Source organism: Orbicella franksi, chromosome 1 (genome assembly GCF_964199315.1).
Source record: "Orbicella franksi chromosome 1, jaOrbFran1.1, whole genome shotgun sequence".
Lineage (NCBI taxonomy): Eukaryota > Metazoa > Cnidaria > Anthozoa > Scleractinia > Merulinidae > Orbicella > Orbicella franksi.
The window spans coordinates 23,388,701-23,460,789 of NC_138145.1; the positions used below are offsets into that span (position 1 = coordinate 23,388,701).

Sequence of the window (72,089 nt, forward strand, 5' to 3'; positions counted from 1 at the left end):
CAAAACTAGACCATTATGTCTGGGTTTCTATCAGTGAAAATTTGTCTTGGATTTTGACTTTTTGAACTTATGGTCGTGGCCCCTTATGCTCGAGAGTGTGTGGTTGCAATAATTATTAAGTGGCAGCGATTGTTGCTGGTTAAAGGGATTGAAGGCACTCAGGTAAATTCATAAAAGTGTTTAATGTAAAGATTGCATACCCATTATAATACCTTCGGCGTTTCAAATACCACGAGGATTTTAGAAAATACGATTGCTTCCGAAACAAGTTTTTTTCCTAAAGGAACATTTACAATCAACCCTATCGGGTGTATGTAATGGTCGACAAGGGCACACGCATGTTATAAGGTGGGGATTGTTTTTAATTACGTTTCCGACCGTCGTAAGACTTGACGAGACGACAATATACGTTACGATAATCGTGGGCGTCGTATTTCGAATTTCTTGGAGCTAAAATAAAGTATCAATATATGTTTTGTTGCAACCGGCCATCGGCTGATGTAATCCGGTTTAACCTGGTTATTTGATGAACAAAGCCAGTGTTGGACTCCAGATTTCGAGTTCTTTTATTTACGTTTTCGAACAGCAATTATTATGATGTAAGAATTTCCATTTGAAGAAAGAGGTTTTGGCTTCGAGATTAACTATACATAAAGCAAGGCAAAACGTCCTTCGACAATGTCCTTCGATCTATCTGGGCTGGAGGGGAGGGTTGGGGGAGTGGTTGGAATCGTGCTCCTATGTAATTTATATGGGCATGTGCCGCCGTAAAGGGGTGGTATCTTGTGCTCCTTTGGTTTGAAATAGGGGGAAGTGTTAACGTTCATCTACGTTATGCCGTCGAACCTTCACTGAGGCTTTTGGGATTGGACGGACCAACCCAGGTCTGGCAGGGAATAGTCAAATGTATGCACCTACCCCGTCTTTTTGGGCACCGATCTCCAGCTACATCGACACGTATTCACAACACAAACCAAAGACAGACGCTCCAAACAGCTGTGCTGTTCTGTCGTTTTGCTTGGTCAACAAATGTGGAGTTGTTTTTGCACCCTTACAGCTGTGAAATGGATGTTTGCAACACCTGTAACACTGAACTGACACGATGCAATGATAGTTGCCATAGATCAATCTGACAACTGCAAGAGTTTGTACGATAGTGTGAAAGCTCTCACTGAGTTGCACTATTTCTGTAACTGAATATTCATGAACGTTTTTCTCCCTTTTTTATACTTAATTTGATTTCGGACAGTTTCCAGCCAAAGCTTTTTATCAATCCTCTTCATAAATATAAAACTTTAAGGTAAAAAGCTGTTAAAATTATAAGTCTAAACGTTTTCGATCTGTTGATCATCATCAGACTCATAATTTTGACAGCTTTTTACCTTAAAGTTTTATATTTTACTTTTATCGGCGAAGTGTATATATAATCTTCTTCATGTTACCAGAGTTTGACTACTCAGTGTATGAGACACACACAAAAAAAACACAAAACGTCCAAAGGCAAAAAGATAAACTAAAAACAGTACTGAACCTTTATGCCTATGTTATTTTAACTTGCAACTCTATCTTTTTTCCGGGGGTAGGCTGGGTGTATCAGAAATTTGCGGAATCTATCACTGGGAAGCTACCGTGCTGATGAGTGGGTATTGTGTGTCATCTTTGGATCTTTAGTATCACGTCTTTTGGTGATCACACCATCGGCAACACCAAGAAACTGCTGGTGCGATTAAGATTTGACAACTAAGTCCTAAAATGAAGAGGCAGAAAATCTATACAGTAGCAGTTTTTAAACACTGACACATGCCCATTACGCTTTGACGCTCCTCTTTAATTTCTTCACCACTCAATGAATCGACTTTTTAAAGGAAAAAGGCAGTGAACCTCGTAGTTCCTGTCGGCTGCATAATTATTAACCGCATATACACCGTAGACGGAAACTAGGCTAATGAAATCTGTACTTGTTAAAATTTTACGTGTTCTTTTCCTATCAGTATTTCAGTGTGATGTTAGAAGAAAAATGCACGTTATTTCTTAAATCTCTAGATACGATTTTTGTTTATTTCTTTATTGATATATCTATCGCGACAATATAACCGCCGACAGTTTTATGTTATAAAGAAAAATGATGCAGAAACTATGCTTTGCATTGAGTTACTCACTTTGTCAATCTTCCCTGTTTGGATAGATATAAAGAGGCTATCTACCATTCACCTTCGCACCTAAAATTCTACAATATTATGATAGTACAGTTTAGAACTGCCATAATGGTGATCAAATAAAGGTACAATGTTTAAAAAGCAGGCTAAACACTCAGACATTGCTGTCAAGAGTGTCAAACTACTGTCCGTTGTACAACTGACACACTAAACAACCCACCCGTGAATTTACTCTGCTGTTAAAACTCGGGATTTTTGTTTCAACAAACGATGTATCGTGCTAACCTGCGATTGGTTTAACATCAAAAACAGGACATCTTCGTTAGTGTAGCTGGCTTCAATCCCAGGGCGAAGATACCTATAAAGTGTCCCGTAGAAATGCCTTCAGCCACACTGTTTCGGCATTTGTTCAAAGAGTCATGAGAGCTTACGTTCTTCTCCTGCTGGTGGCTTTCGCCTCCTACATCAACGCCGAGGGCTATGTACGAGTGTGTTACCACACAAACTGGTCTCAATATCGTCCGGGTGCCGGCAAGTTCTTTCCTGAAAACATCGATCCTCACCTATGTACCCATTTAATGTACTCATTTGCAAAGATCGACAGGAGCAACAAACTGGCCATGTACGAGTGGAATGACGACAAGTTGTACCCAAGGTTTAACGCCTTAAAACAGAAAAACCGTGAACTCAAAACACTGTTGGCTGTAGGAGGATGGAACCACGAAAATCACAACAGCCCATTTTCCAAGATGGTCAAAACCGCGGCTTCTAGAAAGGTATTGCCACACCTCCACCTTTTCTTACACAGCTTCTATCATCAATAACTTGTCTTGATGCCTCATACTTTAACTCTAATTCCCCGAACATCGTGTTCAAGTATACGTTTTTTAAAAAAAATAAAGGAGTGTTACGTTCATTCTAAATTTATCACTTTTTACCTTTCTACCTTTTTGCTTTGTGTTTTTGCCTTCGCGACATGTGCTCATGATTATACAGGATGTGTTCTCGTCCCTTATATGTGCTGTCGTTCTTAACGGGTTCTTTGTAGAGCAAATATTCTATTTCTTCTCTGAGTGATTTTTCCTCTTGCATTGAAACTCCTGTTAATCTAAGCCTGACGATTAGTGTTAAATGTGTTTAAATATTTAACTATACTGTTCCGAACTTCAAGCACCTTGCCAAAGTATAATAAACATTATATTTTATCATTCGTATTGATCACTTTTGTTATCTTTTATATATATGATAACTATGTTACATGTATGTAAAATCATTTAACTGGACCGAAACATGGTGCCAAAGGCTACCGAGAGTCGTGACTCTCCTTTTACAAGTATTCGACAACTTCGGGTTTCATTTAACTAATAGCAATAATGTCTTGAGTTATAATGGAGTATCGTCATTTCCACTCTTTCCATACCAGGTATTTATCGACTCGTCAATTGAGATGCTGCGAACATGGGGCTTTGACGGTCTCGATTTGGACTGGGAGTATCCTGGAGTTCGTGGAGGCTCACCACCCGGAGATAAACAGAAGTTCACCATTCTCTGTCAAGAGCTGTTGAACGCCTTCAAGGCTGAAGCAGCCCAAACTGGAAAGCCCCGCCTATTGCTGACTGCTGCTGTGGCAGCTGGCTATAAAACTATCGATAAAGCCTATGAAGTGGCCAAACTTGGTCCATTGCTGGACATACTCAACCTGATGACCTATGACCTTCACGGCACCTGGGACGACGTGACGGGACATCACACAGCCATGGTAGGCGATGACAAGCTGACAGTGCCATTCGCAGTCCAATACTGGATTGACAAGGGATTTCCAGCCAACAAGATCGCTTTGGGTCTTGCTACATATGGACGAGCATTCAGCCTGAAAGACCCTGGCAACAGCGGCCTTGGTGCTCCCAAACATGACTGGCAGAAACCCCATAAAGGTCAATATACCAGAGAGGCTGGATTCTTGGCTTACTACGAGATCTGCAAACTTGGCTTAAATATTGTCTCGAATAACGCCGTGATGGCTCCTTACGGCCACAAGGGTACCATCTGGGTTGGCTTCGATGATAAACACAGTTTGCATTACAAGGTAAAAGAGGTAATTATGAAAAAAGGTCTCATGGGATCGATGTTCTGGGCCCTCGACTTGGACGATTTTAGTGGCAGTCAATGTGGCCAAGGTAAATATCCTCTTATTAACGCTGTCAAGAAGTATTTAGGTGGCTACACACCCCCGCCACGCCCCACTGAGCTAACTCCACCGCCTACCACTCAAGGGCCTACCGAAGGACCTGGACCTGCTACGACCATGCCACCAACCCAAGGGCCTAAACCACCAACCGATGGTTGCGTAGCACTCCCACCTTATGACAAGCAATCGGGCATGAATGAATGGTGTCAAATCAACTGTGCTGCTGGAAATTGTCCTTCGTCACACTGCAATTGCAGCTAGATCAAGGCAGGGCTGCAATGATGTAGCCATAAAAATGTAATAGATTGGAAAGTAGAATAAAAGCGGTGTGAAGGAAAAGCTAAACGTTTCTGTTCTTTTTGCATTTTAATCTTTCGTGATCTGCTTTTCAGTTTCGTTGAAACGTATTCTCTTTCACATAAGCATCAGTTCCCAATCGATGGCGCCTCCTGAGAAGGTACCCCACAAAAGCCCTGTTGTCTGACGCATGTCTACGCTTTCTGCGAAACTCTACACTCGTCCGAAAAAGTCACCCCTAAATTTATAACACAAAACAGTGTTTCGCAGCTCCCCGTCACTATAACACCTTTAGTATCAACATGTCGTTTACTTTCTACCATAATATATCTTTCTTTTTTGAAGTTCTCAGTGCTGCGCGAAATTAAAAGGTACATTAGAATAAGTGGTCAAATAGCGACGAGTGAACCTAGGAAATAATTCGGTTGAATTTTGTTAAAAAGGGAGTAAAAGTGTACCGTTTTACCGAGTGCTTGTTTGAATACAGTGTTACGCTTTTTGGCTTGGTAACCTCTAGCATACTCTTCAGAGGAACTATGTAAGAGATTGTTCTGCATTTTCGGCCTAGCCGATGCCAAAATTATCACCTAGACACTAACACGTTCGGTTATACACGAAGTACGCCTAGAACACCAAAAGAATATTACGAAGTAAATTTGTGAGTGGGGGAGGGGGATCAAACCGTGATTAGTGTCTGGTGACTTTTTGAATGACAGAAGGGCGCGCAGAACTTGAATACATTTGCTCGTATTTTTGAACTGAGATTAAAACCTCGTGCGTGGGCGTGACTTGTGAACTAGTGTAGTAACTTCAATCAAAGTAGGGTGATTGTTTTAGGTTTCCACTGTTCTAAGAGCTTCACTTTTCGAAGTGCTGCTTCCGGGGGGCGGGGGAGTATTCTCACATTCTCACATTCTCACATTCTCCATTTTTACATAGATCAGGTTTTGTATATGTTATAATGCACTGACTCAAGGTAGTGCTTGAGACCGATTTTTAATTCTGTAGGGAATAGTGCGAACTTACGGCAAACGTCGGAAATTAAGTTTTCAAGTATGGGTCAAATAACTATCAATCACCGGGAAAAAAGGTTAGAAATCTTCGCTTTATATCCTTAATCCTCTGGAGACTTAAACTTCTGTCACTTCAGAAGGAAATTCAGAACCAGTTTCAACAGTAGTAATATTATCGTCCTTTGCAGCCTATCAAAATCCGAACTCTGTAGAGCAATATTATGACCCTCTAAGAAATCGAAAAAAATCCGTATTTTTAGCGGGTTTTAGTATAAAGCTACAAGCGTTCTATCACAAATGAGGCTCTCTGATTGGCTGCACTCTTCACCGTCTATTCTGTTGTAAATAGTAAGTACTGTAGCCTAGCAGAGTGCGGTTGTAAACAAAATGGTAGCCGCTTCTTTGCGTCCTCGAAGTGTCTAGTAGTGGACTAGTAGATAAGATAAGATAAGATAAGAAGATAGGATAAGATAGCTTTATTTAATATACACGGTTTTTCCATCAGTCAACAAAATTACTGGATTATCTACTTATCTGCCTAACTACAATAAAAGTTAAAAAAACTGCTTTTCGTGGAGGCCGTGTCTAAAAATTTACTTACAATTAAGATATTACTTTAAACCGTGGCGACATAATTTAGATTTGAAATCGGTCAGTGAAGATGCTTGTCTTAGGTCTACAGGTAAGTTGTTCCACAACTGAGCTCCGCTGTACGAAAAACTTCTCTTAAGATAATCAGTTCGAGGTTGTGGAAGAACTAATTTGTTTTCGGTATTCCTTAAACGATAAGCATTTACGTTGTCACGATATACGAATCTTGATCTCAGATAATCAGGTGTCATGCCATTTAATATTTTATACGTTAGGATAGACTTCCGTTCCAATCTTTGATAGTAGAATCTTCGCCACCCTAGTGCCCGGAACAAATCATCCAAATTACTATCATAGCTCGCAGACATTGGCATGCGAGCTGCGCGATTTTGAAGCCTTTTGTAGTTTTTCAGAAAGGACCTTGTTACCGTTTCCCCACACTACATTGCAATGATCAAAATGTGGTTGAACAAGGCTATTATAAGCTTTAATTAAAACATTAAATGGAGTAAGATGCCGAATTCGTTTAATTGCACCAATGGCACAAGCTATCTTCTTAGAGATATTTTCAATATGACACTCCCAGTTTATATTTTGATCGACATAAACTTTAAGGGATTTAGCGGAGGTTACTTGTTTTACTGCGTTCTCGTTTATAGTAAGAGAGGGACTTTCCATAAATTGTGATAGCTTCTGCCTTGGTGCAATAAGCATAAACTCAGTTTTTGTCATATTTAGGGTCAGCTTGTTAGCAGACAGCCGTTCGTACACATTACTCAGGTCGTGATTAAGGCGATAATTCATTGCTGGCAAGCGTCAGGCTGGTATCATCCGCGTGCATTCTGGGTTCTGAATATGTCAGACAATGTGGTAAGTCCTTAATATATATCAAGAACAGAAGAGGTCCTAAAATTGTTCCCTGGGGAACACCACATTTTAGACATTTCGGAGTTGACTCACAAGAATTAATACGACAATCTGACTTCGATTATCTAAATAAGAAGTAAACCATTGATGGCTGGACCAACGAATCCCGTAGTATTGGAATTTTCGTAACAAAATATTGTGATCTACCGTATCAAATGCCTTTTTGAGATCTAAAAAGACGACGGCATTAACAAGACCACGGTCTATGTCCATGGTCCAGTAGCTTCGATAAGTTCCGTGAGCGTGGAATGCAAAGACCGAAAACCAGATTGATGGTACGAGAGAAAGTTGTTTGTAGATTTATACTAAGACAAATAGATTATTGGCTCACAATTTCAACGTGTGATAGTTGGCTCCGGCTGCGCCCTCGTCATCGTTCACGCTTTACAGTTCACCACTAAATTTTCTCCGATTCTTATTGGTTTAAATTGATCATGTGACGCGATAGTGTTCATCGGTGGATACTAGATGTCCAAAGTGCCCATTCGAGGAAAATAATCGTCCGAGAAATTTTTTCCGTAAACAAGCGGGCTTGAAGGAAAAGAAAATTAAAGATTGATTGATCTACATTAATTTTAGTGGGTGCTGTCTTTTGCCTTTTTCAAATTTTAAATTTGGCTTTACGCCTTTCATCTAAAAAAGTTAAAAATAATTCATTATCATTTTTGAACTGGTTCGCGAAAGAAAATTTAGTGGCGAACAATTAAGATAATATCGTGTTTTTATGACTCGGAACTATCGGTCTGATAGCTGCCCCGCGGAAATTTGATGTTCTTAAAACTAGCATATTTACCCGAGAAGCGAAGCTTCGAGGGCAAATATTTGTTTTAAGAACATGGAATTTTCGCAGGGCAAACTATCAGCCGTTAGTTCTTCGACAGAAACACTATCATTTTAAATAGGAATCGCGAGCGATTGATCCAATCGTTTTAGTGGAGTTCTATCTACATTGTTTTCAAATAACGATTTCCAACAAGAGATTATCCAATTATTTCTCTACATATTAAGTACGCAGCTTAACGCTGTGGCAAAATTCACGCACGGATTGACCTGCAGCAGCTGTTTACACATGCTTGGCATCATTGACCATGACTTAGTTGAGACATTTGAGGTTTTAAAGTCTGACTAGGAAATAGTTTTGATAGAAACCTGTTTAAACGTCTGTGTTATGGATGCCATACATTAAACGACTATTTATTCAACGTGATACTATAAAATCTAAAAGATAGTTTGCAGTAATTTTTATGTATTCTGTTCAGTGGCATTTGATTAAATTCGTAGAACAAAAAGAACGTGCTCGTGAAAAAGCTTCAGATTTGTTAAAAAGGCACATCTCTTCTTATTACATTTCGAGAGCACTTGGTTTTTTGGTTATACCCAGCTAAATAATTCGTATTGATATATTGAAAAACTCGTCAAAGCACAAATTCACCGTCCGGCTGAAGTTCAACTTTTAACTTCGAAACCTTGATCTCATATCATACATGTACTAACAGCACTGGAAATATAAAGATACTGTACTGTTTACACATGACTTAGGTAATAATATCACAGGTATTGTAAAACTTACTGGTGAAAAAAAAAAACTGCCTGGTGATCAAATAAAACAGGTTTACTACACCGAAAAAGACAGGGCCGGAAAAGAAGTGCTGAGCTACGGCCGTCTTTAAACCGACACATAGAACAACTGTCCCTAGGATTTACGCTGCTGCAAAAGCTCAGGTGCTTTCTGGCTGAGCAAACAATTTCAACGCCTCGTGTTAATTTCCGATTGGCTAAGAGCAGAAAACAAGAGCACTTCGTTTGCACAGATGCCCACAAATGCAAAGTGAGCGTGCCTATAAAGAGCCATTCAAAATCATTCCTAACTATATCGCCACGACTTTTGTTTCAAGAGCCATGCGAGCTTACATCCTTCTCCTGCTGGTGGCTTTCGCCTCCTACATCAGCTTCAAGAGCTACGTACGAGTGTGTTACCACACAAACTGGTCTCAATATTGTCCGGGTGCCGGCAAGTTTTTTCCTGAAAACATCGATCCTCACCTTTGTACCCATTTAATGTACTCATTTGCAAAGATCGACAGGAGCAACAAACTGGCCATGTACGAGTGGAATGCGAAAAGTTGCACCCAAGGTTTAACGCCTTAAAACGGGAAAACCCTGACTTCAAAACACTGTTGGCTGTAGGAGGATGGAGCCACGAAAATCATGATAGCCTATTTTCCAAGATGGTCAAATCGCGGCTTCTAGAAAGGTACTGCAATAGTTCCACGCACTCACATTTCTTACTTTTTTTTTAGTATGGCTTGATTGCCGAGTAACATTTTTACACGTATCATATACGAAGCCAAACATCTGTCAAATTCTGTCATACGTATAATTCTGATATTCCAAAAAAACTGTTGGACTGGTTTTCTGTTTTGTTAACTGGCCTTTTCAGTTGCTGTGGTAGGACAATTCAAGTATCAGCGTAGTTAGCTTTTGCTTTTGTTTTGTTTTGTTTTGTTTTTTTTGTCGTTGTCCAGCCCTAAAACAATGAGTATTTTTTTTATGGTCTTTACCCAGCTTTTTCTTCTTGAATATTCAGTAAACATATGTATCTGCATTGTGTAACCAGATCAAACGTACATTGACATTAAATTTCGTAGTTATACGGTTGGATAAACTGGCGTAAATAGTAAAAACAAATACGAAAAGTTTCACGGTTGCTCAAACTTCAGAACGAGAGCATATGGTACAGAATTGCCATGAATGATATGCCAAGCTACTCGGTAAATTATGCTAATGCCATCTCGGGCTTTGACTATTGGCCTCCTTTAATTGATATTTTTTACACTGACGAAGTGTGTTTTTTTAATCTGAAACTCAAAAGTCCATATTTTTTCATTGGCATCTGTGTGCAAACGTTTTCATTTTCTTATGTGTTCTCGTTAGACGTTTTTAACACTATTCCGTCCACGGCAGGTATTTTATTGACTCGGCAATAATGATGCTGCGAAAATAGGGCTTTGACGGTCTCGATCTGGATTGGGAGTATCCTGGAGTTCGTGGAGGCTCACCACCCGGAGATAAACAGAAGTTCACCATTCTCTGTCAAGAGCTGTTGAACGCCTTCAAGACCGAAGCAGCCCAAACTAGAAAGCCTCGCCTCTTACTGACTGCTGCTGTGGCAGCTGGCTATGCAACTATCGATAAAGCCTATGAGGTACGCAAACTTGGTCCATTACTGAACATACTCAACCTGATGACCTATGACCTTCACAGCAACTGGGATCCGGTGACCGGACATCACACAGCCATGGCAGGCAATGACAGGATGACAGCGCCATTTGCAGCCCAGTACTGGATTGACAAGGGATTTCCAACCAACATACTCAACCTGATGACCTTTGACCTTCACGGCAACTGGGACGACGTGACGGGACATCACACAGCCATGGTAGGCGATGACAAGCTGACAGTGCCATTCGCAGTCCAATACTGGATTGACAAGGGATTTCCAGCCAACAAGATCGCTTTGGGTCTTGCTACATATGGACGAGCATTCAGCTTGAAAGACCCAAGCAACAGCGGCCTTGGTGCTTCCAAGCATCCTTGGCAGCAACCCCACAAAGGTCAATATACCAGAGAGGCTGGATTCTTGGCTTACTACGAGATCTGCAAACTTGGCTTAACTGTTGTCACGAAAAATGCCGCAAAGGCTCCTTACGGCCACCAGGGTACCATCTGGGTTGGCTATGATGATAAACTCAGTTTGGAATACATGGTGAAAGAGGTAATTAAGAGTAAAGGTCTCGTGGGAGCGATGTTCTGGGCTCTCGACTTGGATGATTTCTGTGGTAGTCAATGTGGCCAAGGTAAATATCCCCTGATTAACGCAGTTAAGAAGTATTTGGGTGACTACACACCACCAAAGCCGCCAACTCAAGGACCCCAGCCAACAACCGATGGCCCTCAACCGCCTACTGACCGACCAGGTCCAGTTACGAAAGCGCGTCCGGTGCCACCCACGAACGGACCAACTGCGCCACCCTCTGGATGCGAACTACTGCCACCTTATGACACAAACCCAGCCATGGGTGCATGGTGTGTAGCCAACGGTGCTGCTGGATATTGTCCTGCGTCCCACTGCAAGTGCAGCTAGATCGAGTCAGGACTGAGTCAAGTTTAAAATGGTTGCTAAAGCAGAATAAAAACCGCGTTAAATGATAATCGAGTTGTTTTATTTTAGCCTCGCGCAATCATAATAACGCCTTCTGCTAAGTATTGCTTGTATCGTTGTGCTAATCTTTCCACTGTGCAAGTCAAATTGGTAAATCGATAACAGTTCACAATTAGTACACGAATTCATATTATTACGCTATTCGCCTTATACTGTATGAAGGGGTAGAAAAACTTTGGCCATTTTTTTTTTTTTTAAATTTTTCAAGACATGAGGCGTTGCCAGGACAATGTTAACTGATTAAGACCAGCCTGTAAGCAGGCTCCCCTTTGAGTCACGCGAGCGTGCGGCGAAGAGCAAAGCGATCTGGCAGGAAGGAGTCTGGTGAAGAGGTGCCAAGAAAGTGAAACGTTCTCGTCTCGCGGCTTCGTTGCTCGATTTCGCGCTCGCGGCTACGCCGCGCGCTTTGTGCTCCAACGTGTGCTCCAACGTAAGCCTGCTCGCAGGCTAGATTTAGATGATCCTGAATGACGCCATATCTACTCAAGAATAATTAAGAGAAAATTTATTTGGGCAATATCCGAAGATTTGCACACAAGTAACAACTGTGAAACCTTCAGCTAAATGTTTCCAGCTAATATTCGACAAAATACGTTGCAAACAGGCAGGAGAATAAGTCGTTTTGACTCTGGAACTGAAGGAATTCATATCGGCCAGGAACTTTAAAGGCTTAAAAAAATGGATGTCACTTTTATTACAAGCGTATCCTTTTATTCAAGCCGCCGAATTTGTGAGTGCCAGTTCATCAGAATATACATGTAGTTGCTACAAAAGGCCTTCTTCGTATTTTACCTAACGTAAATGCCGAAAGTTAGTCTCCTTCAGAGCCGTTATTAGGGACGTCAGAAGCGTTGCGTGACGACCCTAATAACGGCTGCGAAGGAGACTAGCCGAAAGTAAGCCGCATAGCGTACTGTATGACTAAATATCTTTCTGATAATACAAAATAGATTTAAAAAATTTCTATCAGCCCCAAACGGCCAATTTAGCCCAGTCGAACACAATTTGGGCCCCCAAACCACCATATTCAAGAACTACTTCGGCCCAATCTGGAATTCATTTAAGTTCGTGGGTCTACGTAGGCCCGCGAAATTTGAAAACTCTTTGGGCCCTTATCTAGACAGCCAATTAGGAACCCAAATAGCTACATTGGCACACCACTCACCAAAATGCCCTTAATTTTGGGACTAAAACAAATCTTTTGAATTTAGAAAAAATGTGCGCCCTATCAAATTTAACCGCGCGAGTATGTTGTGCCAAATGCGGTGTTCCCCTTAGAAAAAAATATGAGGAGAGGGTGGGGGGAGCAACATTCGCCCGTCAAAGAGAGTGTTTTCTAGTCTAGTCCTAATGAAACATAATGTCAGACTACTCAGGGGATTTTGTCGCTGGGGGCGTTTATTATGGTAATCCTCCCCTCCCACTATCTCCACGATCAGAATTTAATAGTTTTATCATGTGATGTCAATCGTCAGCCTTATCAAATTGCAAAGTTCACGAGCTCTCCAATTGATTTCGTCGCGGTTTTTATGAAGGCAATTGTAGATATCAGCATTAGATCCTGTAGGACTGGAATAGCTCAAAGACCCGTTTGATATGTAGTGATATCTCCTGCACGCACGGTCGTGTTCGCCAAACATGAAAGACATACAGACTGTAAGGTAAGGGAATACAGCAAGTTTGTCCTGCCGAGTTCTATGCTTTAAGTTCATATCATAACACATACGATTGTTATTATCCTCTCAAATGATTTGTTTCTCTAGGTTTTTCCTTATTGCCTTTGTGCTCGTGTTATGGCCAAACATAATAATCACGGTAAGTAAAACTCCTTTTTTATTCTTCCGGTGTACGTGAATTAATAGCACAGCATTTTTTTTTCTTGATATAAAGTATTTATCAGAAAAAAAAATTCAAATCGAATTATGTGGTGCTATCGTTTCAATCCAAACAGATTTAAAACCCAGACGCAATGCATTTTAGGTATGTTGACTTAGAAAGCTTAAGAATCCTTAAATATAAGGTAAATTAGCTTGCTAGGGGATTATAGAATAATCGCAAGATTGATGCGAAAATACCACACATTCCTTTTATTCTCGCAGCATTTCTATTTCGACCGCGTTCAATGATATATTTAAAATAAGTGAGGAAATTTAGTTATTTCACCTTAAGTTAGCGCTCCAAAATGAAGCCATTAAATTTGCTTCAGAAAGGAAAAGCATGTCCGTCGAAGGCTCCTTGTCAGCAAAAAAAGAGTCTTGTTTATTCACAACCCACCGAGAATTATCGTCAGTAGTGAGATTTCGGCTGGTGGCATTGAAAACTAAAACCCAGAGTATACAACAAAAAGTAACTACATACTGTGACCTAATCTCGGGTCAATTTTCGCGGTCTGGTTTTAGTTTTACCGGTATGAGTCCATTCGTATCTACAAAAGGCCAGGATTTTTCTTCAGAAATAAATAATCAACTAGCCATCAAATAAAGTGTGGGGTTTTACTATCAGCTCATTTTTTGCTGTTTCTTAACAAGCCAGCTTTGTAGAAAAGTTAACTATCATGTGGCTGATATTAACCTTTTCATCAATTATAGTATAAGTTTCTTGACGAAAGCTGTCGTAAAGATCTCCGAACAAGGCTAGATGAAATATTTGTAACACAACTCTCAGACTCTAAGAATGTCTGCGAGGCAGACTCCCAGTAGAGAACGTGCTGACATTTGACTGACGCTGGGAATTCGTTAAAAGAAATGTTTCATAGTTTCATCTAACGAGACTGAAAAATGTATTCCGGGGGAGAAGGAGATAGGCTGCGAAGTTTTTGGAGGGGGTGGGGGGTGGGGGAAGGGGGCTGTGCGGCGCGTTTCTCAAAACACTCGCCCAAATCCAAAGTATATGGCTTTCCATACCTTATTTCAGAACTGACCAAAAAATCAATACCATGCTCCTAACCTGAGCCAATAATCGATACCATATTTCAGAGTACGCACACGTCTCTTATAAAACTGTGACCTCAGCCACCAGGAATGGTACTGCATCTGTCGCAAATATATTTTAATACAAGGACAGGAACGAATTAACAGACGAAAAGTCTGTTCTATTTTGCAATCAATCCTTGTCTACTTTTGTGTCTTGATCGTTGCTTCATTCTTGATTTAATTTGCTAGCAGGGTGTTAAGAGACTAATCCAATTAAGTTTGATTGCAGTCGCGTACCACGGATGCTTAGCGTGACGGGGGAATAGTAGCACTTGGTAATCTGGTTTACATCTTAGTCCACATCTAACCCACTAACTGTTATTTCTGCTTCATTTATCCACTGAGAAAACAAACTATAGAGCAATTAGAGCTGACAAATGGCCTCCTTCCATTTTTCGCATACGTGGTACGTGAAAATGACCGACGATCGATAAGACATTTTGAGGAGTGTGGAAATTTACCAGCAGGATCATCGTTCCGGTTGCTTGCTTAAACATTTTATGGAAATTTACCACCTGAATTTCATCTCCTACCTTATACCCCCAGGGCAGGATAATGCCTATCAAAAGTTCGGTAGTACTGTGTGCGGCCCCAACGAGTATGCTTTTTCATTCACTTTGATCTGAAGTTGTGTATCGTTTGCACTCATCTCTGGTCTGAAATTGAATGTAATGTAACGTTTGCACAAAACTAGTTTTCCTCTTTAAAAACGGGTAATAAGAAGGCCTTCTCAAAGCAAAAGACAGCAGTTTTCCTCAGTTCCTACCGAGCAGATTTTCGTTGAATTAGTCACCGTTTTTTTTTTTTTTTGGAGAGGGGGTGGGTGGTTGGGTAGACCACTCAATAAGTAACATTTTTTGGTGTGATCTCCTGGTACGTTTGTTTTAAACATATAGCATTCTTAGAAATTCTGAACCTTTTTTAAGCAGGCGGAAGTCGAGCGCAACGAAAATGAGAGCCACGAACTTCGACAGAATTCCACAGACGGCGAAGAGTTTTACGAACAATTTTACGAATGGTCGGTCTGGAGTCCCTGCTCTAGAACGTGTGGCATTGGAATAAAATTCAAAGGGCAACTATGCCTCAGGTAAGAAGATTATTGATGTCCTCCATTATTGAAGCATTTAATAACCCTGGGAACCCCCAACCCTTTAATAAGCTGTAACATTAATCTGTACGTTTCAATGAACAGAGAAAACAAGGCACTGTGCGAAAAGAAATCCCGGATATATCAAACTTGTAATACACAGGTGAGAACCCACGCGTAGTTTATAGTTAATAGTCTGCATAAAACCGTCTATGGATGTCCTGTGCTCCAAATAAGAGGATAAGTTCGATTTCCACCGCCCTCTCAAGTTCTGTCTGCGTTCCTCCCAGCGCGGGCTCCATTCCCGAACAGCGGCTGGTAGTCGAGCCTATTAAGGGGACATCTCATTTGACTATATTCACAATCATCCAAGTCGAAGGAAACAAGAAGCTAAACAGATTTCCTTATTTTCTACAGGCTTGTCCTCAAAGGAGCAAGAATTTCCGTGATGTACAGTGTGGACAGTATAATGGCAGAGATATCTTTATCAATGGCGAAAGAGCAACGTGGAGATCATTTGTGAGAGGTATAAAAGCCACTGTCGACAAAAATTTTAAAAAGCTTTATTGGGCATATAATGGTTATCTAACAAACGCAGCTCTGTACTAAAATTGTTCGCTAGCGAAGACTAAGAGGCACATCTTTTATCATTTTAGAAAACCTCATTTTGTTGCCATTAATGCCTAAAGTTCTCTGAATTAACGGTATAACTAAACCAGGACATTACCATGGTAAACCAGCAAGTGGAGGAAAAAGTGCACCATGCCTGCTTTTTTTTTTTAGTAGCCATCTTGATTAGTCTGTCCAAACCATCTGAGAGACCGTGGAATGATTACTACACCATTGATCAATGTCAGTCAGTTACATAAGGGTAGGCTCAATAAAAAAAACAAAAAACGCCGGTAACTCGAATTAACGCCGGAGACGTTTATTTTATACTTCTCTCTGTGGACCCGGCGTTTATTTGGGACCCAGCGTTTAATCAAGAAAATACTCTAACTCCGGGTTTATTGAACACCACCAGGTGACAATCAGTGCCTGTTGTTCTGCTATCCGTACGGAGAAGATTTATTTTATTACTTTGGAAGAGCGAGAGATGGGACCCAGTGCTCCAAAGAACCTTACGGCGTTTGTGTTTTCGGAAGATGCAAGGTAATGATTTGAAAACTATAAACCGAAACGGAAACAGAAGTTATGTACGTAATGAAGTTGTTTACCGTGAATTATAACACAATCTTAACGGTTTGGTTGGTTTACGACGTTAAAAGGAGCGCAGTCACGGTATTTTGAGTTATTTTGTCCTCGAACAAAATGACTTTTAAATTGAAAGAAACCTGAAAATAATAGTTTTATAAGATAGACAAACACCAAAGAAACAATAATAAACCATAAAGGCACAAGGATGATTGAGGATGGAGACGATTGATTACAAACGACGAAGTTGAAAAACTTAGGCTTAACTTTTCAAGATAAACAAACCTTGAAGTATCTCCTTTAAACATCAGCCTTATGATGTCCCAGATGTCCATCACATAACTTTATTGGAGAGAAGTGACTCAACCTACATATATATATATATATATATATAGATATATATATATATATATATATATATATATATATATATATATATATATATATATATATAAAACGGTTATAAAATGCCTCAAGCCAACAAAGAATGCCACTGCGTCAGGAGGATCAATGAAGATTCACAGTCCAAGCCTCACCGCAAAAATGAATTTAAAAACGTTTGATAAAGCAAGGACGGACAACTTCTGACGGTAAAAAAAGTTAAAAATTTAATAGAAAAACGTTTCGGTCTTAGACCTTCATCAGTTACAAGAGAAAAAGGACGAAAACTAAGTTTAAATACGGTTACAGTGTGGGAGATTACGTAACGAAATGAAAAATACAATATTGTGCTATTAATACATCGTGATTAATACAATACAGGAAGAAAATGCAAAACGAGAAATACAATGCTGTACTATAAATTGCGTCATACAGGGTGATAATTAATAGACCAAACGAAAAGAATACAATACTGTGCATAAATTACATTATAGAGCGTGATAATTGCAGAACTAGGTTAAATTCAGCCTAAAAACTAAAAGAGTTAAAATAGATAAAACGGACTCTTGCAATGCGGTAAATATAACGGGAAAAATAGTTTGCAAAGATAAGCAGAAGAAACCTACGTTTACGCTGGACAAGGTTAATAACAAAATCCCAAATCGAGGCCTTTGGAGCATTAAAGGGTTGACAAACAACAAAATCCCTGGAGGGGCCCTTAAACAATAAGCTGTAATAAGATCCCAGGCAGGGCCTTTGAGCATACCTAACACCCAAAAAGCTGACAAAATCCAAGGAAGGGCTTGCAAGAGTCCGTATTATCTATTTTAACTCTTTTAGTTTTTAGGTTGAATTTAACCTAGTTCTGCAATTATCACGCTCTATAATGTAATTTATGCACAGTATTGTATTCTTTTCGTTTGGTCTATTAATTATCACCCTGTATGACGCAATTTATAGTACAGCATTGTATTTCTCGTTTTGCATTTTCTTCCTGTATTGTATTAATCACGATGTATTAATAGCACAATATTGTATTTTTCATTTCGTTACGTAATCTCCCACACTGTAACCGTATTTAAACTTAGTTTTCGTCCTTTTTCTCTTGTAACTGATGAAGGTCTAAGACAGAAACGTTTTTCTATTAAATTTTTAACTTTTTAACTTTTTTTACCGTCAGAAGTTGTCCGTCCTTGCTTTATCAAGCGTTTTTATATATATATATATATATATATATATTTTTTTTTTTTTTATGTAGTCTTAAAATAGGCAGCAGATTGTGAATGGAAAACGTTAATACCGAGGAAACGTGGGATATGGCGTATTTTAAGTGTTTTTTAAGATGTGATGCAAAAAAGACATTGTTTTCTTTGAGTATCAAGCATGGTATGATTGAACTTCAAGCTTTGAATATTTTCACGATTACATTAGGCCCTCTCTTTTCACGTCGTATAATTTATTACTCTTTTCACCTGGTTTAGCCTGTCGGATGCGACAACAAACTGGAGTCAGGAATACACATGGACAAGTGTCGTGTCTGTGGCGGAAACTCGACTACATGTCAACCAATCAGAGGAAGAGTTGAACGGTCACCGACTCAGTTTGAACGGCTTACTGGTAATAATAAAGTGTACTAATGTGTTAACTGTTTTTATTATTATTATTATTATTATTATTATTATTATTATTTTAATTTATATTATATTTCATAAATTAAAGTTCACAACTTTTCGCATTTAATCTAAACAGGATATGCAGAACTGATGGTTATACCAAAAGGGTCGACGAGTGTCTTTCTGACAGACAAGACTTGGAACTATTTAGGTAAATAGAAGCAAAGTTATATTTTTGTTTTCTGAGAAGTCTTGGTTATATAGCCACCGCTGAAGCATTAACTCTGTCTTTAAGTTAACAGAGATGATGACTAACTAACCAAATGAATATGACGAGCTAAAAAACTGACTGACTGATTGACTGACTAACCAACAGACTGACTGACTTGACTAGCTGGTCTGACTGGCCTGACTGACTTGACTGACTGACCGACCGACCGGCTGACCGAACGGCTGACCGGCTGACCGACTGACTGACCGACTGACCGACCGACTGATCGAGTGACTTTTATTTTATGTTATAACAATGTACATTTTTACCCAATGTAAATACATCATATCTTTTAATAAATTTTAGCTCTAAGGAGACAAAACGGTGCGTATATTGTCAATGGTAATCGCATCGTCAACTGGTCTGGTATCTTCAAAGCGGGCGACTTGGATATACAGTACAAAAGACTATCAAATAACATCGGGGAGACTATTCAAATATTTGGACCCACAAGTGAAAATCTATTTGTAACGGTAAGCCTCGCAAATTCTTATAAACCTTAGCAAAAGAATAATTGCTGCCATCTTCGCGTATTACTTGGTGCTTCAAATAAAAAAAATAAAAAAACACGCACACTAACGCTGAAAGCGCAAAGTTTATTTGAGGCCATGCCGCCCCCCTCCCCCACCACGGAGAATTTTAAAGTCACTGGTCCTCGGAAGTTTGATTTTATGCATTTGGAAGATCCTTCACAATGTAGAAGCCGCTTACTCATTCATTTAACATCTCTGGTCAATTTAGAGGGTTCCATCGAGGCGTTGCATGTATCTCAATTCCTAATTATCTTTACAGTGGCACCTCGATTTAACGAACCTCTATTTAACGAAGTCCTCGATATAACGAAGGACATTCTATGTCCCGGCCAAAGTTACAGTAAAATGTATGGAATAAAACCTCGACATAACGAACCTCGATATAACGAATTCTTCGATATAACGAACATAATCCGGAAGCCCAAACGTAAAATCTACCTCGATATAACGAATTACAATGTCAACACGCGACAGAAGACAAACGCTGAACAGATCAACAGTCAACAAGTCCTTGTAATCCTTATGGTAAAGAGACAGCAATCTTTCAGTCAACGGCTTATTATCTGTCATAGACATTGGCACTGTAGTATTTCGACATCAATTAACTTCTGCTCTATTCTCTTTGAAATCCGGAAATGTTGGGTAGTGCGACATAACAACACTAAAGGTCGTTTCCTCGTTTACATGGGCAATTTTCTTTATAACCTCTATGTTGCAACATTTTTAAATCGCTACTCTTAAAGTGTCGTTCTTTTGTAAACAAAAACTGCACGTCTGCTCAAAAGTGAAAATAATTGATACTGAAACCCACCATGTTTAATGAATTGCATCTCAAAATGCGACACTTCTGGGTGACGAAAATTGCATTGAATTGCGTGACAGAAGTCACCTGTGTTACAAATCAATCGTTAACTATGACCTCGATATAACGAAAATTTTGGTCGTTTCCCCTCAAATTCGTTATATCGAGGTTTTCGATTTAACGAACCCTCAATTTAACGAACAAATTTGGCCGGTCCCCAGCGACTTCGTTAAATCGAGGTTCCACTGTATAACTGACGCCATCTTGCATCCTGACGTAACGTGCAATTTCCGTCAAAAGTACAGAAATAATTTGTCTTAGTTCTTTACCGAAGCTTACTTTCCAGCAGTTTTGGGATGGTTAACTTTGAAGGATCTGTTATGATTTATCTCTTATATTAATCAATGTGAGAGATATTATCCAAAGACATGGTTTTCCAGCTCGTTATTGAGAGAGGTTTTTTTGACTTTGCTTTATGTCTACTTGAAATCCATAGTCACTGTTAATCACAGGGAAGCTGAACACAACCTTTGAATACTGGAAACCAGTTAGAGTAGGAAAAAATGAAGGAGGTACGTACGTTTGATTCTTCTGTTTAGTAAAGAAAAAGATAGTTGTATGAAATTGTAAATACTTTTCAGTGTCTTCTAAAAATTTAGAATTCAGAATTGCCTTCACTAAGGTAGAGAGTTTTAGTTTGATAACAAGGCACGGTTAGGTTTATTTTCAAACTTTTAATAGTGTTGTGAAAGCGAAATCACGCAACGGAATACTATTGCTGTTGTTGTTATAACGTCTTTTCTAGTTGTCGCTGTTGTTGTCTCCTATCAGATGAATATTTTTGTTTGGCTCTTTTCCATGTTTTACAGCTAGTTGAGCACATTTTGCTTTATATTAAAAAGCCTCAGGATGGCTTTACGGTGAAACCAAATTTCGTGAACTCCGTGTGGGAGTTCAGCTTCTCCTATAATCCCTAACCTTATTGTATTGACTCTCTGGCTAACCTCCTGCTTCCAAATATTGTCCTCTCTCAAACACATGCTAGATGCAACGGAAGCCGGGGATACCCTCCGAGTCAATCACTCGCCATTGCAAATGGGCTGGGGAAGCTGGACCGCTTGTTCCGCTTCCTGTGGCGGGGGTATCAAGGTCCGAGCTCGGTATCCCTCCATAAAGTCGTTCCGAGAAAAGGACACGGAAGTCAAGAAATGCAATGTTGAACCTTGCGATAAAATGGATGCTGCTTGGTCAGAGTGGGGGCTATGGGATGACTGCAGCGTAACATGTGGCGGAGGGGCCAGGATTAGGTTTCGGTATTGCAAGAAACACGGCGCTTCTGCCAGGTCTGGCTGTCCTGGTAAACGATATGAAGTGGAACTGTGTAATGTAGAGACATGCCCTGGAGAAGGTGGGTTGAGGCTCCCAACCGAGATAGACAAAGATTTTAATGACATTATACTACGCAGTTAACATTAGAATTGTTTTCTGACAGAATGAGGTACATAGAATCTAAAAAGGAGTAATTAGGTGTCAATATTCGCAATTAGGTGTCAATAGTCACAATAGAGGCTTATTGCCGTTCTATTTCAGGAAAGGTAAATTGAGGCTTTTTACCTCGACATTATTAGCTGATAAACCTAATTTAGTGAATTTAGCGAATTTAGTGCTGTAAACGATTGAAATGAAGTTGGTTTTTGGGCGCAAACAAGTAAGCGTCCATTACTTTTAAATGTTTCTATTTAGTAAATGTTTCTCTTTAGCCAAGTAAATGTTAACCCCTTTTGTCGGCTCATCGATATCTTTCACTTATTTCTTGGAACAGGAACAAGACCAAGTTCACCAGAAATAGACGGCCGCTCAACAGTAACCTCATCTCAAGCACTTCAAACACAGCAGACTGTGACAAGATTTATTGGCTCAACACCTGTTACCGCTTCGAGTGTAGTGACTTCTGTGTGGGAGACCTTTTCGGAATCGTCCAAAATGCCAGGAACAGTTTCTACTCGTACTAAAACTCCAAAAATACCTTTCGCTTCTCACTTGTCTTCTCAGTCATGTTCATTTCAAAATCCTGATGTATTCGCGGAGAGTAGTTCAGAGGATGTAAGACAGAAGACAATTTCGAGAGTACAAGAGCGTTATTCTTCGCCATCTACTTTGAACGTGAAACGTTTTACAGAATTTGCGCTACTTGAGTCCTCAACTAAACAAGCAATACCTTCTTTTGGAAGTAATGTTTCCACAACAACGCAAAAAGAGATGTCTACCATTCCCAGTAAATCGCGGGGTGTAGACGTTCACCAACAGAAGCTATCCGAGTCCTCGGTGAAACAGAAGTTTAGCCTGTCTGTTTCGCGTGTGACGCAAAGTACAATTACATCAGCTAAACTACTCAGCACTTCGTCAAAATTACCGGGTTTTGTGTTAAGTACTGCTAATATCACGAGAACTACTGTTGCGATTTTTCCAATCATTAGGCCGTCCCCGGTATCAACCGAGGATTGGTTTGCAACAACAAGGCACTTTAAATCACCAACACATTCAATAGAATCTGTCTCCTCACTGGTATCTGGTTTGGCGATTCCCTCAGATGTAGTTGGTGTTGGTACTGTTTCTATTTATGGATCCGAGGAAACTTTTAGCGACAAGAAACCTGTTCAGGCGTCATCAAGCAAGGATGAAGCTTTTGATGGCTCTTCTTCTTTCACGTCACATTCTATGGAGCTGGCAATGAGCACATACAGTACTACTCCGTCCGGGACATCACTTCAGAAAACGCGTTATGTTGTTACAGATATATTCCCAACACCATTTTTATACAGCAAGAAATCAACTGTTGTGAATAGTTCCTCACCTTCCGCTGTTGACCAAACGTCGATTTTACGAAGCACAAAGATCCGGTCTTTAACTCCCTTGATTAGTTTGGACAACCCTACGGTTTTTCCCAGCGGAAGTTTACGTGGTTACAAAACAGAGCAAATAGGGACTTTTAGCAGAAATGACCCTTTAACGCCAAGCCTAGCATTTGGCGCAAAGATAAATTCACTTATGAAAACTTCACCACAACGGAGTGTACAGGGAAGTCCAACATCCTTCTACGAATCGCCAGTTCGACGCAAACTTGATTCCACGATGCCACTGAAGAAAAATTCCACCTTTTTACTTTGGAAACAAACAATTGATAAATCACTTGATCCGAGAGTAACTTCTTCGTTTGGACCCGGGTCCCTTTCAGAGCTAATCACGGGAACCTCTTTTTCCGAAAATGCGACTGAAACGTTCAGCTCGTCGCCGTTGGTATCATCGGCAATTGACTATTTCAAGACCCCAGAAGTCATTTCCAGCACTAGGTCAAGAACAATAGGACTAAGTGAAAAAACTATCGACCTAAGAAGTTTAGTTTCAAGTACCTTGAGCACTGATATGCCTTTAAAACGTTCGCCCTCGAGGCTAAAAGTGCCGTCGTCCGTATCATCATTGCAAAGGTCAAAACTACCATCCACGCCTTTTGTCGCTCAAAGAAAAGCATCGCTGCCTTCTTCCAGTGTCATTAAATCTTCTAGCGCCACTGAAGGAGGATATCTTCATTTCACGACATCAACGTCTCAACCGCCAAGGTTGGAATTAAAAGGAGAAACTATTACCAACTCTGTATACTCTATTGAAAAATTAACATCAAGACCACATGTGCGATCATCACGATCAACTACGAAGACGTCAAAGTTACTGCTGAGAACCCAGGCCACTCAGATAACCTCATCACTGTCTTCGTTCGTCACTAAACACGATTATGTTTATTTCACAACATCATCGTATCCACTTATAAGCTCGCCTCTAAAAAGAGAGGACTTGACGCGTGCATCATCGAGTCAACGCACACAATCATTTACACTGATAGCTCAAACTTCAAATCTGTCAATAACACATTTAGCCACCGATTTCAAACAACTGTTGTCTGAGTCCAAAATCTTGAAGCCTGCTATTGACACTGAGGGTGGTCGTCTTTTTTTGCCTTCAGAAACATCTCGGTCAGTAGCGTCAATAGTTGAAGAGGAGTTAATTACCAGGCCTTTGCATTCGTTAACAAGTTTGACGCCAAGGCCAATTATGCCGTCATCAATGTCTACATCTAGGACGTTGAAACTGCCTTTTACTTCTATTTTCGGTGAGATAAACTCATCACTGTCTTTGTCTAGTTCTGTAAAGTCTTCTGTTGTAGCTCAAGCCCTCTATATTAATGTCCCAACGTCTAGTATTTTGAAATCTTCCAGTGAATTTCAAGGTGATCGTCGCCTCCTCGAAACTTCGCCGCCTCTGAGTTTAATATCAACGTTTACAACAGAAAACACGGAAACTCAGGCCTTTCTGGACGATTTAGTAACGTCGTCAAGGCAAGTACTGTTATCACCGTCTCCACAGCCCAGCTCACTACTACAAGTAGAAGCCACACCAAGCCTTCTGGCTAAAACAATTTCGTCGTCGAAGCATGAAGAGCTGTCACCACCGCCTCTTCATGTCAGCTTAACAAGGAGAGTGGAACCAACGATAAGCCCTATGAATTCTTTGTCAAGTTTATCACTTATGCAAAGCATGCTAGTGTCAGTATTTTCACAATCTACCTCAGCACAGGAAATACAACCCACGCAAAGCCATCCGTATTCTCTTACGAGTTCCATGTCATTACAACGTTTGCTATCATTACTCTCTTGGTGGTTTACCTCAGCACTGCAAAGGGAAGGCACAGAAAATCTCGTAGGTTCTGGGCGAAGTTCACCATTAACGAAATGTATCTCATCATCCATGTTTCCACTGCTTAGCTCAACACTACCCGTAGAACCCACAAAAAGCTTTTTGGATGCTTCAACAAGTTCTACATTGTTAAAGGTCAGTCCCTCGCAAAAAATGGGGGCCATAACAAGCCTGCCAGTTTCTTTGAGACGTTTGTCTTCAGGGCAACATACAGGAAATGCAGTATTCCCGCAATTAAGCTCTCCACTGGAAGAAAAAGTCACGACAAGCCCTATCAATTCTTGGGCCAGTTTGCCGTCAAGACAACACCTAATGGAAGTATCGACTGTGATAAGCCCCTTGGATTCTTTACAAAGTTCGTCGTCAAGTCAGTATATCTTGTTGTCGCCTTCCACATGGCCTAGTTCAGCACTAAAAGAACAATCCACTACGTGCTATTTGGAATCTTCAGCCAGTTTGCTGTCAAGACAACAAATTTTATCACCAGTAAATTCGAGCGCTACCTCTGCATTGAATGTAGAATCAACGACAGACGTCGTCAATTTTTCAAGATCTTCATCTTCAAAGCATCAAATTCCATCGTTGCCCTCTCTACAGGTTAACTCGGCACCTAAAAATGAAATCACTAGAAGTTTTATGGATTCATTACGACCTTCTCCGTCAAAGCAAGAAATGGCATCTTTGTCTTCTACAGAGTTTAATGCTGCATCCAAGATACAAATCACGGGAAGCATTATGGGTCCAGCAACAACCACTTCCTCAAAGCATGACATGCCATCTTTGTCGGTTCCACAAGCTAGCTTAACACCAAAGGAAGAGCCAAAGACAGGTGTTATGAGTTCATTTGCAACATCCTCGTCAAAGTTAGAAATACCATCTTCGCCTTCTTCGCAGTTTAGCTCAACACCTAACTGCGAAATTACGAAAAGCCTTAGGGATTCAGTGAAAACTTCTTTAACAAAGCATGAAATGCAATCATTGCAGCCTCCAAAGGCAAACTCCACATCTAAGGTAGTAGACACGATAGGCTTTATGAATTCATCAAGAACTTCCTCGTCAAAGCAGGAAATGCAATCGTTGGGGTCTTCACACTTGAGCTCAACATCTAAACTCGAAGTCACAAGAAGCCTTACGGATTCAATGAGGACCTCTATATCAAAGCACGAAAAGCAACCACTGCTGCCTCCAAAGGCAAGCGCAACACTTAAACTCGAAGTCACAACAAGCCTAACAGATTCAATGAGACCTTCTTTATTAAAGCATGAAATGCAATCACTGCTGTCTCTAAAGGCAAGCTCCACACCTAAACTCGAAGTCACAACAAGCCTTTTGGATTCAATAATAGCTTCGTCAAAGCATGAAATGCCATTAGTGCCGTCTCCACCGCTTAACTCGGTACCTACAGTACATGTAGAACTCTCGACCACCATTATGGCTGCATTAACAACCTTATCTTCCATGGAAAAAATACCATCTTTGTCGTCTCCACAGGCTACATCAGCACCGAAAGTAGAATTCATAACAAGCCTCTTGGAATCATTCAGGACTTCCTTGTCAAAGTCATCGCCCTCTCCACTGTCAAGTTCAGCACCGAAAGTAGAAATAAAGACAAGTGTTATGGATTTGTTTTCCATTTCCTCGTTTAAGCATAGAACGCCATCGCTACCACCACAACAGTTAAGCTCAGGCGCCACGACAATGATTCTGGAGGATTCTATAACAAGCTCGTCATCGCATCATCACCCATTACCTACAACAGAATTCACGACAGCGATTATTGGTTCATTAACTGTCTCATTGTCAAAGCAAGAAATGCCATCTTTAGCGTCTCCACAAGCTAAATCGTTACCGAAAGTAGAAATCACGACAAGTCTCATGGAATCATTTAGAACTTCCTTGTCAAAATCATCGCCCTCTCTACTGCCAAATTCAACACCAAAAGTGGAAATAAAGACGAGTGTTTTGGATCTATTTCCAACTTCCTCGTTAAAACATGAAACTCCATCATCATCAACTTTACAGTTAAACTCAGAAGTCACGACCAGGATTCAGGAGGATCCTTTAACAAGCGCATCATTACATCATCACCAAATATTGGAAGTGGCATCCACGAAAAGTTTAAAGGTTATCTCAACAAGTTCGTCGTCAAGGCAACACGTGATATCTTCATTTTCTCCACATTTAAGCTCTTTAGTGAAAGTAGAAGCCCCAAATCGTCTTTTGAATTCTTCAAGAGCTCTGTCTTCGAGGCAACGCTCGTTATCATCAACGTTTGCACTGAAAGTAGAATCTTCAATAAACGTTTTGGATTCTTTAATAAGTTCGTCACCGAGGCAAATATCCCCACAGCCAAGTTCGGCAGTTAAAGAAGAACCCTCGACAACCCTTATGCATTCCGTTACAAGTTCACCGTCAGGGCATTACATCGTACTCTCAATGTCACCAAGGTTAAGCTCAACGCTGAAAGTTGAAGCCATGACAACCTCAGTTGAATCACTAACAAGTTCCTTGTCGAGGCAACATATACTTGCGTCGTCTCCGCAGCTAAGTCCACCACTGATAACAGACGCCGCCACAGCAAACATGGATTCTTCGAGGAAGAAAATACTATCATCGCGTTCTTCGCAGTTGAACCCCTCAATAGAGGCAGAATACACCTCAGGGCTTAAAGACTCACTGAGACGTTTATCGTCAAGGCAACCCATACTATCATCCACAGCTCCACAATTTAGTTCAGTATTGAAAGTTGACGCCACGACAAGTCACATGGAATCTATGTCAACAGGTTCGTTGTCAAGGTCAGATAAGAAAGACAAGCTCTCCCCAAGCCTTGTGGGTTCTTTCACGAGTTCGTTGACAGAACCGTCCCAATACATTGTATTGTCAGTATCAACAGTGCAGACCTCAAAACTGCCTACGAAACCCTCGGCTAGCAAAGTCAACTCATTGCCTATTCCAAGTATCTTCACGTCGTCAATCTTTAATAAAGAGGATTATACGTTTTTCACTACTCCAACGTCTTCCCTGTTAAGTTCTACACCGACAATGGAATCGTCACAAAGATTTTTAATCTCATCTAGTTCTTTATATACTAGCGTGTTGCAAGAAAGATCAACAGCCGATCAATCGGTTAGTTATGAAAGACATTTCACCAATTCCTTAAAAGAGGGCGACTACTCTTTAACCTTGGTTTCCAGAGAGGAAAGGCACCAAACAGTTACTGCAATAATGGACGCACCAAGCATTCCTTCGTCAGCCTTAAAAACGCAAGTATCGATAATGGTTCCATCAAGTTCGGAACCAGCGTCAGTGAAAGCGGCTGCTGCTCCAACTCCGACAGCTGTTCAGGAAGAAAAATGTGAGTCATTCTCAGAATGTTAAAAAGTTAAAATGTTAAATGTTGAATGTTTATAGTGGTCGATCGCTTAGCTGCAACTAGCTAGTTCTCAGGCATGCCACTTACATGTACACTGAAAGGAAGAAATATTTCAAATAAACATAATAGGCCTAAAAATCCTAACTGACGGAGGCAGACCAGTTGGCTATTTTCAAACATGACGGAGGAGTGGAATTAACTAGGGTCTACCGAGAAACAACTCTAGCTTAATGGTCAGCTCAGAGGAAAGGTTTTCCGTCGACGGAAAATATTTTTGCCCGTATCTTACAATAACAGATCTCTAACTCAGATAACATGATGCATATTATGGTCTTTACATATCACCTATCGTAAACGTTAAATAGTAATAGTGTCTGGGACAGCCAAAGCCATTCGTACATCTACTGGATGGCAATACGTTATGACTCGCACCTTTAATTGTAAAGGAGAGAAACGTTTGTGCCATTTAACTTTTACCAATAATTACTCTTTCTTGAGTATGAAATAATAGGGAGGGAAACTTTGAAAGATGTTTAATTAAAAGTACTAGGAAAGGAAGAGGGGGCGAAAACCGTTACCCTGCTAACAGTGAGATAGGGCAAATTCATACTAATAAATAAATGTCTGTGTTCCTCTACAGCAACTGAGTGTCCTCCATGTGATTTGTCGCAGCGACCGAAAGAGAAGTACTGTTATAGTGATTATGGTATGTTCGGGGGTTTTCTACTCTATTTAAATTGATTTTTTACACGTTTAATTATTTTAAATAATCTCGAGTTTAGACCATTGCTCAAAAATTGTCTTGTTTCATATTTGAAATTTTGTAATGTTTGAAACATAGTTCTCTTAATTGTTTTAAATTTTTAAGGTAGCCTCTTTGGCAAAAGTGACCAGCATCTAATTTCTCCTCATAAAGTCAGTGTAAAATAAAACCTGAAACAGTTCACCAGAATTTGACACTGATCAGGAAGGGAGTTCTTTGTTTGAATGGTCCCTGATTGCCAACTTAGAGCGGTTTTCAATTGATGGTCGAGAGTAATCAGGAATTACTGTGGTTTTGATTTTGGTTTTACTGCGGTTTGTGATTGGCTGAGTAGTATAATTGGTAAGTAGTTCGTCTGAGTTTGGTTTTACGACACCCAATAGAAAACCGCTCTAAGGTGAAATTTTCCAGCCCAGTCCTCTTAGGCCAAAATTTATCATCAATAAATGATTTAATGATATAAAATGAAAACAGCCAGGAAGATTAATTTCTGGTCTATAGATTAAAAGACATAAAGAAGCTTAGGGGATTCGGAGCCATTCATGAATTTGTCTTGTCAAACAGCTTCAGTAAAAATTCAAGTAAAACTGTAACTGTTTTTCTTATTTACAGCTGTACTTGTGAGAATCAGATCTGAAGCACTCGCAGTCGAAAATCAAACCTCCTATGCTACCAAAGTCAGGAAAGTCTACAAAACAAATAAACCGATGAAGAAGAAGCCGGAGATACGATTAAACCACGGAGGATGTAACTGCAGAACGGACCTCTCGATGAAAAAAGATTATCTTGTGTTTGGTAAACACGTTCCCTGGAACGGGACGATAGGATTCTTAGAGGTTAATAGAGACAGCTTTGTGACCGAATGGGATGGTACGTTAGAGAAGGAAATAGACCAGTTGGAAGGATATTGCTCACTGAATTCTATGATTCCTACTCCACGCAGGTCATCGACTATTACTTTTAGCTCTGGTGCATCTATGCATTCCGTGAAGAAAGCAACTACCACAGGTAGGTTATCTTATTCAATCCAGAAAGCAGAATGTTATCATCAAACAATATAAAGGACAGTAAGCATCTCTGGTTTAAATTCACATCCACCGGAACACATGGATAGAAAACAAATTTCTGATATCTATTCAACAAATGATAATTACATTTCCGTTTCCTAACATCCAGCAAGCACTCTGACATTCTTTTAATCTAGCTGTTGCCATGGAGACATAATGTTGCTTAGCAACTTCTGATTTAATCCTTGGGCTCTGTCAACGCGAAAAATAAATAATGTTTAAAAAAATGTTGAGCGCCGAACATAGATGAAGGTAAAATATGTTAGGTCATACGCTCGATCGAACCTCCCAATTAAGAAAAGTTGTTTGATGAGATACCCTTTTCCAAGGTCATAGAAAAAACGAATAGAACATAAATGTTAAAGGAAAATGTGTCAGTTGTCCAAATTTCATGTATCACTAAGAACAGTTCAACGTGGAACGAAAAAGATGGGTTTGAAATCCTCGGCAGCGCTAAGTGACCGACGGCGAGCACAGGAATCAGTTCTCCATGTTAAGGTGACACTGAGAATGATGATAATTAGTGGTGATTGATCCTCGGCACAAATTAAAATAGTAACAGAATGTCGTTTGATTGACTTTACAGCGTTGCTGTCGACTCGCAGTAACATTCAAGTCGAAACGCCTTCTTCACGTAATTGGACAGAAGCTAGTACAACAGAGCCTTCAGCAACAACCAGTGCGGTTGAAGGTTAGTGTATTTCTGTCCTCAGATTCCCCTCTTGCCAACTAGTTACCGGTAACACCAAACGTTTGAGCGCTTGAGAATTTAAGAGGTTACAGTTTATGACAGCAATGGCATCTGTAGAGCCATGCAAGAGCGAGAAGCCCATTTGTCTTAGCCTAACTAGAATGCGGTTCTTTCAAACTTACCCTCGTTTGAGGGAAAGTTTGAAGGGTTAGTATTAAGAAAACCCAAAGCCCCGTTCAGGGCAAATAAAAAGTCGTCTATTAACGATATGTGACTGCGCTCGTTTATTGAGTTCGAACGATTATGCGGCTTGTTGCTAGCTAGATGGTGTCTCCGCATTGCCAAGTAGATTGTGAATTTCGCATTCTCCATAGAGCCTTCGGGATTTTATCCGTTGCCTCATTTATAAATGCCTACTCGCGCTAGTTGGTAGTACGCTACTTCTTGTTGATTCTGTGCTCTAAACGTTACTGTGACGATAAAGGAGCCAATTGTGGCTATAAATGTTTATTACCTACCATGGATATATAATATTTACTAATTTGTGTTAAGAATGTACTTTTATATGATCGAAAATTTTTGTCTAAACCCAAACATAAAAATGATTCTTGTTCATTTTCACAGAAAAATGTGGGCCTTGCGAGATTGCTATTAAACGAACCAGAGCTTACTGCACCAGTAATTTTGGTGAGTCAATTCAATGTCATTATATCTCAATTTAACCATTGCTAGTGGCAACTCAGCAATTAAAGGATCTCAGTACAAGGGGAAAGATATGTCATTATAATCGGCGTCTTCTTTAGACGCGTTGTTGAATTTCGTCAATAAAAGGCGGGAAACAGTTTTTTTTTTTAAGAACGACTGGCCCATAACTCTACGCGCACCGCGCACAACCGAGGGACGCCTGAGGACGAGATAGGATTCTATAAGAAAAAAAAATAATGTAGATCCACTTCTAATGTATTTTTTTGTTGTTGTTGTTGTTTTCTCTCATTCTATTGCAGTGATTCATGTCGAGATCTTGTCGGAGGCTATGAACGAATTTAATCACGACGCAAACTATCGCGTCCGCTTAATTCACACCTTCAAGTTGACAAGCGGAGTAACAACAGTAAGAAGTGTCTGGATTCTAGGTAATCAATGTCACTGTCCTCTACTTCTCCCTGGAAAACAGTACCTCTTGATGGGTCGGCTGGGAACGCGCGCGGGCTCATCTGAGCCGATAGCAGAGATAAATCGACAAAGTTACGTCGAAGTATGGAAAGCATCAATAATTCGTCGCCTGCCAGCCTTAATGAAAAGATGTCCCTTGAAGACAACACAATCTTCTTCGCTTGCAAGGCAGACCACCAGATTAACCACGGGTATATTATACATTTCATATGTGTCATTTGATATAGTTTCAGAATCTTTCGTGTTTAATCTGATTATATCTTAACTGATACCCTGCAAGGTCCCTTGGTCTAAACTGTTCAGTTGCCATCGTTTTAAGATTCGTTTTCGACAGAAATCCGATTAATGTTTTACAGGTCAGTGGGCAGAATTCAAATAACAAAACCCGGCAAATTTTATTGAGCAGTATTTACTTTTAGTTTGAAATATCTCAGCGTATAATAACGAAAAATAAACCAAACCTAGAATAGTAATCAACCTCAGATTTCTTCTTTATGAAAATTCTTATAACAATCCCTCATGCAAAGAGCAGTTGCTTTAAGTTTGTTTAAGGAATTCATATGTAGCCAGATAAATCATCGCTCATTTATCTTTATTTTTTTTCTTTTCTTTCGCTTGGTGAATCCGACTAATGTAGCCGCTGTCCCATCAACAACGGGACCACGAACATCAACAGAAAAGACTTCAAGTCAGTTGCTCACCACCACACAACCAGCATCAACACCACCAGGTAAACGTAAGAGCTGAGTGCTAAGCTACATTATAATTCTCACAACTTATTGCTATATATTTCACTTCGTGTTAGTTCTGAGAATTTGGCGGCTCATCAAGACTTTTCCTAGCGTATGATGTTCTTTATTCTCAACACCTGTATACTCGACAATGTCTTGATATTATCGGGAGAAGGTGTAAGTTCATCACTCTGGAGAATCTTAATTTACTCTGTGGTAACCGTGCTAGTAAAAAAGCCAACATTGTGATAACAAAAAGTTTTTCAAATACAAACGAGCTTTCTGACAATTCTGAAAGTCAAACATAGCTGTATAAAGGCTTTATGTAAATCTAAAATGACATGTTTCCAAGCCCCCAAGGTTCACGGAAAGAGAATTGTAAACGACATTGCGAAAACAAAGAGGTATCACTTTCATGTTCTACAGAAGTTACGGAGGGGCTCTGCATCAGTTGCGATCTTTCAGATGGCATTTTAGTACTATTTATTATATTTTCCGATATGACCATATCTCTTTGAACAGAACACGCAAAGGCAGCAAATTTGTTTCTCTCCCCCTCCATGCATGTCCATGGTTGATGCAAAGTAGTCAAGTGGCAAGGGCATTAGATTTCAGATCTGGCTGTTAATGGTTTTTAAGCCCTAGTCTTTCTCTAGATACTTCACCGCAGAGTACTTTGCTAGCGCTGTTACTTAGTTCATTTGCTATTTTACCTGTAATTGACGATTCCTGTGCTTTACTTACATACATTCTTCTCTTTTCCTACAGTAAAGTGCCGCCGACCCTGCCGAATAACAAAGAAACGAAACAAGAGCTACTGCGAAAGTGATTTTGGTAAATAAGCCTACCTTAACTTGAGCAAGTGAAAATTGCTTTATATTTTCTTTCGAATGGATCCCAAGCAAATGCATAACCATGTTAAGAAAAACAAGAAGTATAGTTATTCGAGCATTGTACAGGCTCTTCTTTAGATTAAAGGCCAGGCTTAACAACAACTGAAACTCGTACCATGTTGCCTTTTCAAAGAACCACAGAAACTCATTTTTCAAGCTGTTTCCTCAAAACGTCACATCCTAGCATCTCTTTTAACCATACATGTATCTTTATTTTACTCTCCAGTTATACGAGCAAGAATATTGCGAGCATCGTTCAATGATAATCATCGAGAAAGAAAATACCTGGTGAGGATCATTAAAGTGTTCAAAAGCATTGTGGACCTCCAAGTACAGGAGAACATTTTCGTGGTAAATGATGTTTGCCAGTGTCCGAAATTGGAACTTCGAAAACAGTATGTAATCATGGGAACAGTGGAGACTATGTCCATCACTGATATTCGGCTGGTAATTCCCCCAAGACCGTTTGTTTGGATGTGGAAATCAAGGATGGAAGCAGGACTTGCATCAGTTTCCTGTGGTACCTGAAGAGACTCGAATTTGATCTGCAAAAATATTCATTCGTAGGAGTATATGGTGGTGTATTGTCTCTGCCCCCCCCCCCCCTCCTACACACAGTTTGATAATGTGTTTGTTACATGGCAAAAAAACTGCAGAACAGAGAAACTTAACAGGAAAACCATAAAGCTTATAGTATTTACTGTCCGAGAATATAAAAAGATGTTTATTTACACGCACTGCGAGTGCCTGATGGAAAATTGCATAGGAGGTATTGCACAAGACCGCTTGCTTCCCGCGCGTTTGACTGGAAAAGCTTACGTTTCGTATGAGCGTGTGGTATAATACGTGTCTTAATCATAGCATTTACAAATTCCTCCAATGTGACTGTTACATAAACTGCTACATCAGTTTTGCTTTAATTAATCTGCAAAGTTGTAATCGGACGGTGTAATTGGACAGTTGGCTGTAGTCCAACACGTTGAATGTTATTTTAGTTTTGTTTTGAAAAAATTAAGTAATAAACTTAAAAAAACACTATAACTGTTGCAAAGTCTGTCATTTTTTCATAGCACATTTCCCAATGCAAGATTAGCCTGTACATAAAAACTGCATTTCATGTGCATATAGGTAGCGTTAAATTTGCTACCCAATTCAAGGAGTCACCCTGCAGCCCAGTGGCTACATTTTCGAGGCTCGGTTCGGAAGGGCATGGCGTTCAGTCCCCCCGCAGAGGGACTTCGAATTTTTTTTCCTGTGTTTTTTTTTTCTTGAACGTTATTTTTGTTTTGTTTTGTTTCGAAAAGATCAAATAACGGACTTAAGAAAACTTTTTAACTGATGCAAGGTCTTTAATATTTTCGTAGCACATTTCCCAATGCAAGATTAGCCTGTCAACAAAAACTGCATTTCATGTCCATATAGCTAGCGTTAAATATGCTACCCAATTCAAGGAGTCCCCCTGTAGCCTGGTAGTTACATTTCCGAGCTTCGGTTCGGAAGGGCATGGCGTTCAGCCGCAGAGGGACTACAAACTTTTTAGGCTGTTTCTTTTTTTTTCTTTCACGTTATTTCTGTTTTATTTTGAAAAGATTACAAAATGAACTTACAAAATCTCTATAACAGATGCAGGGTCTCTCATTTTGTCATAACACATTTCCCAACGCAAGATAAGCCTGTCAATAAAAACTAATTTTCACGTGCATGTAGGTAGCGTTAAATTTGCTACCAAATACAAGGAGTCCCCCTGTAGCCCAGTGGTTACATTTCCGAGCTTCAGTTCGGAAGGGCATGGCGTTCAGCCCCCCGCAGAGGGACTCCAAATGTTTTTGGCTGTTTTTTTTTTTTTTTTAAAATAATGGACTTAAAAAAACTCTATAACTGATGCAAGGTCTGTTATTTTTTCATAGCACATTTCCCAATGCAAGATTAGCCTGTCGATAAAAACTACATTTTATGTGCATATACGTAGCGTTAAATTTGCTACCCAACTCAAGGAGTCCCCCTGCAGCCCAGTGGTTAGATTTCCGAGCTTCTGTTCGGAAGGGCATGGCGTTCAGCCCCCCCGCAGAGGGACTCCAAATTTTTTGGCTGTTTTTTTTTTTTTTTTTTTTTTGCCAAAAGTTTTTTTGTTTTGTTTTGAAGACATTAACTAATGGTCTTAAAGAAACTCTATAACTGATGCAAAGTCTGTCATTTTTTCATAACACCATTCCCAATGCAAGATTAGCCTTTCAATAAAAACTACATTTCATGTGCATATAGGTAGCGTTAAATTTCCTACCCAATTCAAGGAGTCCTCCTGTAGCCCAGTGGTTATATTTCCGAGCTTCGGTTCGGAAGGGCATGGCGTTCAGTCCCCCGCAGAGGGACTCCAAATTTTTTTCCTGTTTTTTTTTTTATTATTATTTTTTCCTACACGTTTTTTTGTTTTGGTTTGAAGACATTAACTAATGGTCTTAAGAAAACTCTATAACCGATGCAAAGTCTGTCGTTTTTTTATAGCAGAATTCCAATGCAAGATTAGCCTTTCAATAAAAACTACATTTCATGTGCATATTGGTAGCGTTAAATTTGCTACCCAATTCAAGGAGTCCCCCTGTAGCCCAGTGGTTTACATTTCCGAGCTTCGGTTCAGAAGGGCATGGCGTTCAGCCCCCCGTGGAGGGACTCCAAATTTTTTTTGCTGTTTGTTTTTTTTGTTTCATGTTATTTTTGTTTTGTTTTGAAAAGATTAAAGAATGGACTTAAAAAAAACTCTATAACTGATGAAAGGTCTGTTATTTTTTCATAGCACATTTACCAATGCAAGATTAACCTGTCAATAAAAACTACATTTCATGTGCATATAGCTAGCGTTAAATTTGCTACCCAATTCAAGGAGTCCCCCTGTAGCCCAGTGGTTACATCAGTTCCGAGCTTCAGTTCGGAAGGGCATGGCGTTCAGACCCCTGCAGAGGGACTCCAAATTTTTTTGGCTGTTTTTGTTTTTGTTGTTGTTGTTGTTGTTGTTTTTTTGTTACTTTCTTTTTGTTTTGTTTTGAAACGATTAAATAATGGACTTAATAAAAACTCTATAACTGATGGAAGGTCTGTCATTTTTTCATAGCACATTTCCCAATGCAAGATTAGCCTGTCAATAAAAACTTCATTTCATGTGCATATAGGTAGCGTTAAATTTGCTACCCAATTCAAGGAGTTCCCCTGTAGCCCAGTGGTTACATTTCCGAGTTTCGGTTCGGAAGGGCATGGCGTTCAGCCGCAGAGGGACTCCAAATTTTTTTTGCTTTTTGGTTTTTTTTTCCTGCATGTTATTATTTTTTCGTTTGAGCAGATTAAATAATGAACTTAAAAAAAAACTATATAACTGATGCAAGGTCTCATTTTTTCATTGCATTTCATTTCTAAATTCAAGATTGGCTCGTCAATAAAAACTACATTTCATGTGCATATAGGTAGCGTTAAATTTGCTACCCAATTCAAGGAGTTCCCCTGTAGCCCAGTGGTTACATTTCCGAGTTTCGGTTCGGAAGGGCATGGCGTTCAGCCGCAGAGGGACTCCAAATTTTTTTTGCTTTTTGGTTTTTTTTTCCTGCATGTTATTATTTTTTCGTTTGAGCAGATTAAATAATGAACTTAAAAAAAAACTATATAACTGATGCAAGGTCTCATTTTTTCATTGCATTTCATTTCTAAATTCAAGATTGGCTCGTCAATAAAAACTACATTTCATGTGCATAAAGGTAGCGTTAAATTTGCTACCCAATTCAAGGAGTCGCCCTGTAGCCCAGTGGCTAGATTTCCGAGCTTCGGTTCGGAAGGGCATGGCGTTGAGTTCGCGCAGGTGGACTCCTTTTGCCGGGGTGTTTTTGTCACTTATGAAGGCCAAAATAAGGTCATCGACAGGGTTTATGAAGCTACGATACTTTTGTATTGAATCTTTGGTCGTTAGGGGTTAGCACCCGTAGAAAAGAAGAAGAAAATACTATTGTGAAGTGCCAGTACCTTCCCAAATTTCTGGCGTTGTTTTAATGGCAAAAAATCATTTGAAGACAAGTTGGCGAACTTGGCTATTTTAATTCAGAACGGCCGAATTGGAAAGTTAACCTTGCAGTGCTAACCAAATAATACATGTATACCCTTTGATGTTGTACACACCGTTGCATATTGTCTGCCAGGAGACATAATTAAAGATTTCTGTCCACGGGACCTCAAATCCTGCCATCTTGCGGCTGCAAGGCGCGTGATACTACCTGTATGGTCGCTAATTGCGAACTTGTTCTTTAAGGAATCTCACCAGTTGACTAAATTCACTTAATAGGTCCACTTAAACAATATTTGGCAGAGAACATTTACTTCAAAGATCTAATTGCAATATTTTTAGACTTACAGACACTGTGGCCATATTTGCTAACGAAGCCCGATTTTTCAGATTTAGGGTGTTCTTCCGGGCATGTTCTCTCCAAAACGAAGTCGGTGACCCCACATGTTTTTTACATTTCTGACATATATAACTCATCATCTTACAGTGGTAAAAGTCTCAGAAGAAAATCAATGTTGGAAAATTTTCGCTTGAACGTCCTTAAAGGTTTAAAATCCCAAGTTTTGAAAATCAAGTTTTTACGACATACGCTGTTTTGTCATTTTTGTTTCCGCAGTGTGCATTTTAATCCTACTGAAGTTAAAATGGCCGAGAAATATAAGTGTTAAGGATTTGCTTTTTCCCTTAACGCGCCCGATATGCCGGTACGATCTGTAGACCGGTACATGGAAAACGTGATCCCGCGTGAGCTCCCGGGTGAACTGGTTTTCCCGCTAAAACTTTTCGTGACGTGTGACATGTCGCGAAAAAAACTGGGAACGAAAGAGAATCCAACATGGTGGAAGCTCGCAGTTTTGAGTCGAGGGGATTAAGAACTTATTTTGGTGGCAAAGCTACAACGAATACGTCATCTATGGCATCAGTTGCCTTTAGAAACATTTTTCCTCGTTTAGTTGCATTTGGGTGAAAGGAAAATGGTTGTAGTGGCTGCAGAACACTGGAGTGAAGACCACGTTAATTTACGAAGCCAGGCTTCGTTTTACGATCGCTCCTACTAAAAGGTAAGCTTCAGCACAGAAGCTGTTGTTTACGAAAAATTTTACTAGTGGCTGGCATTTTTTAGTGCCCAAGTTGGCATTTGATTTGGTAGAATTGTTTACTCCAAGGGTAATTAAGTGTTGCGCTTTTATGATTTTTTAAGGGCTGTTACTAAAACTGAGAACTGGGAACGGGGAACGGGGAACGGGGAACGGGGAACGGGGAACGGGGAACGGGGAACGGGGAACGGGGAACGGGAAACGGGAAAATGAGAACCGGGAACCGGGATGGGAGTCTGGGAACAAGTGTACAGCAGTAACCGGCCTGAGAATTCAAAATGGTGGACAAAGAAAAAGAAAAGGCTTGAAAAGGGAACAATTTGGGGAAATATGAGGAAGTGTTATGGTTGTAAACGTGAGTTTCTACCGGCTGTGTATCCCCAGATGACCAATAAGTTCTTGTTAGAGCAGAGTCCGATTGGCCTGGGGAGAAAAGCGAATCGGTATTATCACATGCCACCCCAATCAGTCACTACAAAATGTGATCCTCCACAGGAAAACAGGTGAAAAGGTTACGACACGGGCACGCTATTTTAACATGCTAGACAAAAGAAAATTCCTTTAACACACTAGCAGTTTGTCACAATGCACCGCTCATTAAAATTTTCTTTTGCTTTGTATCGCATGATAAAAACAAACGAGCATGTTCATTCTAACAAAGAAGCGTGCCAAAATTTCAGAAACAAAGCAGCAAGTAAAATGACATGCTAAGCGAGTGAGATGACAGGCTTGTAAGTGAGTGAAATGGCATGCCATATTGAAATGCACAGTCCATTACACTGTTTGAATATTTAACTTACCAACTGTTCGATGAAATGTCCACCTTCACAAACTTTTTGTTTATTATCAAGTCAATCATTAAAATCTATTCTACACACATGATGTCATGTTTTGTTCCTCAGCACTTTTAAGAATCTTCAGTTACGTAGATTTTACTACCAAAATTAGTTTTTCTTGAGCGTAGCAATTTTCATCCTTCCCCGCATTGTATCCATGTGAATATCCAAACAATTGACAAGGCTAGACAAACTGGAGGCACTTGAGTGTAATGCAACTTTCGCTTTATTACCACAATTGAAACTGCTCCTTGGGTAGCAGCATCAAAAATGCAAGATCAACATCATGCATAATGTTCAAAGCAAACAGCATGTCTATTCTTCATGAGAATGAATTTGCCATGCCCAAAAGTACTTCCGCATGTACAGTAAGGTAGCCTCTCCCAGGCATCAGGTATTAGGCCATGACTCTGCGATTCATACACTCATCTTGGCAAATCGCATAAAATCACTGTTTGTAACGATACACTTTCACTTCAGTAGTAAAAAGAAAACCTCCAGAACCATGATAATGTTTTGGTAACGTGGGAAAAATAATGTTACCGCTCTTTGCCATCTAATTTCACCTTAGTTTATGTCGACCACTGGTACCAGCCATTTCGTCAAGCACTAAATTCATTAATGACCAAATTAGGAATGAAATGTCAACAAAATGTCATGTGATTTGAATTTATGCTTGACTGGTTACAGCTTCGCACAAGGAAGTTATTTGTATTCACTTCAATATTTTCTTTCTGTTTTCTTGTCGACCTGCTTTATGAACAGTCTTCTTTGCAAGATAACAATGTTGGTAGTTTTCTATATGTTGTTTTGTGAAATACCTTTATTTTCCATATAAACAACTTCCCGCTAACTCAGCTGGTTGATGTGAATGCGCCTTTGGCATTGCAGTGGGTTTGCTGTTGTCAAAGGATCGGAAGTGGGGTTATTGGTGAGAAGTGACAAGTATGAAAATAGCTTCTCATTGATTGGCCAATATGCGGGATATACCGAACTTTGAAAATATCTCATTAATTGTAACCTTCTGATTGGCCTTTATTCAGGATAATCCCACAAGTTAAACTGAAAATAGCATTACTTAATCTGATTGGTTCACATGTGCAATATCTCGCAAATTTAGATCATATTTTCAGATTCTATTTTTAAATGAACGTTTCCATTTTTAAATGGAATGGTGTTCTTGATGGTGTATTAACTTTTATTTCAAAATCTCTTTTTCCCAGTAACTTGGGTGCATTTTAATATTTTATTTTCATTTTTTGGAAAATGTTACCTTAAGTAATAAACTTTCATTTGGTTGAAAAAAAAAGAAAATTTTGCAAAAGTAGCCCCTTGAAGGTTTGGAATAACCTTAACCAGAAATGCAAACATGTTCATGAAATTTTTTCTCTTTGTTGACTAAATTCTCTGAAACAGTATGTGTATTGGAAGCAATTTGTGCTTCAAGTTATAATAAATGTACATGTAAGTATTATTTAGAGTAAGGAGAATTCATTTCCAGCTTGGCACTAAAAAGTTGATTGATATTTGTTTCTCAGGTTGCTGAGTGTGAGGAGGTGAATAAGACTGAATCAGAGTTGTCATCCAAGCTGAAACAGGTTTGTTCAGTTTTTGTGGTGTTTCACAATTAAAAAGTGTTTTTTGTAAGACATGCATGAATTGACTGTCAAACAAATAATTTCCTCATTATAACATGTAGTTTAATTACATTCTTGGTGCTGGTGGGAGAAGGATGGATTGAGGACAAAGGATCCTGAAGGTGCCAACAAAGCCTCAGAATGTCCAGATTAGCTAAATTAAAAGGTTTTTATCATTATGGTGTCTCTACAAAGCATAGATATTAGTCCAAATGTTTATTTCTTGTGATTTCAATTGTTTCTGCTTCACCCATGTAGAGGCTACGGTAACAAAATAACTGAAAGAGTAATGATGTTGACATGAAACTTTGTTTTAAATACAGCAATAATAAATGAACAATGAGCACGCAAGAAATTTGAGCAGCAAAAAGGCTTATCGCATTTACTTTGACTGAGAATAAATTAGTCAGTGCAATTTACCCGCTTCTTTATGGGAAGCTGTTCGAAAAACAAAACCACAGAAAATGAAAAGGCAACACGATTCAAAATGTTAATTTTTGACCGATAGTGTAGTGGACATGTTGTATTACTGAAAGATATCACCGATAAATCGTTTGGCATGATTATGAAAGTTTTCTGGTGATGTTTTAAGCCCTAAATTAACTTGATTTAAAAAGGTATAGACTCAATCCTTTTTTTTTTTTCAATGTAACACTAACTACCGGTAGTTACAATTAATACAACATTTTACAGTTCACATGCATGTCTTACATCGATTACATTGTTTACGGCAACTTAAAGAGAAGAAAATTAACTCATTACAGTTCCAGTTCATAACCTATAATAATATAATTGTAATTAAGAAAGAAGCAAACAAGGAGACAGAACAAACAAACAAATTTTTCAAACTGAATTTAGATCAAAACTGCACCGAAGAAAATTACTATTAGCTTTTGGTTGCTGCTGCATGACTGGTATATCTATTTACATACATACGTGTATAACTACTCCCTCTTTTTTCCAAAGGTTAATATTTTGACAGAAATAAAACAAGAATTTAAGGAAGAGCATATTTCTCAATTTGCCATGGCAATAAAACTTTACTTAAGGTTGGTCTCTTCTCAAAGTATTATTTGCAAGCGTAAATACATTGTTTTAATAAAATAACGAATAAGTGTAGTCTGCGTCTTGGGTAATCAGTTAATTGCTGAAGAGTGGGTATATCATTGAAGATTATTTGTTTATTGGAGAGGCTAATATCAGTGGTATTTGCATGGTTAAACCATATTTACAGTTTAGAGTAAAAAGACTGTGTCACAATGCAGTCTAAAAACGTATGTTCTGTATGTAGAGTATGGATTAGGACAGAAAAAATGTTTTATCATGGGCTAATCGAAATTTCAAGAGCTCTTTTTTAAACTTGGAAAATATTATTTTCCAAATGTGGTGGAATGATTTCACTCCATCACTCCTTCACTTCCCATTAGACATTTGGAAACCCAGGGGGTGGGGGGGGGGGGGACTTCCATATGAAAAGGCAAGGGATGCTTGTCAGAAAATATGAATTTAACTCTTAAGGGAGACTAATGTAGACGTTGCTTGAGTTTCATTAGACCCCTAAAAGATACCATTTGAAATGGAAGTGGTGTGATCACTAGCCACTGTTCAAGAAAGGATCCCATGCGCACTTGTAGACCCGACTCGCTTACTCGAGAGATCAGTGGAAATCAATCCTGAAAACAGAACTTAAATGAGAGGGTTTCTTTTATTATTTCCTAGAGTGCACCCTAAAGGATACCTTGACACGTAAAAATGGTGACATTTCGCCATCAACACTCTAAGTGAGACCAGAATCCTTGATTTGTACCCGAGACAACCAGCATCCCCGACCTTTTCATATAGAAGCCCCCCCGCCCCCCCAGGTTTCGAACATCAGCCGTCTAAGGCCATTTTACAGTCGCCTGCAGCATATCAAGTTAGTTATTTTCAAGAGGTAGAAGGTATAATGATTTTTTCATTGTAAGGAAAATACTTATGGTTCTTCCTTAGCTATTCGATTCAGGGAAAGTCTTCGTGGTTTATCCTTAACAAACCTACGTGATATTGTGAGTTCAAAAGCAATCAATGTAAACAAATGATTAAAGGTTCTAGATGATCTTTTTAACACAAGAAACGGAAAGACAAATGCTACCTTTTGGTAAATGGTTTCTTGACGGAAAAAGAAAAAAACAATGAAGAAAAGGAAAAACAATCAGTAGTCACCACTAGGATTCAAACTCCCAATGTCTCGCATGGCGAGTCAGCGCTTATCACACTGAGCTTCTTGCACATAAGTTACTGGACGGCAAAAGTATTAATGTTTTGTTCATGTACCACAGGCTCAAGTGTTTCACACAGTCTATACATCATGTACCTCACTTTTGACCAAACAAAATGATCTAACTTTCTGTTTTTGACTACAGCACAAGACATGTACAGATACATGCAATTTAAAGCATGTAGGCAGGCCTGAGTAACAAACGGTTTCTTAACATTGAACTTTTTCATTTTGCAATTATCACAACACACCCCTGAATGGAAAAAGGCTTTATGGGCTTGTTTGAAAGCTAGACTGCCCTCACATTACAAGTAGTTCCTTAATGAGCAATGCCTCATAACACCCTTTCATAGTTTATTTTCCAAGTTCAGTGGCTCACAGACACTTTGATTGGTTACTAGAATTCTATGTACTCTAACAGCTTGAATGAGAACTGCCTTTAGTTTGTTATCTCTTGTTGAATGATATATAAATGAAAATTTGTTTTTCCATTCTGTATATTCACTGCAAAGTTGACTTTCCAGGTTTTGATGCCGGTTGGCTCCACTGTGGAGTTCTTGTTAAGCGTTTTATAATTAATGTTTGCAGCGCATTTTTGCTTGATCTACGTGTACTTTCAGGAAACAAGGATACTGTAGGAATCGAACCCATGACCTCCCGAACACCGGGCGGGCGCTCTATCCACTGAGCTATGAGAACTCATGAAGAGCACGGTCATTTAACTGAGTTCATATGTGACAGGTGTCCTGCATGCTGCTAGGATCAACACTATCGAAGTCATCGTGAGTAGTGATAAGTTAATGAAGATGGTGAATTTTAAGCTCAGTAATGAAATGTGAAGGAGAATTAATCAACATGACACAAGCGTGGGACAAAGAAAAATTCTAAGTCCCTGACAGGAATCGAACCCATGACCTCCCGCCCGGTGTTCAGGAGGTCATGGGTTCGATTCCTGTCGGGGACTTAGAATTTTTCTTTGTCCCATGCTCGTGTCATGTTGATTAATTCACCTGCACATTTCATTACCGAGCTTAAAATTCACCATCTTCATTAACTTATCAAGGATACTGTAGTTGAATTTAGTAGCTGTTCATGTGAAGGTACTTCAGCTGACCTGGCTTTCTTTTTCAAATGAGAAGGGATGGCAGCCATGAGTTGAAAGTAATGAAGATAATTTGTTTTCATACTTAACTTGTTCTGAAATTCTTCAAAAGTCACGAAATTCCCATCAGCATTTAGGGTATCTTGAATAAAAAAGATTTTCTTATTAAATCAGGATTTCCAAAATAGCTTTCCATGAGTCTCAAGAATTACTCGGAAATCTACTTATCCAAGCTAAGCGTAAAGATTTGACTACTGCAGGAAAGTTAACAAAGGGAAGACCTCCTTCTGCAAGGGGTTGATTCATATAGCCAATCTTTTTATTTTGTAGTTCTTGTTTTTCCACAAGAAATTGAAGAGCTCTGCTTGCAAATTTTTTATTACTGAAGTCGGGACAGATAGGATGGACGTTGCGTAGATCAATAGTTTTCATTGCTCTAATCCTGTTCATGAAGTTCTCTTCAACATATTTTGGTTATATGACAGAAAGGTACCAAATACTTTAATTGGATCTTCGTACTTTTGAATTCCAGTATCTTAGAATGGCTGTGTTTCATTGTGCCTATAACCACATTGCCTTAGTTTTCTTTTTGTTTAATTTTAATCCTGAAACTGTTCCGAAGCAATCAATGACTTGGAGATGTGATTTAAGAGAGTTCACGTTGCTAGTTATTATGGCAGTATCATCTGCAAATTGTGAAATTTTTACTTCTTGATCATTTGGCAACTGTATGCCTCCACAGAATAAACATAGACTGCAAGAATAAACATAGACTCAATCCTTATTAACTTGGGTTGTACTTAAATAAGAGTTGCAGTGTTTTTTTTTTTTTTTTTTTAAGGGATGCTGCCAGCATTACATCCCTGACGTGATATCAAAGGCGAAATGTTAGCAAATATCGAACTGGTTATTTTGCATTGACCCTGTTATAGCTGTTCCAGGAGCATCGGATTATGTCAGCTATTTTACACCCAGAACTTCAGTAATAATTATATAGATTTAGCCAAGGCTAAAAGCAAAGCTCAGGGCCGGGTTGTTCAAAGCCTGATTAAGCTAAACCAGGTTAAGCGAGAATTTTGATTTGAGTTTTGTAACTTTGTGGTGAGATTTTGTTTTCTCAAGGCTAACATTCTGCGGCAAAAACATTGATTGATTGCTTAAGAATTAGTTTGTATTGGTGGGGTAGAAATGTTTGGGTAATCCTTTAGGAGATTGTGAAATTCTTAAGACTCTGAAGCAAAATTTTAAGAGGAAAGAATTATTTGCACTTTGTTTTTATGCAAGTTTAGCAAAATTCATAAACAAAATACTTACTAGTTACATATTGGATTTGCAGGCAAGTTGTTGGAGGCATAGATCACAGGATCAAGGACTGTGGACCCAGAACAACCCAGAGCAGAGGACAGAGGACCGAGGACTCAGAACAGAGGACCAAGGAGCAAGGATAGGACTGAGGACTGACAACTGTGGATCAAGGACAGTGGATGACAGCAAACCTTGAATGACAAACTTTCATAAGCTGAAAATTAAGGTATCTGAGGTTACCGGCAGCAGAGATGGCACAGTGCACCTTGCCCTGAGGGTTTTTCTCCGGGTACTCCGGTTTCCCTCACTCCTGATAAACCAATATTTCCAAATTACCAGTAGCAGAGATGGCACGGTGCACCTTGCCCTGAGGGTTTTTCTCCGGGTACTCCGGTTTCCCTCACTCCTGAAAAACCAATATTTCCAAATTTCAATTTAACAAAATTTGCGACACATTGCTGTGGGCCAATTGAGATGAAAAATTATTTGATTACTAGAGGTAAACATTAATTTGTTTGCAATGTAATACCAATTTATTACTCTGTTTATTTCCTAGTTACCTGTGCACACGTGGTTTCGCAGTCTCCTTTGCAGCTGTTATTTTAGTCTATGAGCAAATTGGGGAGAAGCTTTATTTCGAAGATCTCTTTTTTAATCATACAATGTCGGTAAAGGGAAATTCCTGACTCAATCAATCAATCAATCAATCAATCAATCAACCAAAAAATTACTCAATAACTCTATTAATAGTTAGGTTTAAAAGCCCAGGATATGCAGCTAACTAAAATAGAAATTACCAACCTTTAAATTTATCTACGGTAGTTACAATTTGAAGATCTTTAACATTGTATTCCAATACCTCTTTGATGCACATGGAACTAGCAGGTATGTAAACAGAGTATTGAACTGACCAGTGTGTTGTGTGGGTGTTGTTCATTTGCAAATAAAGTGGCTTGCTTGTCACATTTTCCATACAATTCATTATTCATTATTCATTATTCATTAATGTAATTTCATGCGTACAGACATAAAACAAAAAGAGCCAACATTTTGTTCAAAATTGCCTTAAAAAGTAAATTTTCGCAATTATTATTGTCAAATTCAAAAACGGACAATGAAATTTCAAAAACCCATGCAGAAAATAGACCAAAATATATTTCAATTAGAAATAATATATGAAATGCTCTTTATCCAAGAAAAGAAACCTAAACTGAACACTCAATCCGTCTCAATCAAAGCAAAACTATTTTGTTCTTAATTAATACTCTCTACGTTCCACATTGTAGTGTTTTTAATCAGATGCAACAAGACTTTCACATGCATTCTTAGTATATAAAGAACTCACAAGAATCTGACTTTTAGTTTTACGAATTTGAAAATGATAAATCAGTCATCAAAAGGTCATTCAAAATTATTATCGCCAATTTTTATTCTTAATTGTTTGTCCAAAACCTCCAGTACTAGAAAATACAGTCAAAACTTATTTACCATTTTATTTATTTTTTACTCGTGTACAGACATTTTGAGTGCTTATCAAAAATTCTCATTTTTAAATTCTAGGATGCTGTTAAAGGCAAAGCTAAAAATATTCCTATCGAGTTATAACGACAATTTATTTCAGCTCCTAAAAAGAAATTGAAGTTACACTTTTTTAAAATAGGTACAGGCATTTTGGTGTACCACTAAAGAAGTCAGACAGCAGGATATAACCATTACAGTGTTTGATTTTACAGAGGCCACTTATTTGCTCATGAAAACTTAGTTTCTCGTTCTCACAAGATTCCTATTGAGCTGCTTTATGGTGAAATCTGTTCACTTCCATTGGTTTTCCTCGGAAAAGGTAAATTGAGTTTGGAGTTGAAAAACAATATCTTTTGCCAACATCAACATAACAAACCTTTTAAGGTTCTCTTCATTTTTGTCTGATTTTGAAAAAAATATACATGTATGTTGTACTTAAATACTGTTGCCAAAATGCTAAACTATTTGCTTTCTTGAGAAAATTTTTTCCTGTGTTTACTTTCAAAAATAAAATAAATAATTTTTCTAATCCAAATAGACTTGTTTTGGGAAAGTAGCTGCTCAATAGGAAACTTGTATTCAAGAAAATATTGTACTTGTGTTTTTTTTTTTATTTTTTATTTTTTATAGTTTCAACGTGCATCATGCTCTAAAACGATTGGCTTATTCAGTTCTCACTGATCACAATTATTTTCTTTGGGTGAGCAATATTTTCATTTTTGTCACTGAGTTTTTTTTTTTTTTGTTTTGCTCAGATCAATGGCATGATGTTACTTGAAACTATGGCATTGTTTTTTTAACACCTTTGAACAAAGGAAGCTTCCTAAAACTACCCTTTTGTGGTAATGCAAGTAAATTTGATTGGCTGATCAAGAAATTATTAATTGAATGTTGTACCAATCTTCTGGTCTTCACAAATTTATTCAATTTACTGAAGTGTTAATAGTTACACAATATTATTATTTATTACTCGATCAGTATTACAAAAAATTCTGAGCTACATTTTCCAAAATAATGCATTTAAAGTATATTCAATTGTAGGATTAAGAAATTATGAAATCAATGCTACATCAATCTGTAGGATTTCACAAATTTATATAACTAACATGCATTTATTGTCATACAAAATGTTTATTTCTTACTCGATCAGTTTTTAGAAAACGATTTTTTTTCTAAGATAATTTCTTTGCCTTCTTTGTTTAAAGGTGCCACAGCAAGCTCATTAGCACAGAAGTAAACAATTACTAATTAACTCAGCTAAGAAAACACTACAAATTTTGGTGTCATAAGGTCTTTACATTAGCATTGTCACTAACGTGATAAAGATAGGCCAAACGTGGGTATAGTCAGAAGAACAGGGGTGTAGAACAGACCCTTCAGATCTAGTGGGCGTTCCAAGCCAGTCATAATATTGGTATCATAGTACACACTGCACATGTATAATAGAGAGAATATTAACCCTTATGGTGATTCTCGTTAGGGTTTCGATGCAGTAGTTTTCAGTAGTTCAAAACCACTTAGGGAATCGGGCATTTTAATCTTACTTTTCTCCAGAAAGTGTTAACTAAGGCAGATTGAGTATGTCTAAGTATTATTACTACTTAAGTACAATTCAATAGCAGAACTAGTTAGTTAGGGTATAATTTTTTTTTTAACTCAAGTGAATAGTTTTTTTTTTACTGTGCTAATGAGCTTGTTAGCTTTTTCTTTGTGGATTTGATATTTTCCACTGAGCTTAGTATATTTCAGATTATTTTCAGGAATTGAGATGGCCCATACACCCACACACAACTCAAATGGTCAGATTTAAATCTAGCCGATCGATGTCCCTGCAGGGTTGTGGAAACTCTTGCTCTGAGGACGGTGTTTTTGACGTTCCTCTGCAATATTCCAACTGAGAAATCCTGATGAGTTTATTTGTTCTGCTCATTTTTGATGGAGGCACTTGGACACTTTGATGGTGTGGTCGTTTGCTCTCAAGTGGAGAAGGCATCATGGGGGAAGGTGAGGGTTTGCTTTTCATGTCTTTTTGGCTTTACTTGACTACGTCAGAAAACCACACCTTTATTCCAATTGGCTTGAAAGATGTTTGTTTTCAATCAGTGTTTCTAGAATTTTTCTGTTCTTGAGGACGTAAAACTGTAGTGCTTTAGTGCAGGTCATGGGTAGTACACTTCCAGGATGTTGGGGTTAGTTTTGAACAATGAAGGTCACTGATCTGGCTTGACTGGAATTTCACAAGCGACACTAGATTGAGCTGATAGTCATCTGGGATTCGTCTGAAAGAGCTGATTCTCGTTTAGGGCTTTTCTTAATTAAAAATAATAATTTTCTTTTCGTCTAAATTCTGAAGATAAAAACAAATTAGGTATCGAATAAAGATAAATTAGTCACAGTTATCTTAAGAACAGAATTTATTAACACTATCAGTCCACAGTTCAAAGAAAAATTAAGAACATTAACCACTTAAAATATAAATTAAAGTTATCTGGAATTACAACTTTGGCTTTTTCTTCTAACTCCAGGAATTAGTTAACCTAAAAGAACTCAAAAGCAGTGTCCCGCGCTGGCGTTACTTGAGTGGTCACGCAACATATCTTCTAGGAGTGTTGCGTGACGATACAAATAACGCCTATGAAGGAGGCTTCTTTTTGGAAAATTTTAATCTTAGGGTGCGTTTCTTTGGGGTGATCTGGATTAGGATCAGTGATCCAAGATCACGTGGATCGTGGTGCATCAGAGGAGCCATGAATCCACTCTTGTCACGGATTCATCGGTTCCTTTGATGCACCATGATCCGAGTGATCTTGGCTCACTGATCCTGATCCAGATCACCCCAAAGGAACGCACCCTTAGCTACTAAACATATAGTTACATTTCCGTGATCAAAGTTCAAAGTGTAGGCCAATTGTTCATTTTTACTTCCAAAACGTTTAACTAACCTCGTAAACTTTTTTTGTAACCAAACATATCCATAGTTCGATATGAATTTTGTACGGCTGTTTATCTTGTCCTCTTTAATTTACTTAATCTTGAAATTGGTATTTAATTTTTTTCCACTAAACTTAAGCCAATTGCTCATTTTAATTTCCAAAACCTGAGATTTACCGCGGAAACTTTATTTTTTGACTAAGTACAAAACTGTAAGCTAATTATGAATATTGCATTCCAAAACTATAAATTCAACTTATAAAACCAAGCATATATTTCGTGTTTTTTTTTTTAATTTCGTAGGCCAACTGTTCATCTGTACTTTTTAAACAAACTAAACCTAGAAAACGTTTCTCATGGTTTTTTTTAATTTCTAATACTTGCTCAACTTCGTTGTTATTCTCGGGGATGCAGCGGCAGGTAATCGTGACGAGACGAAGTAAACCGAGCGGTAAAACCTTTCGTCGGGCCGTTTTTGCCGCTCGGTTTACGTCGACTCTTCCGACTAACTGCCCTGTCCGAGGATACTTCGTTGTTTAATGTTATTCAAAGCCAAGATTAACAATGACAAAAGCACAAATAAATTTCAAAATTCCACCGTGTTTGCCTTTTTTAAAGACGATTTTAACTGTGAATATTTAATTAATAAGATTTACTATGAATATTTAAACTACGATTCTTTCGAAAAATATTTGGATTTTTTTGTACAAATTACACTCGATCGACTTTAAATAACTGAAATTAAATATCAAAACAAAGTCAACGCAATTCTAGGTGATATGAACGTACGAAAATCGCCCGTTTGCTTTCGCATTAGTATTTATTTCCTTTAGCAAAATACGCTTAAACCTGAAAACAAATTACTAATCTTTCATCGCTTTAACTTTGATCTTATTTAAACATAGGCGAAAATTCCTAAACTTGTATCAGCTTGGACGTAGAGTTTCGAGTGACTTGTGTTCTTTTGGTAAAGTTTGTGAGAGGACAGTCGGCGGGAGGTTTGGTCGGCAAGTCAGATCAATGATTTTTTGCGTTGGATTCTTTTCTTGGCATCCATGGAAATTACTAAAGATGACTTGAACTTTAGCGCTCCAGTTTTCCTTGACCCTCCAACGGAAATTTCTAGATACAGTGCTTGGAACACACACCTTAAATTTTACTATTTTGGCCTTAATTTTTTTTCGCGCATTACTTACGGCTCTCAAAACTAATAAAAATTCCAATTCAAATGGTGTGGTATTATGACGTAGTTGAGTGAAACCGAGGAGGCATGGGGAGGAAACTCTCACTTCTCTCATTATGCCATTTTCACTTGAGAGCAAACGGCCATATCATTTAAGTGGTCAAGTGTCGTAATCAAAGATGGCGGAGCAGATAAACAAACCAGGATTTTAACGTTGGAATATTAATGAGGAACAGAAGACACACTTAAACTCAGAGTAGAGTGAAAACAACCCGACAAGCAGGGACAAGATCGGCTAGATTTTTTAATTTTTTTTTTAACACAATAAAAACGCAAATAAAGAAGCAAAGAGACAGTATCGTGTGTTGTCGTTTTTACCAGCAGTCCATCTTAACTAACCAGGTAAACACTTGCGTCCATGACTAGTCCCGGTATACAGTGTAATCTGTCACGCAACTCGTCCCGCAATCTTCTCGAAAACGGCGTGACAAGTTAATGAAACATCGAGCCGTGTAACACAACGCGCAACGGACAAAACGTTTGCAGAACAAGTCGCTTCAATGGTTACAGAAAGTAGAACTAAGTTCCAACTTTCTCCAATCGCTGTAGCAACTGTTTTGCATAAATACTATCTGTTGCACGGTATGATAAATGACCCAATGTTTCCTACAACGCACTTGTCACGCCGCCATCGAAAACATTAAAAGATTACTTGCGTAAGAGATTACACCGAATAAGAGGACCACAAACCAAGTTCTGCTCTAAAGAAAACCACTACTTAAAACAATGCTGCCATAAAACTCTCATTGTACTTCTATTGTGTTTTCGCGTATTTAGTATTTGCGAGTTGCAAACTGTACTTAGTTGCTCAGGAAGTCGACTTTGACATAAGTTGGCCCTTCCCTATTCACACTTTGCGTAACTGTCAAAGAACGTCTTAACGTCAGCGTGACGCATGTCACGCTATAATTTGGTGACAGAAATCTGGACAATTCTCAGGCGCTAACATCAAAAACTCCAATTAGGCTGTCCTAATTTAATAGAAGCAAGCGTGATTGAAAATCCCCTCGAATTTAAGAGAGATGAACCTGTAATTCACTGTAGCTCCTTGAAAATAAACAACAAACGTTGCGATAAAATTTCAGCATGTAAAAGAAAATTCTTTAAAAACGCGCGGAACGCGACAATGACTTTTTTGCCCGATGTTGATGTCAAAAGCGTTGGTCCCGAAAAATACAATAATCCGGAAAAGCCATTTTCCCAACTGAGCAACTAAGCACATTTTGTTCCTCACAAATAGAGCAATGAAATGAGGTATTAAACAAAAAGACGCACTATAAACGGGATTACAAAAACAACGACTGGATAATTTAATGCAGCTTCAAATTGTGATAGTAAATTTCCAAATAATTTTAAGAATTTTGCAATGATTCAAGACAATTAATTTTGTAAAATATGAATTAAAGATTAAAATAGTATCCAACTTTGGAGACGGCTACATCCTCAACGAAATTAAATGCATGTTTTTAACTTTCGTTGTAATTGTAAATTTTCAAATAATTTTAAGAAGTTTCAACTATTTCTAGAAAATCCTTAACATGAATTACAAATTAAATTGTATCCAAGTTTAGAGACGGCTAAATCCTCAAAAAATTAAGTGCCTTTTTAATTTTTTTCTCGGTAAGTGTAAATTTATAGTAAAGAATTTTGCAATATTTCAAGAGAATCTGTAAATATGACTTCGCGATTATATTGTATCGAAATGTAGACAGCTATATCCTCAAGTAGTGCGTCTTTGTGGTTCTGAGAGCTTTCTAACATACATTGCAATTCAGCAGCGATTTCCTTGTACCCTCATATCACAAACTTTACAATGGCCCATATTGTTTTGTCAAGAGACTTCACTTGAAACACAACCCTAATGGGGTGTAATTATTTTCATAGATTTTCCACGAGTTCTGGACCATAAAACAACCAAGACTTCATAACCTAATTTCAAAGGGATTAATAAATAGAACAGGTAATTGACATTTATTTTGTACTTATCACTTCAGCAAAAGTTCAAACAAAGTTAAGAGGGTTTAGTTTCAAAAAGAAATAAAATACCTGAATCACAGTGAAATTCCAATTTTGATTTTTAAATTCATCAATAATGCATTGTAATAAATCTGTATAGTCAAAGTAATGAGAGTTTGAAAGAAATGAAAATTAAATCTTTTTTAAAACTCGCAAGACGTTTTTGAACTCCATAAAAAAACAAAGGATAAAACCACTGAATAGCAAAGTGGAATCACCATTTTCATTTTCTACTGATCAATAAGTCGTTTTGATAAAGCCTTACTGTCAAAGTAATTGGACTCAGTAGAAATCGAAACTAAGTCTCTTTGATTGAGGTGATACACAATTAACATCTTGGAACTTGAAAACACTCGTCTCCCTGCCCTGTATAACTTTTGAATACCAAAGTGCAGTCACTATTATTTTTTTAAATTCATTAACAATTCATTTTAACACTTGCACATTGCACTTAACTGGTGATTAACAGATTGAACAAAGCAAAATATTTCAAACTTTTTCATTGCCAGCCGTCATAATTTCCAAGTATTTTGCACATTTGGGTAACTTGCAAAATGTATTGTTTTCAAACTCATGCTGAAGGGATAAGTGTTAATAAATAAACTGAATGGTGGAGTCATATTTTTATCAATGGGCCACTGTACAGTAACTACAAATACCACAGACATGCATAGCCAAACAGAGGTCAAATGAAAACTAACAGACTTCACAAACAATAACATGCATTCTAAATAAATTTGTTGAAAGTGGATAATACCTCAGAGAAGAATGTGAATAATAATGTGAATAAACATAAACAAAGAATTCTTCAAAAAAGATTACAGACTGTAACAACCACTGCTAAAATCAATCAGTCCTTCACATGTTTTGATAAGGAGTCTTCAATTTAGCAGTTACTCAATTATCAATTTGCCAAATTATATTCACTTTCTTAGCAATTAATTTATCAAGACACGGTGGCCACAACAACAGAGTTTTTGTTCAGCATGTCAAAAAAAATTCATTGGACTGCAAACTGAAGTCTCTTGTTGTTTTGAAATGGTTAAAGGAGGCGGTCACGTATATCTTTTGTCAATGCTAATAAAAACCTCGCACTAAGTTTAGCCACTCACCGAAGTTTCAGCCTCTGAAGTGCAGGTTTTCCTTATGAAAATCGTCTGCAAAGAAGCCCAAAATTTGACACGGTTACCCCAATTTGAACAGTACTCAGCAGCCAGGCTGCATTTCCGTTGCATCATTCCGTCCAAGAGATTTTGTCCAAATGGCTTCCGACAAGCCTTTAAACTACCACTCTGGGTTATGGCTGCTCTTGAGCCATACTAGGGAGTTTGCGAAACCACGACGGCGACGCCGAGGACAACGTCGATTAAAAAATGGATTTATATTTTACCTACGAATCTCGCGATACTCTAAAGTCATTTACTTGGTTTATCACTGTCAAAACTATCGCAAAACTAAATCCGGAACACAGCGATAAATTGGAAATATAAATTTAAAATATTAGCCGTCGTGGTTCAAGTTCTCCAGACAACGCAAAATTTGGTCCTTTCACGTTGTTGTCTTGCAAAGGACGGCAAAGAAATGTACCAAGAATTATGACACACGAGCACAGCCATTGTTCTGCTCATTAATTCTTTTGTTCAGTGACGTTCCCATTGCCGTTGCCGTCGTGGTTTCGTAAACTCCCTGTTATTTTGAGCCAAACATGCTCCAGACTCGGAAATGACAGCATTGAAGATAGTGAAGTGGATAATCGCTTGGAAAAAAACATTTTGATGCAAGTCAGTTGCAGATTTTCTCCTTCCCGCCAATTTCAAGTCGGACGGAATGACGTTACATAAACACGGCCTGGCTGCCAAGTACAGTTTCAAAATGGCGGCCTCTGAAGTCGCTTCTTTCGAGACAAATTTCTTCAGGATAGCAGGCACTTCAGAGGCTGAAACTTCAGTGAAAGAAAAAACCTGAATGTTTACCTGCTATAGGCGAAGACAAAAAAAGTAAGCTTTTTGGAGTGACGTTTTTTAAGTTGAAAAACCTCTCTTCACTTCTGATGCCTAGTTTCATTTTTCACTAGTTACAATTGGACTGCAGAAATATTTTAAAATAAACATGAACGTGTAGAACAAGAATGAATGAAATGATAGGGCATCTACATTCAGAAGTGTTCTCACTCTCCTGAAAAATTACTGTATTTCCTCAATTGGCCCCTTCCTTCTGTAAAGAGTCCAACGTGCCCATTTATTTTTACTTGTTGTTCAGTACCCCTATCAGGGATAAAAGCAGAATTATACCCTCCAGCCCCACCTCCCCCTCCCCCTCCCCCCCTCCCGCCAAAATAAAAAAATATTCTCTCCAACTCTGTCAAAGATTTATTGACCCATCCACAGAATTCCTTCTTGACAACCTGCCTTAAAGTTTATCTGCAACCCTTCAACTATAAGAAATTGAAGTTTTGTCGTTTTTTTCTGAAGGCCTGCAAGAAAGCATACAATGTACATAACCCCAGATGCACTTTGTTACATGCACCTATGAACTGGCAAGACTCTTCCCTCCCCCTTATTAAACCCATGCCAATCTATTTTTGATTATAATGATCTAAATAGCAGGGTGTTGTCTAGAATGTGAAACCAATCAGGGGTACATGTACACGTATTTCTCAGAACATTATCACAGGACAATTTCTTCTACTGATCCTTAGGCCCATCTGTATAAGGACACCAACCCAACCCCTGGCCCAGTACAATTTTCCTTCCAAATCTTCAGCAACGATGAAAATTGCAGTTTGCTTGAAATTTCTGGAAGGAGAGAAGGAAGGGTGAGGGGGGTGTTAAATGATGAATTTTAGTCTGAATTTCCTTTCAACTCTTTCTATCCAGTATCACTTATAATTAGCCCCAATCTCCTTCTTTTTCCTGTTTAGATCCATATGGTGGGTGATCATATTACAGTGTAGCAATGAAACAGCAGCTCAGCACTCTTTCAGCCATAAATTTCTAAGCCCTTCCCGTTGAGGTCAAAAAGGACAGAATTTCCTAGTGGTGTCAACAACAAATTTATACAGATCATCTAATAATTGTTTTGTACAATCCAAGAACTTTGAATTGGAAGTATTGATTATATCGAGTCTCCATTCTAATAAGGAAGTCTTTCCAAATCCCCTTTTCAACCTGCAAATTGCAGTTTTAATATTTGATGTTACTTTTAAGCCCTTCCTCCAAAGAACTTCCCCTTCTTACATACATGTATGGGCAAAAAATCATGAAGTCCAACAGGGTTTCAAAGAGGAAATACAGTAAAAACATAAAATATAACCAAATGAAATGTTATCCACTTTAAAACTAATCTACTTACTGAGTCAGTGAAAGCATTTTAAATTACTTACATGTCTGTGGTATTTCAAAATTAAAGCAGAACTTGGTTTACATCAAGGAATGCAATGATCAACTCAAAACTAATCCTTAACCTGGGAAACCCTGGGAAATAATAGTGAATCATGAAGAGGTTGGAGAGTGGGGGTGGGGGGTTGAGGAATACACTACAGTATGTCCCATTCTGAGGTGCCCAATGGAACAGCTGTCAAGTTGCCAACCACAAAGAAAAAAAGCGGACAAGTATCATTAAGTAGTTTGTCTAGTGTGAAAGCACTGATGCTTTGAGAACCTGTCAAGCCATTATGAAAAGGTAGTAATCAGTGACTGATCAGTTATGGTAAAGTTGTGTTGAGGCTGGTTGAAGAACATCGTATGAGTTCTGTTGAGGCCAAGAAATACCATAGTGACTACTGTAGGGGCAAGTACTGTAGTTGTTGGTATAATTTGAGTAGTGTCTGTTCTTCGTTAGTTTGGTGGTCACTTATTGTAAGTGTGTTGTGCTATAGGTTTTAATTTGAATGGAGTTAGTTCAGTAGTTTGGTTTAGTTACTTTTGTTTCAAAGGTACAGTACAAAAGGGAACCTTCCCATTTTCTCCATTTATTCCCTAAACTTTCCCTGATTCTGAAAGACGAAAATTTCCCTGACTGTTTTGATTCCTATAATAATAGTGCATTAATTAAAAAAGGAAAAAAAAAGTGGGGCATTTCAATTCTTTTTCTGCTGTAGAATGTGATGACTTGGGTACCCTGTAAGGATGCCCTTGCGGGATTCCCCTGAAGGAACCAGGTTAAGCTTTGATTTGATCATTGCATGAGAACACATGTGTTTACCTGGTCCTGGATTGCAAAAAAACAAAAATCACTATTCTAGAATAAGCTTGTGAATAATATCCTCCTCCTGTCATGTCCTCAGGTATTTGTCTTCAGCTGTCCAAAAGAAGAAATAGTAAAATTTAGATACTGTACAAATGTTTATGGTTTAGTGGCATAACACCAGGTGAAATGGTCCCCAGATTAAGAAGCCTTCCCAAAGTCTTTGAGTTATGATCTTGAACACAGCACTTCACTCAAACAGTAACTTACTTCACCAAGGATTATAAATGGATACCAGGAACCTATAATGGAACCCCATTAATATGGTCACCAGTGGGCCATGAAAATTTGGCCGTATTAACAGGTTGACTAAATTAATGGGGTAGGGTCAAATTTCATGACTGGTCTAAATTGAGTGGCATTTTAACAGAAGTAACAGATATTAATATCACAGTTGTACTTCTAAACCACTGTTCTTTTATAAACATCCGGAATGCAGATAAAATTTTTAAAAAAATTGAAACTTCAATCAGTTCATACAATATTTAGATTGGAAAGATGAACATAACCCTCACTCAGACAATCACACTATACAAACTACTGATGCTCCTAGGTTTAAACCATTACTACATAACTGGCCGAGTGGCCATTTAAACAGGGCAAGATTGTAAAGGATTATACATGTACAGGCTGGGATTTCAAAATGTGGCAGTTGGCCGTATTAAAGCGCTGGACGCATTTACAGGGTTTTTCTCTGAGAAAAATGTATGGGCGTTTTACCAGGACAAAAAAAATGTGGCATAATAACAAGGTGACCGTAAGGTAGTGTTCCACTGTACTAGACTAACATGACGAAATGGCAATAACCACGGGATTAAGAATAATTTGAGTTATGTGCAAGATTTATTTAACATGAACATATATGTAGTCACTATAACCTATACAAAATGATTAACTTAACCCTCAACCCTTTTTAAGCCCTGGAGAAAAATCTTATTTTTCTAAAATGAAAGCAGTTGAAAGGTATTATTTGGGATATGTCCTAAATCACCAAAACAGACATACAAGATGTCACAAATTGAATTGAGGAGTCTGCAAATCATGCAAAAATACTGTCCTTGTATATATTGGGTATACCCTTAAACAATACCTTAATTTGCCGCTCTGGGTGTGTAGATTTTTATCAGATATTCACTTGACCGTAAACTTGTAAAGCAAACAAGTTTCAAAAACTTGAGGGGTGGTTAATCAAGTCTGATTCAGGAGGGGGGTATGATGTTATGCTTCCATTGTGAAGATCTCTCAAAGATCCTTTTGAAGTCCAAATTTAAAATGAATTGGCCAAATATTAAGCTTATTATAACATTTTGTGCATATGAGGTAATGATACCCCTATGAAAGTACATTCTAAAAGCAAAGCCCTGGCCAAACAGACCCACAAGTAGAGGCAAGCTCAAAACTTGGGTCTACTTGCGAATTTGTTTGGCCAGGCCTTGAGTGCATTTGCGCTGACCTGCAATGACTTGCGCTCACTTTGGTCAAGATCAAATTTGCATGCAAGTCGATGCAAGTTTTCACAGTTGGGCCACCCACTGTAGTCAGCTACATGTATCACATGTGATCACTGATGGAAAATAAATATACAGTGACAATTCAGTGGCGGATCCAGACCTTGAGCTAAGGGGGGGGGGGGGGAGGTTTGTTTTGCTTGCCCTGCTGGCTTTTCTTCCTCCTGTGATTTCTTCTTTTTTTGCCCAAAATAAGGGAGGCCTAGGCTCCCCAGGCCCCTCCCCTAGATCCACCACTGCAATTAATAAATATAACATGACAGATCACTAATTATTCAGAGTGAGGTGCCAGCACTTTACTCCTTCATCTCTTTGGTTACATTTATTTCTCTGTCATTTATCTCTCTGTCAGGTCACTGATTTGTGAAATGTGTTGCAATTTACCCTACCACAAGGGAAAATTTTTAAGTGTTAATAAAAAAATTACCAAATGAATGAACACATTTTGTTATCAAGGGTTACATTAACATTTACAGCTGAAGGGCAGACAAGCAGACAAAATAATTTTAATTTTTTTGAGGACACAAATATCCTAAATGCAGATGAAAAAGACAGGTGTGAAGGCTTGCTAAGCAAATCAGAGTGTCTACAAGCATTGAAAAGTATGGAACCAGAAAAAACACCAGGTTCAGAGGTTATTCCTGTAGAAAAAAAAAATCTTTTGGAACGACATCTCTGACTACTTGGTAACCTCAATCAACTACGTGTACCAAAAGGGCCAGTTCTCAGTGACTCAAAGACGAGGAATAATTTAAACTCATTCCAAAAAAAGATGCAGAACCATTTCTTATTAAAAACTGGTGCCCAATTACCTTACTTAATTGCGACTATAAGATTGTGGCCAAAGCTCTTGCTAACCACCTCAAGAAAGTACTATCATAGCTGGTAAATAGCGACCAAACTGGATTTATGAAAGGCCACTTTATTGGAGATAACATTAGACTAATTGATGGAGTCATCAATTTTGCGGAGGCTAAAAACATTCCTGAATCATTACTTTTTTTAGACTTTGAGAAAGCCTTTGATAATGTGGAGTGGGCCTTAATTAAAAAAACCTTTCAACAGTTTAACTTTGGTCCCTCAATGATCAAATGGATTAATAATTATCTGTTATAACAACATAAAGAGCTGCGTTCTAAACAATGGGTGGTCCACTGATTGTTTTTTTTAAACTTGAAAGAGGAGTTAGGCAGGGCTGCCCCCTTTCGCCTACCTCTTCATTCTTGGGGTCAAAGTTCTTCCTAAAAAGTTCGGAAAAATGAAACCATAAAAGGAATAATGGTATCCAAAAATTAAATTAAAGCTAGCCAATATGCCGATGATAAAACCCTTATTCTCGACAGCTCAAAGGAATCTCGGATATCTGCTTTACAAGTTCTGGAGAATTTTAGTAAGGTTTCAGGCCTAAGATTAAACAACAGAAAAACAGAAGTTCTTTGGATCAGGGCCTATAAAGATAGAGGTGACAAACTACGCCCTGAAAAAAACTTAAAGTGGATTAAAGACAAAGGAAAAGCACTAGATGTCTGGTTTTCTACAAACCCGGAAGAAGCTTTGGAGGCAAACTATGCAGATAAACTCGCAAAAGTGTCCAACTCTTTAGGTTGTTGGGAACTATGAAGATTGTCTTTGCTTGGAAAAATAAACACAAATAGATGATACATACTGTACATGGAACTTGTTTTTCTTCAAAGTCGGATATCATATGAGTACTGACAAGAACGCCGCTGAAAATTATATGCAGGGAAAGAATCAGTTTGCAAGATTCAGGATATTACAAACCGAGGTAGCTCAACATGCTATTATTATGTGTATGTCATTTATACTGCTTGGTAATGCTGACATTTCGAGCTAAAGTAAAATGCTGATACGATGTTAATACTTTTGGTCACGCACTCGGAAGCTGCTGGCGTGATTTTGTGTCTTTTGTGAATGATTTTGAATAATTTTTTGAAGAGTGCCTAATCATTTGCCCAAACTGAACTTTACATATATTGAAACATCTATCCTAGTACAGTTAGAATCTAAAATCTTTTGGAATTCCAATACATGGCACATGGTCAAAATGACAATTCTTTTCACTGACTGACTAACTCAATACTGGAGAACACTCTGGTTTAATAATTAGATTAATCCATTATTCTTGAAATCATCCTTTTTTAGACAAGGAATAGTTCTGCAATAAGCTGGTTGTATTACAACTTTTCTGCGCTCAATAGTTGCGAAATGCGAATTGAATGAAAATGGTCGATTTTCAGCCCAGTTGGGACTCGCTAAATTGCATGAAATTGAGTCTGAAAGTTAAATCGTAAACGTCGCTTTTCTCTGAGAGACAAAACTACTGTATTTCAAGGAAAAAAACTACAGCCTGTTTGCACTCTTGTTAGGGGCTAGCTATATGCAAAAGACGAGCGAATTTGAGTTTTCTAGCCTTGCCGAAGAAATTTGATTTTGTTTGATTTTCGTGGGAATTTGCTCTTAAGCAGATGTTAATTTTGGATAAGAAATCATTCATTTGGCAGTTGGCAACTACAGACAACTCACGCAAAAAATATCAGATAATAAATCAGCATCAAGAAAAATCCTAGAGAAAACAAGTAGAATACATATGGTAGTTGGCAAAATTTATTCTATCTTGATAAAAAATTGGCTGAAATGGTAATATTGCTTGCAAGCTTTACCTTTCAGAAGTGCCCCCACCCAATTTTTCTGGGAGTATCCCCACCCCTGTGGGCATAGGGAGGGGATGAAGTGGTTTCAAATTGACTGATACAAATATGTACATTACAAGTAAAAGCATTTCAATTAAATTAATTTCCAAAACATATAGCAGTTTACACATAAGCTTAATTGCCAGGTGTTGTCTCACTCCAGATAAATAATAAATTATTACTCTAAAAAACCTCGTTATGGTTAAACAAAGACAAATAATTCATCTGAGATAAAATTATTCACCTTCTAAGGCAGATATGTAGATATTCTATTTTGCTGATCTTGTCTTCTGTGTGGGGGGGGGGGGGGCAACACTCGCGAGAATACTAAAGATACCGCCGGTTGGGGGGGAGGGAGGCAACACTCACGAAAATACATATACGGCGGGGGGACATACATGATGATGTTTCAAGCTGAGGGAAGACTTAGAAGCAAGCTGGAACCCGATCAAAAGGGGAAGAAATACATATTACTACAGTTAACAATGTAAATAAATCAAATATATTTTGTTTGTCCAAAAAGCTTACAGTGTACCTGCGATCCGAGTTCAATCGCTCGCCAACAAAGCTCTCCAGCTCCAAGCGAAGTTCTTCCCTGAATATACAACAGGTTCACTGATAAGGAGAAAGTCCTCAATACGAACAAGCATGAAAGCACTACAAGTAAAGGTACTAAATACACAGCGAATAAGAACAAATTAACCTGTTAGTCCGCCTTTTCTCCGCCTCGTTCAACTTTCGCGGTTCAACAACATGGCCGAACTGTTGTTGCAAAGCATGCTGGGAGCGTTCACTCATCTCGCGCGTTACCCGCGCGAGTTGGTGTCGTGACAATATTCGCCCGTAATCCATATTTGATACCCTATTTATGACCAAAACGGCTGAAAAACCATATACCTTTTGCGGACGCATATACCCATATAACCCATATAAAGCCTGGTTCTCATATATATCCCGCAGATCTACCTGCGACGTAGTCGCCGGCTGCAACTGAAAATGTTCGGCGATCTGTTCCAGTGGGTCCCCTGCGCATCTGCGATGGGTCGCCGACAAGTCACTGAAATTTGCGCGAAATGCAGATCGAATGGGCGCAATCCTCAACCATTCCACCCTTAAATATGGATGGAATCGTCTTTGCGTCCGCAAATGATGTTCACATAAAATATTTTCATCGCCGACAATCACCGGCTTGCGTACGAAGTTGAACTCAGTTCAACTTCGCAGGCAAGCCGGCGGTCAATGCCTGAGACAGATTATGATTCGACGATAAATGCTCACATATTCCGTAACGTTGTCCCAGGTAGGCTTGAGGGAGAACCTCTCCCCAGGGTTGTTTTCATCTACTTTCATTCATGCCTTCACGATTGATATTTTAGTTGAAGTCTGTTGTGACCAGACCGAACCTCCCTCTTCGTACCTCTTGGCAGCAAATTTATAGGTAGTTAGATGATCTTTAGATAGTCAGCCATTAGGCATTTTTACAAATAATAACAACTTGAATTTGTTAGCACGCGAGGGCAAAACGCGCGATAATTCCTCTCGTGGCTTACCCTGAATTGAAGAAAGCTACAAGAACGAAGAATTCTATCGCACTGCTAAATCTCTCCAACCTGGTTGTAATGGCGTTTGCCATCTCACGCTAACAAAGTCGACTAGCCCCGAGTTCAACTCCTCGGCCGCGTTGTGTAAATAGCCAACTGGTCAGCCACCCACCAGTTGGGATTCTTAATAGTTTATGTTATATTTGAAATATTTGTTTATTTATTTAAAGTGTCCCCAATTAGCACATTTATTTAGTGCTAAATACATGGACACTTAAATAAAGTGATTATTATTATTATTATTATTATTATTATTATTATTATTATTATTATTATTATTACTATCTTCCGGAAGTGGGTGTTCCACGAACCTGGGTGGGGGTTGTGCGGCTTGTCGACACTTTAAAACCAAACAACGCTATTTTCCCTACTCTTTTTCAAACCTGATCCTTACATGTAAATCGATGTACACTATATTCAGACAAGGCCTTACCCAACAAGTGCCTCGGTTCAGATTAGAGACACGTGAACTAGAAAAAATAAAAAAGTTAGCTAAAGCTAGAAATAAGTTCCACACTCTCGTATTCCCGGTATTGGACTGGAACTAGCTTACAATGGACGTTCATGCGGCGGAATATCATTAAAAAGAGATTAATGTCATTTGCATTTCAAAAGACTTCCCTCGGTTGCAAGCTAGTTCCAGTCCAATACCGAGAGTACAAATATAGTCTTATGCTGAGCGGAATATGCAAACATTTTTCGGACCAAAATGTTCAAATTCAGACCAAGCTGGCCTCAAATCTACAGGTATACCCTCACCGATAAATCCGCTCTAACGGAATGTTCCCAAAAAATAATTTCAAAACAGTTTGAAACGGCATTCAATAGAATCTACTACCGCGGACTAGAATCCAGACCGTGCAGACCTTCCCCTTGGATGTGGAATCACCTGCTCCTTGCCTCTTAGTACCCCGAAGAAAGGAGACCACCTGCGGGGGCTGAACGCCATGCCCTTCCAAACCGAAGCTCGGAAATGTAACCACAAGGCTGCAGGGAGACTCCTTAAATTGGGTAGCAAATTCAACGATACCTACTGATATACATGAAATGTAGTTTTTATTAACAGGCTAATCTTGCTTTGGGAAACGTGCTATGGAACAAATGACAGACCTTGCATAAATTACATAGTTTTCTTAAGTCTATTATTTAATCTTTTCAAAACAAAACAAAAATAACGTTCAAGAAAAAAAAAAAAAAAAAACGAAAAATTTCTCAGTCCCCCTGCGGGGGCTGAACGCCATGCCCTTCCGAACCGAAGCTCGAAATTGTAACCAATGGGCTACAAGGGGACTCCTTGAATTGATGAGCAAATTTAACGCTACCTATATGCACATGAACTGTAGTTTTTATTGACAGGCTAATCTTGCTTTGGGAAATGTGCTATGAAAAAAATGCCACACCTTGCATCAGTTATAGATTTTTTTTTAAGTCCATTATTTAATCTTTTCAAAACAAAAGAGAAAAAACGTTCAATTCTCTGAGATCCGTACTTTTAAAAGTCTTTGCCTATCGGATACAAGCTGATAAAAGAGCTCAGTGAATAATAAAGGCATGCATGGCTGGATGGGTATTTTACGGTCAGGCAGGGTGATGTCCTTTCTTAAAAGGTCATTTCACTCCTAACTTTTGTTTAAACGGAGAAAAAATGATTCAACAACGCGTCAGGGTTTAATTTGCGCCAAACTTTTGCCTTTGCATGTACTGTCCCTCTCCCCCAGATTAATGACATGGCCTGAGCCCGCGATCCCTATCGAAAACCCAGTACCTAGTCAGCGAAAAACACGCGACCTCGATAAGCTGTTGACCTCAGCTCACTATATGGTCACGTGATACTGGTCAGCCGATACCTTGCTTTGGCAGCGGTCAATAAATCATAACATGGATGTCCAATATCAAATCTGTACCTATGGTAATGGTGCTACTCTCTTATTTTTCAAGGAATGGGGCTTGGCATATGGACAGTCACGTGACAACCAAAATATTTGAGATCGATGGGTTAACAAATTTTCTGAGGTATGGGGCTCCGCTCACGCGCCTTCGGCGCGGAGGAGCTCCGCTAAAATAGCTGGGTGTTATTAATGTGTCCAACTTCTGCTTGCGGAGTGTCACATATAACGTGCAAAAAGAACATTACACATTGGCTCAGATATGAATTTTATGTCCTGGTAGCAAAACCAAAATCTCACGCGCTCATCGCGCTCACCTTCGCTTCACTCATAGCGATAACCCCCTGGGGCTATCGGGCCGCTGTGCTCACTCGTGAGATATTGTTCTTGCCACTCGAACATAATATTAGCTAATATTAAAACTTGTCAAAAACTGGAACATTGAATAATGCAATTCGAGAGTTCTCATTGGCTCAATAGCCATCGTGGGTTATGAGCCATTACACCATGCTCTACAAATATGTTAAGCGTACGCGTGATTTTTTGGGGCATTTTTATTTTTTATTTTACTCTAGTTTTCTACATTTTGGAGGTGTTTTTAATAAAACAGTTATTCCACGGATATGAGATGATTGTAGCCAACTCGGCGCTACGCGCCTCGTTGGCTATCTACCATTTCATATCCAACGAGCGCTCGTGGAATAATTGTGAAATATCATATCTTCTTGCCACCGTGTAATACCCTCTATAAATGTTTTAAGATTGCCAGTTTCTCTTAATCTGTAGTACGCATTTACTTTGACACAGTCGTATGAGTCATATGAAATTGATCAGAAGAGTATACAAATACTGCAGAATAATTAGGTCATTGAATACCCTCAAGTTGTCTGTTGTAGCGAGAGAAGAACAATAAAAAATATCAGTTTGGGACCACTTGAAATGGAAGCAATTACATAATAACTGAGGTCCGTTATTGTAGGAGTGGCCATCGTACACTTCTTTGTAGTTTCGGCTGGGGATATAACTTCTGTCCGTAATAGCAGGATGCTTTACCCATTTACCGTTTGGTGTACATGTACGAATAACAATTTTTCGAGACAAAACATCAAGAAAGTGTCCGATTTCATGAAGAAAAGACAAATAAAGCGCAAGAACAAAAGAAAACGAAAAAGATGATATAATTCTCTACGAGAATTTAACTTACTCTCATGTTATATCTCCCTTGGCAAAGGATGGGAAGTTTTACAACATCTGCAAGCGTGTATCGACTTCCAGTTCGCTTACTTTGAAGCTAACATTGCACCTTATTAAGTATTTATTTAATTTATTCAGGAATAGATCACAGATGACGTCAAAATGTGATAAGAACAAAGAAGACGCGCACGAGGCGATAATCGAGTGTGTTGTTCTTACCACATTCTGACGTCTTCTGTGATCTATTACTCAACAGACGCAAGGCAACATGGAATCTATGATTTATATAATAAAGAAACAAAAAGGTATGCTAGACTTCAATGCATGCTACCTCGATTCAAACGCAAAACAGGAAAGTGACGGATTTTAAGTTTTTTTTTTTAATTTGAATGAACACGTATATAATCATAATTGTTACTGTACATATTCAGTTTTTCTTGAACTTTTCGCTCGATACACGACCCTACAAGCAAACCTGTCGCTTTAAACAAAATCGTGTTTAATAAATGGATTGTCATTGTTGTTGACGCCTGCCCAGATATGTCTCTGTCCTCCATTATATCATAAGTAAGAAAGGGCCAATAGAAATGCAAAAATGACTTCTTAAATAATTAAGTCTGAATTTTAACACACTGAAGGAAATGAATAGCATGCTGCCATAACACAATATAAAGGTCTGTTAACATTGTTTGTCGGCATTGCACACACAAAAGAGGGCGGATCCCTCTTGATACGCGAAATAAATAAACCTCTTCAAGTAACACTAGCATCTTCTAATTCAAAGATTGGCTGGTAGTTTCTACAGGTTTCATTCAAAGATATGTATCCCAGACTCCCTCGGCAGACCAGGCTCCTTCTAGTAGTTCCCGGATGTAAGACGCTTTGTATCTCTTCTCTTCAAGCTCCTCGAAACACAGGTTCATAATTTCATGCAGCTAAAGAAAAAACCAATTTAAAATGAGTAACTCCTAAAAGGGATGAAACTCCTCTTTGTGTCCGTTTAATACTATAAGATTTGAAATATTTGCTTGCGAATCGGATTTTTATGTTTTCCATGACAATCTAATGTTAAATTATCTTGTTGCGTTCCGGGGTGCCTGACAACATGCGGGCATGCGTCGAGAGGTCATGGGGCTAAATCAAAGGATGTTCCTTCTAGGGGCATGCGTTACTATTGCACAGTCAATTGCTGTCGCGTCATTCAATTCTTTGACTCGCTGGGGAAGAAGTGTTTTTCCCCTCTCAACCCGGCCCTATTTTGTCCTCTCAGCAGAGCTCTGGGTTGTTGTTTTGCAGTTTCGTTTTTGAGTGCCCTCACCTTGACTGGGCCAGAAAAATATTTGATTTTGTTCCTTGTAAATTGATCATGATCTCAAAACATGATTTTATTAGAGCGGCTATGGGCCTTTGTTCAAAGCCATTTAATTCCAACAATGGTTTGTTCTGATATTGCGTTGGGGCCCAGCAAACAAGCCTCAGGATATGTAGCACTGATTTGTGTGTAGATGGGACGAAGGGGAGAAACATAAATGCCATTCGCAACTTGGTTAAAGGTGTTACTGTTTTCAAGACCGGTACAGCTATTCGCCTGGTAGACTTGAATTCTCGCATATGATTAAACAAGTCCATGCTATATCAGTACACCTATATTCAGATAATCGAAGGAACAGGGCTGGTTATGAATTTTCATTAGTCTTTAACAAGTGGTCAGTCTCTCTGGGTTAGAGGTTTTCAAAATAATGCTCTTCCACGAGCAAAATAAGCGTTAAATAGTGATGTTCTTTGTTTTTAGCTGAATGGAACCAAGTCAGTAATGTTTCGAGGATTGTTATAGTGGCAAACAATGTTCAGGTTATCAGGCCAATCAATCAAATGAAATCGGCGTCTTTGATATAGTACTCCGAAGTGCAATACAATAAATATTGTTATGATGTAAACTCCATGTCTGGTCAAATGCACTGACATGCAATCCTTTGTACTTTTCTAAATGATACATACAACCATACATCTACATCTACCTTGGTATATTCACTAGAGCCATGACAATATCCTAATAAGGTAGCAAGCAATTGTCCAAACTGCTGAATATCTTTCCCATTGTCACTCTGTTCATCAGCTACCAAGTTTGTAAATGCACCAGCCTCGTTCAACTTGGACGCTTGAGAAAATCCACCCAAGACAGCTCTTATAGGGGGAAACTATAGCCAGGAATTGAGAATAAAACAATTAAGTGAAATTGTATTGTTTGTTTTAAAAAATGATCGAGAGATCATTCTGGATATTAATTACGTTTCTTAAAAATGCCTGTTTCACAGGAGAATAAAAACACGTTCCAGAAACTGCGTTTATGGGGCGTTGGCTAAACAAAATAAATTATAAACAAAAAAAATTGTTTAAATTTACTCTTAATTTTAAGGGCTTCTCTATAGAAAGCTAAGAATACTTTTTCGCTCTCCGTAAACAAAAGGCACACAAATATATCATTACAAATTAATCGGTGGTAAGTCGTGTTTAACTTACCCTTGGGATTTCTTCGATCAGAATGTTTCTTGTTGTAATTTTGTTATGGAGTATCCCAAGATCCTGTAGTCGTTCTATAGCACTGATGACGTCACAGGCTATGGCACACACTCCATCGAAGTTAAGAACTGTTGCTTTATTGGAAAGGAAATCTTCCAATGTTGAACTCGACACAAAATCATAGCAAATCAGTCTTGAGGAGAAAAACAATAATTAATACGTAATTTTACTGTTGGGCCCAGAACTAATATTAAAAAAAAAGGACACCAGAGGATGAAGAAGTGTGTGGTGACCAGTTTTTTGAAATTAGGGAAAAAAAAGATCAACTGATTAGATGGTAAAGAATTCACTTCAAAATCAAGAAAAAAGATTGTTCTCCCACATTGACTGAAGAGGATATTTTAAGTTGCTACGTTTGTTACCATAGGAACGTTGATAATGGGCCGACTTACAAACTGTTTGAGTAAAACCCATGAATCCTCACGTTTCCATGTTCAATGCTTTGGTCCCGAGCTGTAAAATAAAACCAAAAATAGCAATGAATGTATGAATACACCACAGCAGATTTAGCAAAACATAGCTGCAAGTAAGTTTACAAGGTTATGCATTGCATAACCCCACCCTTCACATTCGAGACAACAACAACTTCATTTGTGCTCATTCACTCAGCTAGAAATTAACAGAACAAAAATAAGTTTAAAATAAATAAAAAAAACATGGCTGCCCGAAATAACCTTAATGGGCTCATAAGACTGGGCAGCCATCCTTACTGATTTAAAGCAATTATTTATTTGGGTCAAATAAGAAGAGAAAATAAGAAAAAGACATGCAAGAGCACACAAAGCACACACACACAAAGACTAATTATACATACAGACTTAGTGAAAAATAGTTGGATGATACCGTGTACTACTGAGAATAGTTGTACTATCGGTAGCCAGTTTTCACGGTCTTCTGGAGAACACAAAGACATTTTGCGGCGAAAAGCATATTGTTCGACGGAAAAATTAACTAGAAAATCGCCAAAAGGCAAGTGAGTGTCTAACGTAATCAAGAATTGATTTTGTCTTCTGTTGGTACTTTCTGTGATTTGTTAAAAAAAATCGCTTCATCTATTCAACCAATCAGATGACAAACCTAAACCAATCACAATTTGACGAAGCACGTTTTCCGCGCTAAGCACAGGTAACGTCTCACTAGTTGATGTTCACACATTTATCTTCCGTGAAAGTACATTGATAGTTGTTTTGTTGAGATTGGAAAGTCGTGTGAAATCACAAACTAGCGCAAGTATTTCGCGCCAAAATCACGCAGTGACAGCATAGGGTAATACAGTGAAACCCCGCTCTACGGACACCCGCTTAATACGGACAGTTTTTTTTGTCCTGAAAACTAAAAAGCTCGTATATTTTCTCTTAAATTAGCCCGCTTAATACGGACACCCAGATAATGCGGACACTTGTAATGTCCACACATGTCCCTTTGGTGTCCGTATTAACGGGGTTCCACTGTATACAGAAATTAAATGAGCGTCTCCACACCTTTGGAGTGCCAGCGATAAGGAAGTAAACAGGTATGTGGTTCTTCCTCACGGGAAAGGCCCTTTACTATTTCCACCTCTCTGATCCAGTCTTCTTTCAGTCCTTTTCCAAAGTATTTCAGTAACACCATGCTCAGAATATTTCCTTCCTCCCACCAAGCTGTAACATAACCCTGAAACATCAATGAGCACAGACGTTATGATAAGCATTCAGGTGGCTGATAACCTAGTAGATAACTTTCCTATACGCGAACTGGAAACAAGGGTAACAGTAGTAACCTAACTGCTTAATTGGAGTTTTCAGTCACACAAATGACATGGCATCCGTGGCTTTGAATTTTGAGAATCTAAGTGGCCCATGTTGCCGCAGCATAAAGCGATTACTCCCAACCGGATGTGACGGTATCAGAGTGCCTTGACCAAGAATACAACGCAATGTCCCTGTTCAATCCAAAGTCAGTGCTAAACATTACGCCACAGCGCCTTCTACCGGCAATTAGCTATAGGCGCTAAAAACACAAAACCACGCACATACGTAACATAACGTACACTCACGCATACACATGTACGCTCGTGAAATTACTAAGACATTCCGCCAACGTCAACAGACCATCGCTATCATTTATTTCCACCGTTTCAAGTCTCGTCTTCTGACAAAATTAAATTCTACAAATCATGTGCTCATTTCTAAGATGTTTTCTATTTACGCACTTACTGTTGAATGCTTTCCTGTGGCGTCGTCTTGTAGAATGTTAACGTCTTCAATCAGCCTCAGTTTTGCATGTTTTTGTTTTCTCTCTCCAACGCGAGGTTCGGCAATTGATGAAAGCGGACTAAAATCACCGACGACGTTCGAAAGCAAAGTGTTGTCGCCAGGTAGTTTCTGCCAATTAAGCTGTCGCTGGTTTGGAACTAAAAATTGATTAAGAAAAGGAAACTGTCTAAGGTCATACATCTCAATAGATTACGTTTTAGCAAGTCAGGAAAGCACCTCCCTCTAAAAATTGAGCTAACATTCTTTACTATTTCTCAAACTAATTAATAATTCATCAGGTTTAAACAACGGAAATCATGACCGTGGCGGTGTTTGGATATCTGATCTTAATTAGCATAGATTTTTACGATTTTATTTCTCCGTTTTCTCCTTAGCTTTAGTTTCGATTGAGAAGATATATCAAACACTCAAGACAGTGTTTGACCACATTTCCAA

At 38.7% G+C, this 72,089-nt stretch overlaps 4 protein-coding genes and 1 pseudogene across 11 annotated transcripts in view; 3 read left to right on the top strand and 2 right to left on the bottom strand.

The window, feature by feature from the left end:
* Positions 1-2,161: 2,161 nt before the first annotated feature.
* LOC145478594 (chitinase-3-like protein 1) lies at positions 2,162-4,863 on the top strand. The gene is made up of 2 exons (XM_081456678.1): positions 2,162-2,932; positions 3,580-4,863. The coding sequence occupies exons 1-2, from the start codon at positions 2,576-2,578 to the stop codon at positions 4,603-4,605; spliced, it is 1,383 nt and encodes a 460-aa protein (XP_081312804.1). The 5' UTR covers positions 2,162-2,575; the 3' UTR covers positions 4,606-4,863.
* Positions 4,864-8,700: 3,837 nt separating this feature from the next.
* Positions 8,701-11,420, top strand: LOC145479058 (chitinase-3-like protein 1; annotated as a pseudogene).
* A 1,612-nt stretch (positions 11,421-13,032) lies between these two features.
* Positions 13,033-34,285, top strand: LOC145488832 (uncharacterized). The gene is made up of 20 exons (XM_081467698.1): positions 13,033-13,055; positions 13,158-13,209; positions 15,296-15,453; positions 15,559-15,616; positions 15,871-15,979; positions 16,478-16,605; positions 18,510-18,645; positions 18,778-18,852; positions 19,219-19,385; positions 20,744-20,819; positions 21,293-21,655; positions 22,070-28,354; positions 29,013-29,078; positions 29,748-30,143; positions 30,789-30,893; positions 31,518-31,580; positions 31,898-32,257; positions 32,704-32,796; positions 33,566-33,631; positions 33,917-34,285. The coding sequence occupies exons 1-20, from the start codon at positions 13,033-13,035 to the stop codon at positions 34,216-34,218; spliced, it is 9,081 nt and encodes a 3,026-aa protein (XP_081323824.1). The 3' UTR covers positions 34,219-34,285.
* Positions 34,286-44,469: 10,184 nt separating this feature from the next.
* On the bottom strand, positions 44,470-63,876 carry LOC145478995 (uncharacterized). 8 transcript variants are annotated; one of them, XR_014048356.1, is made up of 8 exons: positions 62,842-63,876; positions 62,674-62,733; positions 61,094-61,154; positions 59,572-59,663; positions 59,373-59,483; positions 57,878-57,973; positions 54,787-54,831; positions 44,470-46,369 (listed from the first exon to the last, which is right to left on the bottom strand). XR_014048356.1 is itself a non-coding variant. In XM_081457235.1 (4 exons), the coding sequence occupies exons 1-4, from the start codon at positions 63,048-63,050 to the stop codon at positions 59,652-59,654; spliced, it is 342 nt and encodes a 113-aa protein (XP_081313361.1). In that variant the 5' UTR covers positions 63,051-63,876; the 3' UTR covers positions 57,987-59,651. The 8 variants fall into 8 exon arrangements, 1 of the variants encoding a protein (XP_081313361.1); XR_014048358.1 differs by lacking the exon at positions 59,373-59,483; XR_014048355.1 differs by having other exon boundaries at positions 59,373-59,663.
* A 3,533-nt stretch (positions 63,877-67,409) lies between these two features.
* The window catches only part of LOC145488923 (uncharacterized), a 64,464-nt gene continuing 59,784 nt past the window's right edge, over positions 67,410-72,089 (bottom strand). The window contains exons 57-62 of the mRNA XM_081467815.1: positions 71,595-71,820; positions 70,881-71,052; positions 69,792-69,852; positions 69,340-69,532; positions 68,838-69,017; positions 67,410-67,754 (exon numbers count right to left, since the gene is read on the bottom strand). Coding sequence (XP_081323941.1) covers positions 67,632-67,754; positions 68,838-69,017; positions 69,340-69,532; positions 69,792-69,852; positions 70,881-71,052; positions 71,595-71,820 — 955 coding nt within the window. The 3' untranslated portion in view covers positions 67,410-67,631. The remainder of the gene's footprint in view (positions 67,755-68,837; positions 69,018-69,339; positions 69,533-69,791; positions 69,853-70,880; positions 71,053-71,594; positions 71,821-72,089) is intronic.

Excerpts from the sequence above, each read along its gene's own strand:
- LOC145478594 (XM_081456678.1), top strand. The coding sequence starts at position 2,576 with ATGAGAGCTTACGTTCTTCTCCTGCTGGTGGCTTTCGCCTCCTACATC. Across the intron at positions 2,933-3,579 it reads AAACCGCGGCTTCTAGAAAG|GTATTTATCGACTCGTCAAT; the intron begins GTATTGCCACAC and ends TTTCCATACCAG.
- LOC145488832 (XM_081467698.1), top strand. The coding sequence starts at position 13,033 with ATGAAAGACATACAGACTGTAAG. Across the intron at positions 21,656-22,069 it reads AGAGACATGCCCTGGAGAAG|GAACAAGACCAAGTTCACCA; the intron begins GTGGGTTGAGGC and ends TTCTTGGAACAG. Across the intron at positions 32,797-33,565 it reads ACCAGCATCAACACCACCAG|TAAAGTGCCGCCGACCCTGC; the intron begins GTAAACGTAAGA and ends CTTTTCCTACAG.
- LOC145478995 (XM_081457235.1), bottom strand. The coding sequence starts at position 63,050 with ATGCGTCCGCAAAAGGTATATGGTTTTTCAGCCGTTTTGGTCATAAAT. Across the intron at positions 62,734-62,841 it reads GAGAAAAGGCGGACTAACAG|GGAAGAACTTCGCTTGGAGC; the intron begins GTTAATTTGTTC and ends TTGTATATTCAG. Across the intron at positions 61,155-62,673 it reads CGATTGAACTCGGATCGCAG|CGGCGTTCTTGTCAGTACTC; the intron begins GTACACTGTAAG and ends TATAATTTTCAG.